The following is a 60992-nucleotide window of genomic DNA, read 5'->3' on the forward strand; positions in this document are numbered from 1 at the left end:
TCCTGGAGCTGGGCTTACATGTTTGTTGGGAGCTTCCTGATATGAGTACTGGGGACCAAACCCTGGTCCTCTGCAAGAGCACTACACACTCTTAACCCCCGAATCTTCTCTGCAGTGCCCCAGTTAAGCATTGTTTACAAGATTCTTACATGTTCTGAGTATATGTAGACATGTCCTAATTATGATAAAAATTCACAAATTTACTCACGAAGACTTCCTATGCAAATGATTTTCAAGCATGTAAAACTGGTTTTATTAATAACTTGAGAAGTTCAGTTGTATAAATTCAACCAACACAGACCTGCATATTTGTAACCTTTCATAATACAAGGCCTCTGCTGAAAATAGCAATCTACAGTCCTAAAATTCCTAACGGGTTCTACAACGCCAAGCCTCCAACTAGTACAGACACAGAAATGGCATACTGACAAGGAAGAGACTTATTAAAGAATATAACAAAATCTTTTTCCTTTGAGCTAACTGGAGATCTTGAATCATGCAATATCTCTTCAGCAGAGAAAAAATAGACAGCACATTATCTGTATTTCTTAACACTTTTAAAAAGCAAAACAGTTGGGAATCTAATCGTATTGGAAGTACTATAAACAGAGATACAGGGGGATTGGGAATGTGATAAAGAAACTTGTATGACTAGATTTGTGGGAGCCTTTCTTGAGTGAAAAATATTTTCAGAGTGGGTAATGCACATTCTGATGAGAAGCTGTCCACCCACCTCTTCCTTGAGGCCCAGCACTTTGAGGTCTGGCTTGGCAGGAGCAGGCATTTTAGTTCTCTCATCACTCTCTTTTTCTCCACTGACTAATAACTCACCCAGCAAGATTGTCCTGGCAGCATCTGTCATATTTGAAGCCATAATTAATCTGCCTCTACTTGGGAAATTTCTGGTTGCAACATCTTCTGGGTTGTTTAGAGCAGAGCGCGTTTCACTGATAGGTAACTCAGGAATGAACTGGAATCAATCGGAAGCTCTCTTAGAACTTGAAGACTGACCTACAGAAGAGCTGAGATCTGGTAATAAATGTTCATCTATCTGAAAGGACTGGGTCATGGTATGTCAGCAAGACAAGGGAAGCCTTGGAGGGGCATAAATTTAAGTGTGGGTGAGGAGTGCTATGTTTGAGTCTGTTGGGTTAAGCAAGAGATAGGAGATTACTATAAAAACATCATAATGTAACCCATTGCTGTGAGTGCTAATAGAAACCATTAATTTATAAAAGGAAAAGCAAGATGGAGAGAGACAGACAGACAGAGACAGAGAGTGAATAATAAAACCACTTCAGAGGGGGAGTTACATTACAGTTTTCTAGGTATTTTTGGCTTATCTTCCCTTTGAAACAACTCCATGTATCATTCTCTTAGAATCACAGTGAGAGGAAATATAGCAAGTCTCTACCCAGTGAAAGGTAGTAGTAAGTATTTTAATGGGTCTTCTTAGAGTTGTACATGTAGAGATTTAGGAAAAGATATTTGAGTAATTTTTAAAATATTTAGTTTTTGTAAATTCTATATTGCTATTCTAATGGCCCTGAGCATGAATATTAACAGAATGATCTACAGGGTAATGTGGGGTCTACTAATGAGTAAAGGCTTGCTTTCCCATCATTTATAAAAATTGGAAATATTTTCCTGTCATTTATGAAGGAGCGTCTTTTGCAATATTTTTTGTTTCTTTTCAATCATTTTATAGGCTGAGGAGTGTAAAGTCAGTTCATGATACTGTACCTGACACTGAAGAATGTCATCTGCCTCTGAGCCTTGCAGTTGCAGATCCACATGCAAAGCCTTGGAGGTAAGAATGAATTATAAAATAGACTAATATCCTCCAAACATTCTCAGCAGCAGACAGACAGACAGACATCTGGAAAACTCAAACATTTGTATTGCTGCAAAAAATAAATAAACAAATAGTATAAGGAAGTACTGAAGTGAATATTACAAGGAGGAAGTGCTAGACCTCGTAGACTCTAATTTTTAATAAGACATGGAGGATTGGGTTGAGGACATGCTAAGATGCTTATCCCCTCAGTCATGGGGACCTGGGTCAGGGTCAGAACAACACACACACACACACACACACACACACACACCACACCACACACACACACACACACACACACACACACACACACACACACACGTAGAGCTTCAGGGGACATTCATTTTAAATGAATTTATGTTTTTACATTGACATCCAATTATCTTAAACCACGCTTTATTTTTAAAGTAACTCAAGCTAATAAAGTCATTAAAAAATATACAACCAATAATTAAATTAGTGTAAGAGAAAAGATCATTATATTCAATAACCAAATATATTTATCATCATTTTAGAGTGGTTACATCAGTCTTTTTTACAATCTTATCCTTTTATTTATTTGCCTTTGACATTTAAAATAATGAAATTTTATTAATAAATATTTGCAATATCTTCTTAAAATTTGTTTTTGCTTTTTAACCTGAAGTAAAATTTTCAAAAGTGTAAGTGCTTGCCTAGTTTTTAGGATGACATAAAACTTTTTATCATAATTTTAAATAGCTGCTTAGGATACATACTATGGTGCATTGTATATCTTAGCAGTTTAAAGTTAAATAGCTGCACAATATTTTCAGTGAAGCAGAAGATGGTAATTTGATACCTCATATCTTCTGCTGGGAAAAAATCACTTTAATTAAAAGGATGGAAATTTAATGGAAGGTTTCGACCTGCATCTTTCTCAATGGAACAAAATTCTTTATTAAATCTTTTCTGTTTTCAGAATACATGTAAGTGGTGCAAAGCTATGCTCAAACAGTGCCATTTACTTGCTGGAACTCTTTCTGAATCTGTGGCCTTAGTGATGTGTCAGTAAGAAGTACTTGCATGCTGGGTGTGGTGAGTTTGCGAAGCCTGGGCTGTGATAGAAATACAAAAAAAAGAAGGAAGAAAGACAGAGGGAAGAAGAAGAAGACAGAAAAATTCTTTTTAATGATCTGCCTGCTAACTAGTTGAGTAGATCTCCTTTCAATGTTTCTGTTAAAGTGGAGCCTGATTTGCAGAGTAATTGCCACTGAAAAATAATTTTAATAATTATACAGAAATCTTTTTCTTTCCCAAGGTCAATTTTGAGAATTATCTCATTTCTTAGAGCATTTCAGATGTTTTTGTAGCTCAGAGTAATTTTCCTGTATCACACAATAGTGTAATAAAGAGGAAGTTAGGCAAGTACACTCTCATCTGGTAAAAACTGTGACCTTGCTACTGACATTACCATGAAGTATATAAAGTTCTGTGTCTGTGTTCTTGCTCCATGATTCTCCTCTTTGGGACAAATAGCAGAAAACCGAGAAAAGGAAAATAATGACCATCTCTGGGAATGAATGAATCAGAACACTAAAATACTTTGATTTGCATACCAAAAATATCACCAAGGTGATCACAAGCCAAAAGCTGGTGTGCAATAACTTTCTTCTGATTGTGTGAATTTGGGGAGAAAGAAAAGAAGGAAAATTACTTGCACTTCTTGATGAAACACTACAGGCAGAGGCAAGACCTTGACTTGAAAAAAATAAAACGAGTAAAACTCTGTTTTCCCTGCTAAGCTTTGCCTTTTGTCTCAGGATTTCACCTAAGACTCTGAAGCAGTCATGTGTCTCAGCCCCTCTCAGTTGGACCCAAGAAACTTTAGGGACTGGAAACATGTGACATCTTTCCTTAGTCTCCTAATAAGGGTGTTGGACCTTATGATATGGGGCAAGCTGACAACAGAAAGGCATACGGATTGATTTCATAAAAATTTTGTGGCACAGAAATGAACACCCCAAAGGCCAGTGAGGTGGTGCAGTAGGTAGAGGGGCTTGAGGCCAAGTTAGGCCATCTCAGCTAAATCCTTGCATCCCACATAGTGCCAAGAAAGAACAACTGCCACAAGCTGTCCTCTGACCTCCACACATGCCCCTTGGCATTTACAAATAAATATTAAAATGTGTTTTACAGTAAAAATATGAAGAGCTCAGTACTAAGGGGAAATTATTTATGTGTCCAAATTTGATGGTAAATAGACATCTATGCAGAAAGGCGCTTGGACACAGGGCATGATGTAACAGACTAAGGAGGGGAGCCCCAGAAAAGCCTTTATAAATATTCCTCTTGGCCTCTGTCCTGCATTCCTTCCTTCCAGGTGTACAATAGGACTTCTCTGGGATAATCATCAGCAAAGGAGGGACGTGGACAAAGTAGGCTTTCTTGCCTTTATGCCCTGTTTCACAGAGGACTTCTCATCTCTATTGTCTGCCATAGGCAAGAAGGATTTTGGTTTCTGTGCTTTGGTTCAAGGTAGGAAGAAGGTAAGACACTGACAAGCAGATGCCTTTAGCTATGTCAGACTTCATGTCTTCTGAATGTCTTTTTATTAGATGCCTATATATAGGGTTTCTCTGTCCTGCTGATGAATTAGCTTTTGTCTTCCGTACAGACTAACATGATGACATATCTCTAACAACACTCTGTCTAGAAGTCTGCTTTGTCTGATGTAAACACACCCACTCCTCAGGGTTACTGTTGATGTGGTGTACTTTATGCCTTTTACTTTCAATCCAATTACCCTTGTATTTAGACTATGTTGCTTATTTAAAGCAGGTCATTGGTCTTTGCTTTTAACTTTATTTAACAATTTGTATTTTATAATCTTTGATTATTATTACTTTCTCTCTAGGCTAGGATGTCATTATGGTACCTGTCAAATTATACTAAGTTCTTGGCTAGTTTATTTCCCATATTGCATGCAGTTAGGAAAAAGATGATGCAGTTTGATCTGCTGAAAATTAACTTAATTCATTATGGTCATGTGATTTCTGCTAATATTGCCTAGGAAATACATAGAAATGGATAATTCAAGGGTCTTTGTGTCTCATTGGAACATTATTTACCAAGAGCTAAATTTGGAAATCACTAAAATGTAGACAATTAAGCCAATAACCGAAAAGAAAACAGCATTTGGGCACTCTAGACTTCTGTTGTTTTAATACAACAACCAATCTTTCCTTCCTACTCTTTCCTTTCTCTCTCCATCTTTTCCTTCCTCTCTCTCCCTCCTTCCTTCCTCCCTCCATTCTTTTCTTTCCTCTCTCTCCCTCCTTCCTTCCTCCCTCCTTCATTTTTTCTTTCCTCTTCCTCCTTCCTTCCTTCCTTCCTTCCTTCCTTCCTTCCTTCCTTCCTTCCTTCCTTCCTTCCTTCCTTCCTTCCTTCCTATTTTCCTCTTCCTTCTTTCTTTCCCCCTTCTTTCCCCCCTTCCATCCTTCCTTCCTCTCCTTTCTTTGCTTCTCCCTCATTCAATCACTCTCTTATCCTGGGGATGAGACAGGTAAATGTGGAATGGCTTCTCATCTCTACATTTCTTACCTCAACAATCAAGAAAATATTAATCAGTAATAATGGCACACACCTTCAATATAAACCCTTAGCAGACAGAGGCAGTAAAAATCTAAATCTCAAGCTTGAGGCCAGGCTGCTCTAGATAGCGAGTTCCAGGCTAGCTGGGGCTGTACAGTTAGCTTTTGCCTCAAAAAAGGAAGAAAAGTTGAGAAAGAAAAGAAGGAAGGAAGGACAGGTGGACAGGCAAGAGGGATGGAGGGGAGGGATGTAAGTCATCACTGACTAGGAAAATTTAATTGTTTTTTGTTTCCTTTTACATATACGCAATTTTCAATTTTCTCAACTGTCTTGGGCTATGAAGGTGTCATACATACATCTGACTTGCGTGTACTTGGGTATGCTCACAATGCCTGTTTTAATGACCTGGATACAAAGCATGTTTTCATATTTCTGAGCCCTATCCCTTTCGGGTTTGTCACTGATGATTTTATGCTCAAACCTGTTACAACAAACGTGTTCCTGTTTTCAACATCTAATGTGTTGCACTGTACTCAGTCTAACATCAGTTAATATCTTGAGCATCATTTTATGGGTAAGACTCAGTGAAAGGTGATGAATCTTGTCCAAATGCGACAATGACATTTATTAGCTCTGGGAAAATAATAATTATAATAACTTAGCTCAATCTATGTATAAAATTATAGCTTAAATAGGCAAGATTTTCCATATAGTCAAAATGAAAATTATTGCTAGAAGTAATAAGAACATAGAAATTCTTAATTCTCTTTGTTATCCTGTTGGGAAAAGTGGTAATGGTACAAAATATGCAGTTCAGTTGCTTTTCTCAATTCAGTTGGAAGAGTTGTGCAATACTTAGTAAGAATAATGCTAGAGGCGCAAAAGATAACATTACACCTACAGGTAAAGTGTCTATTCTGGTAACATTAGGTGTCACCTTGGCACAGCCTAGAGTCTTATGAAGGAAGTCTCAACTGAGGGATTTCCCAGGTCACACTGGCCTCTGTTGGTGTATTCTCCTACTTTGCATTCTGTTGCTGTGATAAAGACCATAAGCAAAAACAATTTGGGAAAGGAAAGGGTTTATTTTATCTTACAGCTCCCAAGTTGTAATTCTCCATCACTGAGAGAAGTCAGGACAAGAACTCAAGGCAAGGCACTTGGGGACATAAGCTTCAACAGAGGCATCAGGAATACAGCTAACTGGCTTGCTTTCCATAGCTTCTTTAGCCTACATTTTTTTAAATTAAGAAGTTCATTGAGGCTTACAATCTCAAAGCATGAACCCATGACCATCATTGCTGGGAGCATAGCAGCAAACAGGTAGATATGGGGCTGGAGCAGTAGTTAAGAGCTTACATCTTGAGACACAACCACAAGAAAGGGAGGTCAAGAGGGGAAGGGGGAAATTGCACTGGCTTTTTGAAACCTCAAAGCCCATGCCCAGTGACTTGCCTATGCATGAGGGTCTAGCCTACATTTTTATACCTCCCAGAACCACTTGGCCAGGAACAGCACCTACCCCCAGTAAGCTGGACCTTCTCCTGTCAATCATGAATTAGAAAAAAATTCTTTATGGAATTGCCTACAGGAAATCTGATGAAGACATTTATTTCAATTGAGATTCCTCCTCCCAAATGATTTCAGCTTTTGTTAAACTGACAAAAAACTAAGCAAGACAGCATGTATGTAGGGGATTGCCTTTATTGTTAATTGAGGTGAGAGAATCTAGCCCACTGTGAATGGCATTATTCCCTGAGTAGGTAATGCTGGGCAGCATTAAAAAAAAAAAAAAACTAGCTAAGCATGAGACTGAATAAACCAGCAAGAAACATTCTTCTGTGGTTTCTTTTTTAAACTCCTGCTTGAGTTCAGGAGTCCTTCCCTGAATCCCTCAATGATGGAATGTGACCTGGAAGTATAAGCCAGAATATATTTTCAACTCCCCTAAGTTGCTTTTGATCCTGTTGTTTGTCATAGTAGCAGAAAAGAAAACCAGACTGGTATGGAAGGTGATACTTGCTGAAGAGCTAATGAAGTAGTTGAGAGCCATGATACCCACATCTGAAAGAGTCACCAAGTCATAGAATAATAGTGACAACTTGTTGAGAGCCAAGCATTGTTCAGTGTTTGTAGATATTGTTTGTCATCTCTGTATTACATCAGGATGTATTATCTTAAGCTAAATCTGCTTGTAGGTGTTAGTTATGATCCTGATGACACAAACTAGGAAGAGTCGTGTGTCCCATAGCTAATAGCAACAGAGAAAAGCAACACATCCTATCTTAGGTATGTACTTGAAGTGAACACTGGGAAGGACTTGGAACACAGAAACTATGTCTAAGGGCCGCTCCTTCTCTCTGCAGTTAAGAGTCTGGAACCTAAACTTTATAGGCTGCCATAACCACTGATAAAAAGAACCAGAACTTAAACCCAGAACTTTGCATGTAGAATTCATCATTAGCTTCCTTTGCCAATGAGAAAGCAGAGTCATCAGAGAGCCATATGTAGAGACCAGTCTTGGTGTGCTTTCCAAACTAAGACATTCTTCAGCTTCCTGCAGGCTTCAGTCACAGTGTACATTCTCACAGTCTCACCTCTACTTCTGAACAATCTGAGAGTTCCCTCATGTGAAATCAGGGTGTAAATTAGCCAAGAATGTTATTCAAGCTTCCTCGTAAGCTCTGCTTAAATGTCTGGTTAATAAGCCCAGCAGTTCCTATCATGGGGCGATAAGACACAGAGTCTCTATTGTTTCTTTTTTTTTTTTTAAAGGGAAGGTCCTCAGTTCCACCATCTATATATATCTCTGTCAGTATTAAATGTATTGTTATAATAGCTGCCTATGATACTCCACCAGCATTTATGTAAAATATTTAACAGGATGAAACCAAAAATACAGGAAGCTATGACTCTGTTGGAAGTTTCTTCATCCCCTGGCTGTAGCAGATAAAGGAGAAAATAAATGGCCTTTATTAAAGACAGGATATTTTTGGGCAGTGGGAGGGTTTTACAAGAAGTAAAATTCCTGATTTTTTTCCCAATCAAATTCAAGTAGGACTGTAAGCAGCTGTCTCCACAGTGATCAGCGTCTCTACTTAAAGGAAACTGTGAAAGATGGAGTTCTGATTTGGAAATCCATACTTCATTTTATCATTTCCTTCATTACACAGACACATTTAAAGATGATGAATTGATAAGAAAGAAATACTAAACTAGCTTTTTTTTCCATCTCTATTCCTTATAAAATTTGTTATAGTATGATTAAGCGGTACTATTTAAATAATAAAATGTTAAGGACAAACAAAATTGTAGAAAAATAGATTAAACAAAATTAGACAATACCTTAATTGTGGGACTTCACTGGCTTTAACACTGTAAGTTATGATTATCGAGTAAATCAGGTTTAAGGTGTACACATGTGGCAATCTAATCAAGTTATATATGGTGTGTGTGTGTGTGTGTGTGTGTGTGTGTGTGTGTGTGTGTGTAACTCTGTTATCTGTCATGGCCATTATTCTCTTCAATTTAGAGCAGCTTTAGTTCCAACCATTGACCCTCATAAGCCTGGGCCCCTAACATTCCCTTGTGAAAGGGAAAGAAAAACAAAGTTCAGGAGGTGGTGCATAAAGGGCTTAGAAGGAGGGACACACGGAGTTAAGGAAAGCCCAGGAGGCTCTGCTTGAGAGCCACACAGACTGCCAGGGGGGCTCAAGAGGTCATGGACAAGGGACTTGTCAGGGGAGATATAAAGGGGTGAAGGAGAGGATCACAATCAGCTCAGAAGTCAATATACAAGATCAAGAGGTTCCACACATTTCTAAATACAGGTGGTTAGTGGCTGCCAGGGAGAGCCATCTTTGGTGGTGCAGCTGCTTATAAATGGCCCGTGGTCCTGTAGGCAACCTCCACCTACACTCCTGTGAGTGACCCCAGGGATGGGCCTCAGGCTGTCAAGCTTGGTGCTAAGCCATCTCACTGGCGCCCTGTGGTGGTTCTGGTTTTGGTTTTTTAAGGAATCTCCACATGAACCTCATGATGGCTACACTAATGGATTGCCCATCGAGTTCCCTTTCCCCGAATCCTCTCCAGCTTTGCTGTCACTTGTTTGGTTGGTGGTAGCGTTTGGGCTCAGGTAGTGTGGAATCTATGTGCAGTTTTGACTTTTGCTTCCTTAACGGCTAAGGATAGTCAGCATTTTTTCATGTGTGTACTGGCTTCTTCTGGAGAATTTTCTGATCAGTTCATTTGTTCATTTATTGAATTATTTGGGACAGGTTGCTGTTTACTTTCTGAGTTCCTTATGTACTCTGGATGCTAATCCCTTGTTGGGTATAAAGCTGGCAGAGATTTCCTCCCATTCTGTAACTGTCCTTCTCCTCTATTTCCTTGGCTATTTAGAAGAATTTTAACTTCCTGTAATCTCATTTCTCAATACTTGCTGGAAATTGAAGCTTTTTTTTTTTTTTTTTTTTGAAATTTCTTGCCAATTCCTTTATCTTGAAGTGTTTCCTTCTAGCAGTTTCAAAGTTTCAGAACTTACAGTAAGGTCTTCAACCCACTTTAAATTGAATTTTAAACATTATATTTTATGGCTGAATAATTTGTTTCTTTTTCATTAATAATTGATTTTATTAATGTATGTTATATAATTATACCATATTAGATACAACATATAGAATATTTAATGCATGGTACATATATACTTTATCTTTTTTTAGTTCTAATTTTGTAAATAAAATTACTGAGTGAAAGATTAAAATGTTTTAAATGTGTGAAAGCTATTGACAAACATCTCCATATTGATTTTGTCAAGGCTTACGGATATGTTCAGGAAAATGGGGGGGAAGTACAATCTTAAGGGTCTAGAATTAGAACTCAGTGGTAGAGATGCATGTCACAAGACTCCATAAAAATTTACATAATTCCTAAAAATAGCTAATGTTCTGTGAGTCACATATTAGCCAATACATTTTTTGTGCAATTATCCATCATTTATCTTATCCAGTTACATCCTTGAGTGGTTTCCTTACAGTTTTTTCCTTCCTTCCCATCCTTTTCCCCCTAATTCCTCCTTTTTAATTCTAAGGTCACTATTTAAGGATGTTCTTGAAATGAATCCTTAATAACGCAATGTATTGCCTGTTAAAATATAGCCTAAAAGTTTATGTTTCTGCTCTGCTCCTCATCAGTGCTATAAAAAAAATAACACCAATTTTCCTTTTGCAAGATTTCTCCTTGATGACAAATGCATTAATAATTCCTTTCCCAGGCAGACTCCAAAATGTGGTGGCTTTTAGCAGCAGCATGGTGTTTGCTTCTTCCTGGACCCGTACATGGCTATCAGCAAGGGAGCATCACAAATCCAGAAGCCAATATGAACATTGTAAGTCATTCATTGAGAAAACAAAAACAAAATAACACTAAGATAAGAAATTACTAATTTCTCACTGTTTTAGGTATAATTTGTGTATCAAGAGTTTCTCTAATGACTAAATTGGGACTTTCTGTTTTAGTGCTCACCAATACTAGCTTTCCTAGAATTGAAAGCTCCAACTCACATTGGAGCAACAATCCTGGTGGGGCTTTTAAATTTTTTTTTTTAAGTTGTGGTTTCCTGAAGAGGAGGTTCAGGATTTATTTTGATGATCCCCTGTCACATACCCTTGAATTCTTTCTGGGGCTTTGTGTATGCCACCTTCATGGTTTTATTCTTTTGGGATTCAATAGGCCAAGATTGGTTTATGTACCTTTAAGGCCAAAGAATTTATTAGGGTACACAGTATATCACACGAAATAGCATAACTTAAGCATGTACTGTGTGCCTCACAGGAGCAAATGTGGAACCTTGTGATGAAGGTGGAGACTTTGCAGCTAAGCCCACTGTCTCATTAATCGAACAGTTCTCTCTTCCTAACATATTATCTTGGATAAATCACTAATTTTCCTGATCTTCGGTGTTCTCAATTCTAAAATGTTAACAGTTCTATTGCAAAGACATCTTAAAAGGATTGATGAAGTAGAGCAAACGTCTCCCCCATAACACTCATTTCTGTCTCTGTGCATGGTTGTGGATAGAGTAGTTTCTGCTGGCCCTTATAACCCATTTTGTGTCCCTTTATACTTTTCATTCTACCCAAAAGGTTGGCCTATAAAGGCTAGGTCTAAAGGTCCCCCAAATGTAATTTTTACATCCAATTAGCCAATGGAAATCTTGAGCAAGGGAGCAGAAAGAGAGGAGTGAGATCAAGTGTTGGGTTTCTTGTTTTTATTTTCAATTGCCCTTGCACTATCTTGCAAAGTTACCTTGGCAGTCATCTTCCTTGATGTGGTCCTTCTCTTTCCCTTCCTGGATCCTAATAATCACTTCCTTTCATATCTCTTTGGAGCCAAATTGGTAGGAGCTCACTTATCATTAGACACAAGATACCTCCCAATCTCCTGTTGTCTCTCTCATTAGGCAACTATTTATATTTCTTGTCGCCAAAACATCTTAAGAATCAACTACCGGGGTTAGTAACACTAAGCCCACAGCATATTTAGACAGCATCCTGAAGATGCTAAATGTGGAGTCACTCCATCCTTATGTTACCCTTTTGCATTCAGTCCCTTCCTGAAATATTTCCCAAGTTGTCATAATTTTTCCTGCTCTTTGCTGTTGCCTGACACATAGGTTGGTGAAAGTAGATTGATAGTTGAAGGATATTGCAATGTCTACACACATAAAAAAAGCAACTGAATTACAGGTATGTATTTTCCTTCCTCCCTTTCAGAGTCAACTTATTTCTTACTGGGGCTATCCTTATGAAAAGTATGATGTTGTAACAGAGGATGGTTATATCCTTGGAACTTACCGGATTCCTCATGGCAAAGGATGTTCAAGGAAAACAGGTACAATTTACTTTGCTTTGAAGTCAAAATGCCTGAAAGAGAAATACCTAGGTGTCCTGGTAGCAGTAGGGAAGCTTCCTCTCTGCAGAAGGTTGTGTTCCTTGCTATTAGAGAAGGAAAGGCACACCACCTCTACTTAATTTGCACAACTTTTAAAAATATTTTGCCATTTTTATATACACTGTTTATTTGGTCTTTCCCTTTCTCCATGTCTTTGTCTCTCCAACTACATAAATAAGTAAAAGGAAATGTATTCTCTTCCTAATAGTAGCTCTAGAGTTTAGAAATCCATGAATCATCCTTGATGTAGTCATCTCACTGACATCCTAAATGCAGTCAGTCGCCAAGATCTATCAGTTTGCCTGCAAAATCTGTGTAGCCTGAAAACTTTTCTTAGCTTTAATGATATTCAAATCCTGGTTTGGGCATAATATCTTCCATTATAATACATGGCCATTGAGACTAACTAATGTATAATCCCATCCCCATACAAAGCAGTGTGATTTAAATTCTTTTAAACAAGTTTGATCCTACTCACCCTGTCCTCTCACAACATCACAGAGCCTTTTCAGCTCTCTGCTGTGTGTAGGAAACAATAACGATCCATTTGGGAGAAACACTTTGCTGCTTTCAATGATAAGAAAGTTGTCATTTGTTGAATATTTGCTGAACACCTGGCAACTTTATCATTTGAATTATTTCAGGAAAGCCTAGAAGTTTCAAGAAGATGCTTCTTCTGATTAGATTTATTTTATTTTTGTATATGAACATTCTGCCTTCATTTTTGCCCATGCATCATGTGTGCCTGGTCCTGTGGAGGCCAGAAGATGGCGCTAACAAACACCTAGGTGACATCATACATTATTTATATTCTTCACCTTATACATGAGGAAAGTAGGACTTAGTCACACATCCAAGAGTCCCTAAAAGACTGGACCCTAGGCTTTCCTGACACAAAATTGCATCTCTTAACCATGCTTATGTGTGAAGCAATCAGAAAGCAGAGCTTGCAAGCAGGCTGAGTGAGCCGAGCAAGCAACTGTGGTTGTCTGTTTTTCAGCTCCGAAGGCAGCTGTGTATCTGCAGCATGGATTAGTTGCATCTGCCAGCAACTGGATTTGCAACTTGCCCAACAACAGCTTGGCTTTTCTTCTGGCTGATAGTGGTTATGACGTGTGGTTGGGGAACAGCCGAGGAAACACCTGGTCCAGAAAACACCTGAGATTGTCCCCTGAGTCACCTCAATATTGGGCCTTCAGGTAAGAAAAACCTGTTCCTGAAAAAGTGTTTAACTCACTTACAAGCATAAGTTCTTCTTGGTTTCCCCGTCTCTGTCCAGCACACCCAATGGAATCTACTAGAAGGAACCTAGAATTTCCTCCCCCACTCAGGCTTTCTTCTGTCTCAAAAAGAAATGCTCCAGTTAGTGCATCACTGCTTGTTCCTAATGCCCCATTTCCTTCCTGATGTGACCGACATGGGGGTGGCAGGAGGAACAAGTGTATGTGTGTCCTTATCACAATGCGGCTTAGTAGCAGAGAGTTGTTCCTGGAGCCTGACATATTAGTCACAGGGGCAAGGCTTTGCACTTCCTGGGGAGCTAAGAACCATGCCACCAAGATCACTTAGGCCACTGGTTCCACAGCCTCATTTCTGCATTCTTTCTGGAAGTCAGTTGACATTTCCTAAATCTTCTCAGGGATGAACAGACTATGACAGTCCCATAGAAAAATTATCAGTAGGCTTTCAAATCAGAACCTTTTTATTCCAGTTTCCTGACAGTGGTCTCATTGCAGCAAAGATGTGAAGACAGCAACCTGAAAATTTGTCCAGACACACACTGTTCTCAATCTCATCTCATGTCCAAAGCTGAGTATCTAGGTCTACAAGGAATACTTACAAATACTGATGGTCTAAGAACCACTTGTCTTTTCTAATTCCTTCTCTTTGGCAGTTTGGATGAGATGGCTAAATATGATCTTCCAGCCACAATAAATCTAATCTTGGAGAAAAGTGGACAGAAGGAGCTCTTCTATGTGGGCCACTCACAGGGTACCACTATAGGTGTGTTTGGGGCAGATGCAATCAGACAATGTGAAAGATTTTCTTCTGTGTTTGTGGGAGGGGTCAGGTTGTTTGTTTCTATCTTTCTTTCTGATGGTTCGTTTTTCTCTGTAGTCTCTAGTTTCGGGACTTTGAGAAACCATTTCCTCTAGGTAGTTTCTTAACAGGAAATAAAGCAAAGATGACCATGAGAAATTTGTCCCTGACACTGGAAATATATCCCTGACACTGAATTTGGAGGTTGATAGGATTTTATTTTTGCTCTTGGCAAACAATGAGACCCCAGATTATATTCTGAGGAAACAAAGATAAACAGGAGCCCATTTTTCACTTGAATCTCTCACAGTCTGAAGAATGACACTAAAGCAAAAGCATAGAATTATGAAACTGATTATATACTACAATCTGTGTGGCTTCTCTTGCTAGGGAGGCGATGAGTTAAGCTGGAGAGCATGATGATAGAGCCACAGGAACCTTGGGTGTCTCACTGTTCTCCCTTGTTGAAAAAATACATATTTGAGACTACATTATCCAGATTTATTAGATTATTAAATTTAGAAATATTTTCCAAATAGTAAAAATACCAAGTAACACTTTAAGATTCATTTTTATATTTTTTCTATATAATAATTTAATGTATATGAAACTTATTATGTAGGCATGTACATATACGTATATAGTTCCATGTACATTAAACTATATACGTATATGAACATGCCTACATAATCTCATATATACATGTAACAGTCATTATCTGAAGATTCTGTCATCCTCATTTATTTATTAAAGAAACTGGGGTTGATACAAAGGAGGTAACGTTCACAATTAATGAGTTAGAAGCCAAGATGATAGCTTGGTTTTATATTGCACCAAGGTCAAGCTAGTGTGGTCTCTGGAGTTTAATATACATGCGCCAGAGAATGTGACTAACTCTCCTCTTCAACACTCTCCATACAAGCACACTTGCACTCCACAGAAAGAGCCCATGCTACCTTTGAGAAATTTAAAAATTCCTCCCCATAAATAGTACTCACAATTTCATTTTGTTTTGTTTTCAATATAGCTACCATTAGAGTGATTTGTGACGAAAAGATAACTGGAAATTTTTGTGAGCTAATGTCTTCTTTCCCTGCAGCGTTCATAGCATTCTCGACAAATCCAGAACTGGCTAAAAAGATTAAGTTGTTTTTTGCACTCGCTCCAGTGGTCACAGTAAAATACACTAGAAGTCCCATGAAAAAATTAACCACCCTTTCCAGGCAAGCTGTCAAGGTATGTGAAATCCTTGGGTTTAAAGCAGGAGGAACTGGAAGTCTCCCTGTTTCCACAGATATCAAGAAAAGATGTGTGGCATTTTTAAAACCATTCGGTGATGTAAAATGTGATCAAAGGTTCCATAAAGGTTTGATGATGGTGTGGTATCTTAGCCTGCTCAGGGAACTAGTCCTGATGCCTTCTGATCTAGTGCCACGATCTCTAACTACAGAACATCTATCCCTCAGCATCACGTCCCAAACACAGCTAAAGTGAGACTCTACTTGATATTTCTGAGGAATCCTATTCCTGTTCCAAATTCAGTTCCTTTCGCCAACATCTTAAGTACCTGTTTCTGTAGTAGTTTTGATGAAAGGTTCTCTAACTGGAGTGTAGTAACACGCCATGGTATTGTTGTTTCCCTGGTGATGGCTGAGTGTTTCTTCTCCATACACTTGAAGATTGCTTATGCATCTTCTTTTGAGAAACATCTATTTAATTCTATCTCCCACTTCTAATCAGATTTTTGTGCTCCTGAGTCCCTTACATATTTTGAACACCAACCCCTACACATGTACAATTTACATCTGATGTGTAATGGACATGTGTCCATTCATTGTTTCCTTGGCTGTTCTGAAGCTTCCTAGTTTTACGAGATCCTATTTGACCACTTTTGCTTTTGTTTCCAATGACACAGAGATCTTATTTATTAAAAATTTCTTGATAATTCAATATCCCAAACCACTTTTCCTACACTTTCTTCTGAGAATTTCAGGTTTGGCGAACGTTGTCCATTTTTAGTTTACTTTTCTGTATAGGAAGAGGACTACCTTCAGTTTTCTGCATGTGCACATCCAGTCTTTGCAGCAGGACTTACTGAGGAGGTTGCAGCTCTCCCAGTGTGTGTTTGTAGCCCATTTGGCTGTCACATGTGGCTTTGTTTCTGGTCTCTCCATTCTGTTCCATTGGCCTGCGTGTATTTGTTTTCATATCAGTGCCATGACATTTCTATCAATCCAGCTTTGTGTTACATCACTAAGTCAGGTAGTGCGTCTCCAACTTCATTCTTTTTGCTCAATATTGTTCTACCTGTTCGGGTGTCCATATGAATTTTAGGACGTGTTTCTTATTCTATGAAGATAGGACATTTATTTTGATAGGAATTGCATTTCACCTATTTTTGACAGGGTCTTTTAGTATGTGCACATGGCATGTCTAGTTTTTATTGCTTTCATCCATTTTAAGGTTCTTGTTGTAGAAAGTTTTGCTACTGATTAATTTATTCCAAAATATGTTTTTTTAATAGTTATCCTAAATGGGAGTGCTTTCTTTATTTCCTTTTTGGATAATTTTCTGTTGGTATGTAAAAATGCTACTGATACCCACATACTGATTTTATATCCTACAATTTTGTTGAATTCATTTATTAGTTCTAGTAGTTTTGGGGTAGTCTTTGGCATTTTCTATATGTATGATAATACCACATGCAAATGGTGACAAGTTGAATTTCTTCTTTCAAAATTGTAGGCAAGATCAGGTGTAGTAGTGTATATCTATAACTCCCAAAAGTCAGGAGTCTGAAGCAGGGGAATGGTGAATTGAAGGCCAACTTTGGCTATATAATGAATTTGAGTTCTAGTTTATATATGTATCAAAGACCTTTATCAATAAATAAAGATAGATAGTAAGTAGGTAGGCAATGCCCTTTGTTTCTTTGTTCTGCCTTATTGCTCTGGTGAAGACTTTCACTCCTGGTTTATATATTGTGATGAGTGTGACAACTTTGTCTTGTTTCAGATCCTAGAGAGCTTGCAGCTTTCCCCATTTGTGATGATACTGGCTGTGGGATTATTATGTATATATTTGATTATGTTTGGGATACACCTCTCTCATACTAATTTGTTTATATATTTTTTATAAATATTTTTATTTTATAATTAATGTTATTTTACATATCAGCCATGGATTCCCCTGTCCTCCTCCTCCCACCCCCTAGCCTTTCCCCCCCTCAATCCACCCCCCATTCCCACCTCCTCCAAGGCAAGGTCTCCCCTGGAGAGTCAGCCCAGCCTGGTAGATTTAGTTGAGGCAGGTCCAGTCCCCTCCTCCCTGCATCAAGGCTGAGCAAAGTGTCTCAGCATAGGCCCTAGGTTCCAAAAAGCCAGCTCATGCACCTAGGACAGGTCCTGGTCTCACTGCCTGGGGGCCTCCTAAACAGTTCAAGCTTATCAACTGTCTCACTTATCCAGAGGGCCTGGTCCAGATCCATGGGGGCTCCTCAGTTATTGGTTCACAGTTTATATGTTTCCGCTAGTTTGGCTATTTGTCCATGTGCTTTTTCCAATCATGGTCTTGATATCTCTTGCTCGTATAGTCCCTATTCTCTCTTGCCAGTTGGACTCCTGGAGCTTCACCTGGGCTTTGGCCGTGGATCTCTGCTTCTGCTTCCACAAGTCACTGGATGAGAGTTCTATCATGACAGTTAGGGTGTTTGGCCATCCCATAACCAGAATAGGTCAGCTAAGGCACTCTCTTGACCATTGCCAGTAGTCTACAGTGGAGGTATCTTTCTGGATTTCTGGGAACCTCTCTAGCACTCTGCTTCTTCCTGTTCCCATGGAGTCTTCATTTATCATGGTATCTCTTTCCTTGTTTTTGCACTCTGTTCCTGATAGACCAATTACCCCTGAAGAAATAGAAATAGTCATTAAAAGTCTCCCAACCAAAAAAAGCCCAGGACCAGATGGTTTCAACACAGAATTCTACCAGATCTTCAAAGAAGAGTTAATACCAATACTCTTTAAATTGTTCCACACAATAGAAACAGAAGGAAGGTTACCAAACTCCTTCTATGAGCCTACAATTACCCTGATTCACAAGCCAAACAAAGATGCAACAAAGAAAGAGAACTACAGACTAATCTCCCTCATGAACATTGATGCAAAATTACTCAATAAAATACTGGCAAACAGACTCCAAGAACACATCAAAACAATTGTTTATAGTTTTTATAATGAGAGGATGTTCAAGCTTCTCAATGTACTGCATCTATTGAAGTTTTTGTAATTTATTATTGGAGGGGCATATATGACATAAACTGTGTGTGGGTTGGTTTGTGGACAACTCTGTAGAGTTGGTTCTCTCCTTCCAATACGACATGTGTTCCAGGGATCAAATTCAGGTCATCAGGCTTGAGCAACAAGTGCCCTCACCTGCTGAGACACCTGACCAGACCACTAATTTATTTGCTTGTTTTTGTTGCTATTTTTGTTTTTGTCTTTCATTCTATTGATCAATTATATCATGATTTTTATTTGCATATTTTGAACCACCCTTGCATCTTTTTTTTCCATTTAATTGGGATAAACTATCTTTTCAATGTGTTGTATTTGGTTTACTATGTTCTGTATTAAGGATATTTCCATCTATTCATTGGGATATTCATTTATCTGTAAATTTTTGGTTTTGTTATTTCCTTGTTTGGTTTGGGTATCAAGATAATATTGGCTCCACAGAATGAAATTGGAAAAACTTCTTCCTTTTCAGTTTGAATAATTTTAGAAAGTTTGCTATTAGCTCTTCTGTAAATGCTTGGTAGAATTCACCAATGAAACCACTGGTCATGAGCTTTTCTTTGATGAGAGGCCATTCCTTGTCAATTCCTTAATGTTAGCTGTTATTGACCTGTTCAGATTTCTATTTATTATTCAGTATTGGGTAGCCATACACATCAATGAACTCACTCATTTTTTTTGTAGGATATCAATGTTGCCATATAGTTGCTTACCGTTAATGACAATTGATCTTTGAATTTCTGATGTGAGTGCTGAGAAACAAACTCAGCTCCTCTGCAAGAGCAGTAAGTGCTCATGACCACTGAGCTACCTCTCCTGCCCAAGCTTTTCAATTTTTAAAAATTCAAAGATGTTTTTAGTTGTGTCACCCAAATGATCTGTTCTGGTGAATGTTCCATGTAGTGACTTTTCCTTGTCAGTATTCACTCTTGGGGTTGCTGTGATGAGTCTTTCTCTGTCCTACCAGCCAGCTCCCAAATCACGACCTGGAGATTTATTATTAATTATGAAAGCTTAGGCAATAGCTTAGCTTTTTCTAACTAGCTCTTATGACTTAACCCTATTTTTTTCTTTTACTTTTTCTTTTTTCTTGTTTTTTTGAGACAGGGTTTCTCTGTGTAGTTTTGGTGCCTGACCTGGATCTCGCTCTATAGACCAGGCTGGCCTTGAACACACAGAGATCTGCCTGTCTCTGCCTCCTGAGTGCTGGGATTATAGGGTGTGCCACTGCCACCCAGCAACTTAACCCATATCTTTTAATCTATGTTCTTTTTTTGTAGCTCAGTTACCTTTACTTTATAATGTCCAGGCTGCTTGTTCTTCATCCTGGTGTCTCTGACCTTCTTCTTCCCAATAGTCTCTATACCTTGAAATCTTGCCTAACTATTGACTGTTCAGTTTTTTATTAAACCAATCAGAGTGATATATCTTTACACAGTGTACAAAAAGTTTATTCCACAACATTTCTCCCTTTTGTCTAAACAAAAAGAGAAGGATTTGAGCTTTAACATAGTAAAAGTATATACAATAAGAACAATTACCAAGTAAGGCTTACATTTACAATATCCAGTCCATTAATGGTTGGCAAATTTAGAGAAAATGCTCCATTATTTATCTTATCTTTGTGAGTCCAAAGTTTCAGATTTAATTTACCTTTTATCATAATTAAGGAAAACTATAATTACCTAGTCTTCAACTCCATCAAATACCCCAAGGGATATAATATTACTTGACTAAACAGGAAGTGTGGAGCAAAAAATTCCAAAACTATAGAAATGGCAATAAAATTTGGTTGCTTGGACAGTCACCCCAAGGTTCCTCTGCAACATTGGAGCATTCATCTTCAGCCTACAGTCCTGCAATATCTGACAGACTTTTCTGTGAAGCAGGAATTTTGAAGGACTGTCCCAACTTGTTTTGGCAAAGTTCAGACGTCACTTTTCTGTGTGTCCTGGAGAATGTCTGGCCGACTTATCTATGAAGCAGGAATTTTGAAGGACTATCCCATCTTATTTTGGAAAAGTTTGACACTCTTTTTCCTTTGTGTCCTGACTGTCAGCAGTCAAGACAAGAGCAGTTTCTTGGCCAAATGGCTAGTTTTGCCACATTGAAAGCAAATTCCACATTCAGTTTCTTCAATGCCCATAATCTTCTCTGAAGTAAATTGGTGCTTCAAGGAACAGACATGTCTCATTGTCATGAAAAGCCCCATGTTAACCAAACGTTTAAATGTCCATTCTGTAGAAGTTTGAAGTGTTTGAAGACCATCTATCTATCTAAAATATACTTCTGTTTGACCTTGAAAATGTACCTAACATGACTGCAAGTTTGTTATATGTGACTAATTACTAACCTGTATTTCTTTATTATCCTAAATAGTTTATAATAATAACTTTCAAGGACTAAAAATTTGCATTACATTGTTAAATGAGTTGCATAGGTATAATAACTTAAACAAGAGTAGAAATATATACAGTATGTTCTAACAAAAATAGAATTATTTAAATTTGTATCAGTATACAAAAATCCATATCAATGTAAAATACTTGATACTAGTGATTGTTCAAAAGTAGACTTAACAATCCACCCTTTTATCTCATAATTTTTATACTATACCCCCCACCTTTTTCTCTCAGAAAAAGATCCCTAAATCTAATCTCCTTTGTTCATTTTTTTCTGACCATGACCAATAACAATTTGTACTCAACCCCCTAAAACAACAAGCATCCATAAGCCACCACATGACCAAAAAACCACCCACCCCACTTCTTGGGAATGTGGGCATTGTGTTCTCTAGAAAGCTTTCTTATGTCTTGGGGGCACTGCCATCCTAAATTTAGTTCAATCCACTTAAGGACAAGTATAAGGATTTGAGTCACATAGAATTAGGCTCACAATGTGCATCTGCCTCCTACCCTTTGTGGCTGAGGGTAAGCTATTCATTCATCCTAAACTGTGCTTTTCACATTTATAGAGTGGGTAGAATTTGCCATCCTGGGAAATTCATGAGAAAATATGTGTAAGCATCATCCCTGGCCAAAAACATGCTCAACAAATATTGCTTAACAGAATTAATATATTAATCAAGCTTATTTTAGGTTTAAATGTACAGCACTTGGTGTTTATTTACGGCTGCTCTCTTCCATGTCCCATTCTACCTTAGGGCATTTATTTCTTTGCATTCTTGTCTCTCTACTTTCATTTCAATCTGCAGTTTACACTGAGCCTCATTTTTTTTTTCATTTTACTTTCTCAGTTCTGCTCATTGGCCTCATTTCTTAAAGTAAAAGCTTGAGACTTAGATAAACTGAGAAACCTTTCTCAAATAATCCTGCTAATGGGTACTATAGCCAGCACCTCAGTCTAATTCTCATTGGACAACTTAAAGAAGATGACAATTCACTTATATGTAATTACTGTTTTGATAGCAGTGGTGTTATGTTTGGGCCTGCCTAGCTTGAAACTTGGTATACAAATCAGGTATCTGACTGTGGCAATCTTCCTGCCTATGCTTCCCAGGTTCAGGGATCACAGGCATACTCTACCACATCTAGTTTCATGACTTTTTCAATGTCAGAAAAAGTCAGACCTGAATACTCAAAGATACAAACATATGGATCCCCAGATGTGTAGACAATTCATTGGAGAAATAATCCAACCAATGTTCTGCTTTGCAAGCCATGTGTTGGCATTTATATAGTCATTGAGATGATATGCATAAACATTATGTCTGTTTTACCCACAGCCACAATATGGCATGGTGCCATTTTTCAAAACCACAAAAATGGCTTAATTCTCACAAAAGAGCTAAGATTCTTAGAGGAACCTGTGTGCCAATTATTATGTAACAAATATGCCCTCTCCAGGATCAAGCTGGAATTACATCTGCACAGTAGTGTGTCTGGCCTGTAAACAGGAGTTCGACTTCCTGCAATACTATACTATACTGTATTGTACTGTACTGTACTATTCTATCCTGTCCTATCCTGTCCTATCCTATCCTATCCTATCCTATCCTATCCTATCCTATCCTATCCTATCCTATCCTATCCTATCCTATCCTATGCTATGCTATGCTATGCTATGCTATGCTATGCTATGCTATGCTATGCTATGCTCTCCTTTAGGTCAGGATGAAGGGGTAATTATTTGTCCTTAAGTAAATGTATAGTTATGGCCACAGAGGTGAAGTAAAACACAAGATTACCATGCTATCTCTTCCTGCATTTGGGGAACATGACTACCACAACAGAGAACAAGAGCCCATGTGATAATATGATCACATATTTTTCGTGACTGACTACATGAATTTACTGACCGTTTCATGTCATGTACATTTTTCCCGTATATGGATCAAAAAGGCATTGGTAAACAGAAAATAAAAACATTCAGTTATTCAGATTAGCTATTGATTTCTTAGTTAAATTACTTATTTGTGTGAAAATTTAGGTTTTCACACTTAGAACACTGAGTATGTGTCAATATTCTTTTTAAACATAAATTCACACTATGAATACATGTTGCCGCAATTATTAAATTATGATGGGGACAGTTACACAGGGTTACAGTTTGGTAATTGAGTCATTACTAGGATTGCATAGTAATTGTGACAAAATGAAGAGCAGCATAGAATGAATAAGATGACTTCTGCAATGGCCTATTACTGCCTTCTGACCTAAAGAGCTGAGAAACTTGAGCCAGTGTAATTGAAGGTCATCCTCCCCTTCCCTTTCCTTCCCTTCTTCCTGTTCCTTCTCCTCCTCCCTCCCTTCTGCTTCTCTTTCCTTCCTCCTTCTGTCTGTCTTCTTTCTCTTTGATGTAAAAGGTATATTAATTAGGCCATGGTGTCTTAAGCATTTTACCGGAAGTTTTGTAGACTAGTAAATGTTTTATTAAACAAGGATTCCTCTCAATACTGTAACACAAAAACTTTACAAACTCAGAACTGAAGTAAGTTATGCCATGTGGGAATTTCCTGGCTCCAGTCTACAAAAAAAAGTATAAGAACTGACAGTGCATCATTGCAATAAAAAATAAATAAATAAATAAATAAATGCCCGTTATTATTATTTTATTGTTGTTGCTTCAATAGTCAGTAAATAAAAGATTTCAGAAGAACTTTGTGCCAATTTTCACATTAAATAGTTGTTTCTAAAACTTTTAAGAACTCACATTGATCTTTTCACCACCCCCATAACTTATCCTAATAATGTGAAATTCACTATGACAAAATAAAAGCCAGATCTGACTAACAGACACAGAGATTCTATATTCTCTTGTGTTGTGATATGATAGGTTTCTAGAATTCAAGAAGTGCATTCAGCATACTTGCAACCTTGCCTGAAATTTCATCAGTAGAGATTTACTGCTTAGGGTGTGGCTTTTGTTTCTGGAAGGCCATTAAAGGGATTTGGCAGGAAAGGCTTATTGCCCTTTTCAGTCACCACGTAGGATAATAGTTATTGTTCCGAAGCTGCTTGTTAGGTTCTAGGTACTTCATTAGATGTTCTTCAAATGTGACCTATTGCCTTCACAGTGACTCTGCTTTGGAGATGCCAGTTTTACCATTGTACAGATATAAAAATTTGGACAAACAGGAACTAAATTCTTCTCAAATTATAAGAAAGAGAATCTAGAACCACATAGAAATGCTTTTTTCAAAGTTTTACCGACTCCTGTGTAGGCTGTTCTCTAGAGAATGTACCCAAAATATCCCAATGAGAGATGCTCATGAAAAGCGTTGGTAGAGTTAGGAGTTAGAGACAATTTCACCAGCCCCATGGTTTCACCCAGGATCAGTACTATCAGCTGTCCAGTTCTTGCCTAGATGAATAAGTGTTTTCCACTGTTAACATCTGTGTATATGACATTTAATGATGCTTTACACCCATCTTGCAGGTATTGTTTGGTGACAAAATGTTCTCCACTCACACATTGCTTGAACATTTCATTGCCACCAAAGTGTGCAACCGGAAGATATTCCAGCCTATATGCAGCAAGTTAATGTTTTCTCTAAGTGGATTTGATCGCCCAAACTTAAACATGGTAGGTCTAAATAATCTCTTCCTGGAAGCCAATGATTTTGTTGTATAAGGAATGAGAGGTGACTTTGGACTTTATGGAAGGTATATTAGATGGCCTCCTTTTTGTCCTTTGGGATGTAATTAGTATTTTCCTTGTTCCAACCAGGGTTGAAAGCTGACTATCACCTATTTAAAAAAAAACTGAGAAAATGGCTTTGCTGACAGAGCTTCTAGTTATTACTGTAGCTAAAATCCCACCATTAAAAATCTCTTTATTTCCGTTACAATTATGGCTATTTCAGACCCTCTCAAGAATCTCAGAGAGTGGTTCTAGAATCTGTATTTTGTATTTGTTTTAAATAAATTTTCCATATCCATGGGTGATTTGGAAATCCATATCTTGTGAATCACCCCTAGTTGAAAGTGACAGGGATTTGGCTTTTCAGTGACAGCTACAAACTCAGCATTCAAGGGTGCTGAGGGGTGTGGTTATTGGGGTTCTTACCTCTAGTCCTAGCACAACTGGGCTCCTTTCCTTTAAAATTGTAACTAGATAACTTGAGGGACAACGAGGGGAAAGAAGGATCAGAAGCTGCTCATTTCCCAGCCCGACATGGACAATGTTTGAAACCAGAGGTGGCACAAAACTGAAGATGGCCTCTGTCTGTCTCACAGACTTCTGCCAAGAGCCTGGTCTCCCACTGTGTTTTAAATAACAGGTTCTCACTAAGCCACCCAGGCTGGACTTGAACTCATGATGCAGCCCAGACGAGCCTTGAATTCATGTTACTCCTGCCTCAGCCTTCTGAATATTTGGGATTAAAAGGCTGATGGCCAGGCTCAAGACTTTTATAAGAGGCTTGTTTTATGCAAAGCATGCCTGAACCACATGTAGATGAAAATATGTCACAATGGCAGAGCTAAGCAAATTCGCCCAAGTGTTTGAAAAAATACTTACAGCAATATACATGACAATAGAAGCTCTCTTTGGCTAAATCTGTTTTTGACTGGCAGCTAAGGACTGGATTATGGGATATTATAACATCTGGAAGAACAGCTACAGTGTGAAGCACAGCCAGAGGCACACTGCAGCTTTTATGAAACTTTCAATAACTATTACTAATAACACAAATGTTCTGAGCTCAATCCATGAGATTTTGACCTTTTATTTCAGTAGTCTTGTATTGATCTTGAATGTAATTTTGAAAGGTGTTAAAATGTTTTTGATGCTCAATTTGTAGAAAAATAATTCTTATATTTAAAAATGAACTTTAAAATGTGAAAGAAAGTATCTTATCCAGAATATATATATTAGAGAAATTATGTCCTACAATCATTCAAAGGCCCCATAGGAGATTTTTTTTATCTAGAAATGAATGGAAATATGTAGATCTATTTCCAATTATTTTTGTCGTAAGCTTTTTCTTAAATTTATTTTTTCAGATTTATTTATTTTTGTCTTATGTGTATGTTTGTATATCATGTGCATGCTGTGCTTGCAGAGGCCAAAAGAGGGGATCAGATCCCCTGGAACTGGCATTACAGTTTTGTGAGCTGCCATGTGGGTGCTGGGAATCAAACCCAGGTCCTCTGCAAGACCAGTCACTGCTCTTAACCACTGAACCATTTCTCCAGACTCTCAAAGTTTTATCTTAATGTCCTTTTTTTAAATATACAAAGTAGGGAATAGGGTGACTAAAGTTTTTAACCCCTCAACTGTGTGAGGTGAGTCCAGAAAGAAGAATTACATAGCTTTCTGCACTCAACCAGTCAGAGGTCCTCTGTGGGCTGAAGGGAATCATTATCCGGGACAGAAGACAAAGCTGTGGGAGAATGTTCTTAAAGATGGGCTTCTTTGGTTAATTGTCCACAAAGATACAAAATATGCTTTTCTAAAGACAGTAGCTGTTATTATAAATAGAAAGCTGAAGTGTTCTTCAAATGTCTGTGTATGTGTTATGAGTAGCCTCCAGATGAGAAATGATCTCTTTACAGAGTCGCTTGGATGTTTATATGGCACAAAACCATGCAGGAACATCTGTTCAGAACATGCTGCACTGGGCACAGGTACATGTTCTCTCTCCCTGACTGACATATGCAAAGGTCTGCAAAATCCTTGAGGGGCACTCCCAGAGAACTCCAAGCAGGGCGTGCAGGTACCTGCCTATCATGGTGATGCTTCTAGGATCAACACCAATTCCTTCTTTTGATTTCCTTTGCTCCCATCTGTTCCCCTTGTCTTCAGTGCCTGGGCTGGGAGCCTGCTTCCCTCATATTCTGAATAAGTTCTCATTCTTAGGTTCCTCCCTCAGCCTGTTTGGGAAAGGCTTTTATTTCCTCTTCTGGGAAATCATTAGTTTTGATAAAACTTTATGTAAAATGATACAGCCTGTTCCAGAAAGACCTGTTCATCTTCCAGTGAGCCCAGGGAGCATTTCAGCTTGCAGAAAGAACACTTTATTTTGAACAAAGATAATTTTAGGGAGGGATTAAAATAGTTGAGCAGTTTGTGGGTTTGCCCACACTTACGTTTTGTTTAATAAGATTATTCTATATCCAGTAAGCTCAAAGATAAATAAAATTCAATTAAGTTTTACCAGTTTTTGAGCCAACATGTGCATGTATGGTGTTAATTTTTTATGTAACTTTGCCTATGTTACTGATCAGTCACTTCAGCCCCATCCATTTAAAAGAATTGAGCAAAATAAGCATAATCTCATCTATCTGTGTATGAGAGAAAATGAGTTAACGAGAGAGTCATTTGCATCTTAACATGTATACTAATATCTTGAAACCTGCTGTAAGCTGGAAATGAGAATCTGTTCAAAGAGTAGAAAAAACACTAACAGTTTCTAGAAAGGTTGGATTTCTCACTTCTGGGTAGACAGACTTCATGTTCCTATGGATAAAGTCTGGTCTAAGCATGGGACCGGCTACTGATGAGGACATGGGTAGAACCTGTCATGGTCCTGATCTCCATATTATTTCTTTCATCTCACTGATTCACATGAAAATTTTTCAGTGAAGGCACTTATATCTCCATTCTACAAATGTTACAGTTGATGCCTTATGCATTTACACTTAAACTCTTTCTTTTTTGATAGAAATGAGGGAACAATGGGGATACAATATTTGTTCATAATATAGACAGACAGCTAGGGCAAGGGTGCTGCTGTTTATCTAATTATAGTACTGCTTGGATTTCTCTACTGCAACACTTATACTCAAAAAGCTTTAGAATCTGAAACAGGGTAGATTGGGGATTTTCAGATGCTCAATATATGAAATCCATGCAAATATTACAAAATAAATAATATTTTTTAAACTCTGAAATCAAGAGCACAGCTGGTCTCAAGGGTTTCAAACAAAACATACTTGATTTGTAGTGAGGCTGGTGAAATGTGCCCTGTTACATAATACCAAGGACTGAATGCTTTATACACATCTTCCTACTTAATCTTATAGTCCATTGAGAAGAACACTATCATTATTCACACATCACAAATATCTTGTCCTGCATATCAGATTGAGTCATCACTCAAGCCTGGATATAAAACAGTCTTGTTAGACACTAGACTTCAGATTCTAAATAATATGTTCTGTTGCCTCTCACAGCTTAAAATGCATGGGATTTTATTATCACACACACACACACACACACACACAATCGTCTTACTTTATAACATTTTATACATTTCATAACATTATATATGAAATACATAATGTATATAACATATAATATATAATGTTACATATATAATGTTATGGAAGTAAAGAATTTAAACTAAAAGGATTAAAACTATGAGTGGATAAAAAATACAAGTTATAAGTTAAGGGAAGAGAAATTCTCACTGCATTCTGAGGATAATTAAGTGCTTAATATAAATCTGGAGTACCTGCCTCCTTAACTCAACAAGGGTGACAGGTGGCAAATAACAGGATCAATAACTGTAAATGTCTGAATGCTTCTACGCATATATTTGATGTCTAAATAACAAGGATAGCCATGGCCACTGTTTCCAGCACTCAGCCCTCAGTTCTTACTTACAGCACAACACAATATGTGGCTTAGTCCTGCACAGAAGCATCAAGCAGTTCACATTTGCTGATTTTTTCCTAATTATGACATAAATGTTTAATAATAGGGAATGCATCCGTGATAGCATAAGGGCACTTGCTAGGGGATAGTAAAGTGCCTAGTTGTTTAATAACAGCCATAGCCATTTTTAGTGATGGAAATGTGTGGCCAAAACATCTATAAACAAATGCGAATATAAATTCCTGAAATCCATTGTATTATGTAACATTTGAAAGCATTGTTATCTGCAGATTTTCATTCAAAAGATATGGGGGGCAGTTATAAAGCTTATGTCAGTTCTGTGAAGCACTGTCCATTTTCATTACTGATTAATGTTCTAATGAATGGGCATATCACCAACCTTCTTTGTGCATTTTTGCAAATTAATTTTAAATGTACACTGTTTACTTATGTCATTTTAATGTGTTTTTTTTTTATTTGTTTTATCTTAGGCTGTCAATTCTGGTCAACTCCAAGCTTTTGACTGGGGCAGTCCTGACCAGAACATGATGCATTTCCATCAGGTAGGTAACATTAATGCTAATCATAGCCGGTTGCTGTTGTAGTGACCCTATGAGAAAAGCTTCCATTCAAGTATTTAAGTGCTTACTATTCCCTCTTTGCTATGATAGGCATTGCTTATTGGTGCTAGCACATGATGCTTCCTGGGTTTTACCATGTGAGGAGTCATTGTTTCTAATCTCCACAATGTTTACTTGAGGTAAACTTTGTTACCCTCCTTTCCCTAGAGGCTCAAGGAAGCAAATTGCCAAATAACTAGAATATCATCCAAGGAGTTCTGGATCTAAAATTTATTTCTCTATTTTTCTTTCACTAGTCATTCCTTCACAGGAAAAAACAAGCAAACAAATAAGAATGCTTGATATTTCGTTAACACTGTTTTAAAGACAGAATTAGAAAGCATGACCCCATTTCTAAAGCAGAGCTTCATCTAATAACACTGGCATTGCTCTAATAGTCCCTAAGGATGTCTTTTATTACTTTAAAAACCCAATCTGGATCATTTAAGACACATCAATCAGAAATTGCCATCCTTAGGGAGAACTACTATCTAATGGGTAATGGAATATTAAGATATTTCTTGACATCATCTATGAAAATGAATATCTTACACTAAAAACAGTATGTGGTGTTTGGTTACTGTTACTTTTTTCCAACTATATTGGGAGACCTGTAGCTAGAGTTTTCCTGCCTTGCCCACAGTCAGGACAAATCTTTCTCACCCACCAGTCCCACAGCCGCTCAGACCCAACCAAGTAAACACAGAGACTTATATTGCTTACAAACTGTATGGCCATGGCAAGCTTCTTGCTAACTGTTCTTATATCTTAAATTAATCCATTTCTATAAATCTATACCTTGCCACGTGGCTTGTGGCTTACCGGAGTCTTCACATGCTGCTTGTCATGGCGGCGGCTGGCAGTGTCTCTCTGTCTCAGTCTTCTGCTTCCCAGAACTCTCCTCTCTCCTTGTCCCACCTACTTCCTGCCTGGCCACTGGCCAATCAGTGTTTTATTTATTGACAAATCAGAGCAATTTGACATACAAACCATCCCACAGCAGAGACCCAAACATCATTTGACTTCCTGATGACAGACAGAGATAAAACATAAAAACATGAGATATTGTCATCAGCTTTTCAAAATTGCAAAGAATAAATAGTATAAACAGAGAGAATTCATATTTTCAATATTTTGAAAAATCTGGTTGTCTTCCCAAACTGCTATAGTTGAATGTGCATGGGCTTGGGTGCAGGGACAGGTATCAAACACATCCTGTCAGGCTGCGATGTTCTTCTGTCAATGACTGCCTTCTGTCTTCCACCAAAAGTTTGTGGTTTCTTTAGGGAGAGTGTTTTAGATAATTATTGTACCTTATGAGCTTAGAGACTTGGATGAAAGTGGAATCAGAGCTATCAACTTCATCTTTGTATTTACAAATAAATAAAAATCATGCATATATGGTGACTGAGGTTCAGATAAGGATACTTTGCTTGAAACTTTTGGTGGAGACTCAAACAGAAGATGAACTATGCATATTTAAAAGGCAGTGGCCTTCAGTCACAACTACACCATAAATTACATGGGTGTAATTACTGACATAAATCACTAGCGATGAAGTGTAATTCTAAATGAATACATACAATTTTGTCACTCTCAACTTAAAAATAAACTAAAAAGTCCTGGCCAAAGTTACCAGATACCATTTAAAGCTGAATATTCACTTCTGATTTGCCATCTTCTTCAATGCCTGCCTCCTTAGCAGAGTAATCATTTCACTGGAGTAAAGGAATTCCAGCTTAAGAGACTTTGGGTCTGGCTTTGTTTCTGAAAGCTTGCCTGTGTCTGTTGATGCCTTCATGCTGCATTGTTTTTTCAGTCTTCATTGTCCTCTAACTTTGCAACTAAGTATTTATGTTTTGTCTCCTGCTTTTAAGGAAACCACAGTCAGGAAAAGCCAGCTCCCTGCCCTTCCCAGTTACACTTTACATTTGGGGCACTGTGCCAGGCCTTCTGGAACCCCTTTCCCCTTGCACACTCGGCAGTCCTAATCTACACTCACTTTCTTCTCTATCTTCTGTGTTGCTTTCTCAGAACTGCCAATTTTACCACATTCCAAGACCCTCCACAAACAGGAGAGACCGGTGATATACTTTTAAGGTTTACAAGCTCAAACACCCAGGCTCCAGCCCACCAACTGAAAGTAACCCTCAACCTGACTATACCAGTGAGCTCTGCCTGAGCATCACTTCTTGAAGAGAACTTGAGATGCACATTCACCTTGTCATCATCTTCCCCAAGCAGAATTCAATTGACCTAAAATTAAAAATCTTTCATGAGTCCTTGGGGTCTTCACTTTTGCCCCTATTACCTCAGTACTAGAAGTATTATGTCCACAGCAAAGGTGCCATCAAGGCTAGACTCTAGTAAGGATTATTTTTCTGGCTTGAAGATGGCTGTCTTCTTAATGTGTAAGAAGGAGTGGGAGAGGGTGGGAAAGGGGGAGGGGGAGGGAGAGAGGAGAGGGAGAGAGAGAGAGAGAGAGAGAGAGAGAGAGAGAGAGAGAGAGAGAGATTTGTATGACCAACTGTTCTATAGAGTTAAAAGAGATCCATGCTTGGAGCATCATTTATTCTTAACTATGCTCACATTGGAGGTTAGTGATTCCACTTGTGAATTTAAGGAGTATAAATTTTATTCTACAGCATGGATAATCAGAAACTATTTAAAGCAGTCAGTAACTATTCATAGTAGTCAGTTATTCATTTGCAAGAAGCAGAAACTAAGTCCCTTTTAGGAAGAAGGAAGGAAGGAAGAAAGGAAGAAAAGAAGGAAGGAAGGAAGGAAGGAAGGAAGGAAGGAAGGAAGGAAGGAAGGAAGGAAGGAAGGAAATGAAGAAAATAAGAAAGAAAGAAAAAAGAAAGAAAGGAAGGAAGGAAGAAAATAAAGAAAGAGAGGAAGGAAGGAAGGAAGGAAGGAAGGAAGGAAGGAAGGAAGGAAGGAAGGAAGGAAGGAAGGAAGGAAGGAAAAGAAAGGAAACTCTGGCTTCCTACAGTATCATTCTCCCTCCTCGGTTTTCACAGCTCACTCTCAATTTTGCTCAAAGACTCCTATTTCCAAATTCATTGGCTCTTTCCAAAACAATGCTGGCATTGTGACTTTACCTCACACAGCTCTTGCCATTTTAAAGACAAAGGAAAAGACACATTTTCTCCATAGCTTAGGAGCAAGGTGCCAGAAAGTCTTCTGGTCTAGTTTTAGAGTTGTGTAGAGATGCTACTGAGTCACAGTGGTGGGTCTTTTAGCCACAGAAGGACCAACTGGAATACTTGGTCATTTAGACCAAGGTGTGATCTGGTCATTAAAAAGGGGATTGTGTAAGGGAAAGCTTACTGGGTATTTAGCCCTATAGCACACTATTTCTGTGTACAGATCACTCCCTTCAAACATATTTCAAGGGTTCATTTTCATGTGTTGGTATAAATGTTCTCTGAAAAGCCTGCTGATGCACACGTGTCAAAAAAAGCTGCTGAGCCCAGAATTCTGCACGTGAGACAGACGTTTATCCTGTCCAGCAATTATTGAAAAGGCCACACTGTCGGGTCAGGCTCTATGAGAAAGAGAAACCCTTTTGTTTTAAAGAATCACTCTTCCTCAAGGACTCTTTCCTGTCTGCCCAAAGTGCAAGTCAGGAGTGTAGCTGGAGGGCTTCTCTCCAGGTTCCCCAAGCCCCGCAGTCCCACAATCCAGTTACAAAATAATCACTCAGATGCTTATATCACTTATAAACTGTATGGCCGTGGCAGGCTTCCCGCCAACTGCTCTTTCATCTCAAACTAACCCATTTCTATAAATCCATACCCTGCCACGTGGCTGGTGGCTTACCGGCATCCTCACAGGCTGCCTCTCCTCGCGGTGGCTGTAGTGTCTCCCTCCTCAGCCTTCTGCTTCCCAGAATTCTCCTCTCTCCTTGTCCCACCTACTTCCTGCCTGGCAACTGGCCATCAGTGTTTTATTTATATAGAGTGATATCCACAGCACAGGAGTGTGATGGCTGCCCTTTATTTTCATATCATGTTATTTCATGAACATGCTTCCTTTGATTCCTAGCTATGGTGGTGGGTTTTTTCCTCAGCTGTATGCTTCTGCCATGATGCACTACCTCATCACAGGCCTAAAAGCACACAAGACAGACAACTGGGTACTACGATCTCTGAAATTATAAGAGCGTGCCTTTCTTATTTGGTTGTTATTCCAAGATAGTTTTTCACAGCAGTGGTGAACTGACTAACACAATATTTTTATTTTTATATATCAAGTTCAACAAATTAGAACTTGAAAAGTTAGCTCAATATCCAATGGTTTTATTTATTTCCATAGTACAGTTCTCCCTCTCCCTCCCTCACTTCCTTTCTCTCTTCACTTCATTTAGCTTACACCTCCTGTATACAACATCACCAAGATGAGGGTTCCAACAGCAATATGGAGTGGAGGACAGGATGTTGTGGCAGATGCCAAGGACACTGAAAATCTGCTCCCTAAAGTCACCAATCTTATCTACTACAAGGAGATTCCACACTACAATCACTTGGATTTTTACCTTGGACAGGATGCACCCTGGGAAGTTTACCAAGACCTAATTAGAATGATGGAAGAATACTTGCAAAATTGAAGGCACCCTCTTTCTGCAAGTGGATGAATGTTTTGCAGTAATCATGAGATAGACTGACCCTATGGTTACCTGGATAGTTCTCAACTTGTATTTTCCCCTCCTTTTTGTGAGGAAGAGAACTGAGTGTTCTTAGAGAGAGACCCATGCTTGAAACATCATTTAATCTTAATTATGCTTACTTTGGAGGTTAGTAATTCAACTTCTGAATTAAGAAGAGTAAACATCATTCTGCAGCATGTATAATCAAAAACTATTTACAGTAGTTGTTTATTCATTTGCAAGTAGCATTCATTGCAAGTAGCATTAACAGCATTTGCAAAGCTGATAGAGGCCATACCCCTGGCTAGGTTAATCTATTTGGCAAAGGTGATGGAATGCCATTGCCTCGTTACATTATAAGACATGGCATTCTGTTTAAGCAGTTGAAAGTAAGAGTGCTGTAGGGTGTCTTTCTGTATATTGTGAATATGAGTGGCTCCCATTGGATAAAGCTATTTTGGCCTTTGGCAAGAAAGCTTACAGCCAAGTGGGACATCCAAGCAAAGATACAGAAAGAAGAAGGGCAGAGTCAGGAGAGATGCCAGCTGCTGCCCAAGGAGCAACAAGACGCCAGCAGACCAGTAACGCCACGGCCACGTAGCAACATATAGATTAACAGGAATGGGTTAATTTAAGATGAAAGAGAAAGGAGCTGAAGCCATAGGCTATACAGTTTGTAATTAATATAAGCCTCTGAATGATTATTTTATAAGCAGCTGCGGGACCATGGGGCCGGGCAAGACCGAGAAACTTCCCTCTACACAAGAGCTACTTTTGTTGGCTTGAAACAAATAGAAGTAACAAGGAAGCACATAGGAATGAACACTGAATGGCTTCTCGGATATGAAGGTGGTCTCCAGCCAATGACTAGCAAAACCCAGGACCTCCAACCCATCTCCAGCCACAAGAAAATAAATTTTGCCTCAACTCTGCTTGAGTGTGGAAGCTCATTCTTTTGTACTAAAGCTTCCCATTGTGAAAGCAGCCCTTACTGCAGCCTGGGAGACCCAGCCTCCAGCTAGAACATGCCTGAATTTCAAAACAGTGGCAAAATAAATATGTACAGTTATAAATTATTAATTTGTTGTCAGCAGTAATAAGCTACCAACGATTAAGATATAGCAATCATATAATAAATGTAATATCTGATTCTATTAATTGTATAGTTAATGATATTAAGTATATACCATAATTTAAAGTATTATAATCTTATAATTATGTAATACTGTATTATATATACCAATACATTTATTATAGTATATGTTGATATGTAATTGCTTAAAAACTTGATATAACCTCATCTTAATTTCAGCTGTTCCCCTTTGATCTAATAAGATTCCTTGAGCATTCAGTTGTAGATTATGAATGACTAGTTCACTCAGCCTGTGAATTTTGTTTGTAATTTTTTAGTCTTTTAATATTGTTCGTCTTCTGGAGTAAGTGCTAGCAAGTCTGCAGCCTCTCCTTCCTGTTCTTTTGAACTCTGTAGTCTCCTCTGCTCTTAAGTTTCCATTGCTTGGTGGTTTGCTGTGACCTGACCCTGGGGAGGTTGGTGTGCTGCCGGTGCACAGCGTGGAACTTTGGTGGGCTTTGGCTTCTTAGATGTCCACCAACATGAAATTTAAAGCTGTCATTTCTTCAGAGAGGCTGAAGCCCCACTTTTTCTAAATCTCTAATTGTGTATGTGAGACCACTTAACATTGACTTGTTGGTCACTGCACACGGATTCCTGGTAAGTTTCCAGTCCCTGTCATGTTCTCTGCTGATTTCGCTTTTGTCACATATGAACAGCCAGAATCGTAACTGGTGCACTTTCATTTTAAATACTGACTTTCTCACATCTAGACATCACTTTAGGGATTTTTAAATATCTTCTGTATCTCTCCACTGTTTCATATTTTCTTAAAATCCCTGAGTGTAGTAGCAATTGTTTAATATTTACTTTAATGTACTTTCTGCTTATGCAAGCATCATTGTCATGTATTAGTCTGTTCTATAGATTTCTGTTGATCCCAGTTATGATCCCCTTCTTCATTGTGTGCTTAATAATTGTTTATTGGATGTCAGACATTGAACTTTACATTACTGGAATTTATTTTATTCTTTTCTATAGTGTTGGAAAAGGTTTTACTGCCCTTGTGTTTTCAGAAAAGATTGTTTTGATGCTTATTTTGCATCTCATTATGCACACATCTAGAGTTACCTCTGCTCTGTGAAGATTTTTGCCATGGCATGTCCTACCTGGGGTCTCTGCTATATGGCCATATATTCAGAAAGATCTCTCTTATGTTCCCTAGAGAACTCAGATTAGTTTGTCCATGCACTATTTACATGCTAGAACTTCTGCTGCATCAACCTTCCCTTGCAAAGGAATGGATGATAGTATCTGCAAGCAGGGACATGCTGGCTTCCACATTTCCTAGTTGTGTACCTTCTATTTATTTCTCTATACTAACTGCTGTGCCCAAATCTTTTATATTTAGGACAGGAAGAGCAGACGTCCTTGTCTTGTTCCTTAGAGGAAATGCTTTCAGCACCCCACCCTCCATTACTATGATGTTGACTCTGTCCTTTATTATGTTAGGGTATGATCCTACCCCCATCTTCCAAGTGCTAGGATAACAGGTACACACCGATGTATCTGGGTTATGTAGTGCTGAGGATCAAACCTAGGGCTTTGTGCACACAGGACAATGTTCTGCCAACTGAGCTACATCTCCAACCCCACACATTTTTACATCTTTTTAACATATTTAGCTAGTCTGTATCTTTTAATTGGAAGATTACATTGGGAATAATCATGGAACAATAGGATTTTTTTTCTTGTCATTTTGCTGAGTTTCTTCTAATTGTTTTGAATATTCTTTTCTTTTTCCTTTCATATCCTCACATTCATTTTTGTAGTTTGATGACTAACTGTATTAATAGTATTTGATTGTTTTCTGGATTTCATTTGATCATCCTATCTTCCAATAGTAAGTGTTTTTTCTTTCCCTTGCTTTTATGACAGCTGATATATTTCTTCTGTTTTTTGATTTATGTCTCCCTTAATGGCTGGTCTAATATTTACAGATTCCCTAGTGCATGCTTTTCTTGGAATGTCTTTACTTCTTCAGTTCAAAAGGATAACCTCACTTGTCATAGTAATGTTGACTGATAGTTATTTTCTCAAGGATTTAACATGTGTCATCTCATGCCCTCCTTGCCTTTTTGGTGTCTACTGAGTAATCTGCTGGCAGTCAAATGGGCTTGCTTTTAAATTTGAGTTGGCAATTGTCTCTCATAGAATTTAAAGTTCTCTTTGTTATGTACTTTTGCTTTTTGATTGTATTTCACTCTGGGGTTCATTTCTAGCCATGTCAATTTGAGCCTCTAAACTCCTTCTACACATGAATGTCCATTTCCCTCCATCAATATTTGAGGGCTTTTCTGCTATACTTTTTTATGGTTCAATAGTCATTGTGTGCTCTTAGCTTTTATTTCTACCAATAATACAAAGTTTTGGTTTTTAAATAGTGTCTCAAAGATGTGGAATGATTTCTACATACATTCCTTTTTTCCCCTTATTTCTGTCTGAATGTCATTATTTAAGAGACCTATTTTCACATTCTAACATTTGTTCTGCTTGATATGGTCTGTTATTCAGGCATTCAGTTGTTCTTTGTATTAAGATGGGGTCTCACTGTATCATCAGACTGGTTTCAAACTTGCAGTCTTCCTTCTTCATCAACCCAAGTGCTGGGAGTACAGGCCTTAACCACTACACTCAGCTCAGCCAATCTGTTTTTTGACTTGGTGTTTTCATTTTCTATATTTCCTACTTGTTCTTTCCCCAAATCTCTATCCCCTTACTGAATTTCTAATGCATATAGTTTGTTGATATCCTTGTTTCATTTAATTGCTTACCCGTAGTCCTTTGCACTTCATAGAGACTTTTTAAAAAATCGTCACTTTTAATTCTTTTTGAGAATTTCATGTACTTCAATACTGTGGGATCTATTATTACAAATGTGTGAGCTTTAAGAAGTATCCAAGTTTATTTTTCCATATCTCACACTTCTATGTTGATCTTAGCATGTGCATTACAGTGGATATTGTTACTGTTTTTGGGAAGAGGCTTCTCCTAGTGTTCTGCCTTGAATATCAGTTTGTTGTACAATGTTGAGTATTTCCAGAACCACAGAGTTATTACTCTTGTAGCTTTATTGGTTATGATGAATGACTTTGGGCATTTGTGAGTATGGTTCCATTGTTAGAGAGACCCATTCTCTGTGCAGTTCTCACAGAAACAGGACACTAGTAATATGAGTCAATGTAATACAGACAGCAGAGCTCATCAGGAACACCTTCTGTGCTTACTCATGAAATGAGAATGTTGGCTGCTACCCAGTAATGAGGATTTCTATAGGTATGACTAAGATTAGCTATGTTACTTAAGAGGGTTTCTGTTATTGACTGTTCCAGTCGTGGGATGGGACCTGAAACATTGGCTTTCTGCTTAGACAATGGGTCGAGGTCAAGAGGCTTCACAGGGACAGGTGGCAGCCAGAATCACCATCCTACCCTACTCTGTCCCCTGACTTCACTATCAGTCTTGTCAGCAGTGTATGTCAAAACAAGGTGTGGTGTCAGGGGTAAAAAAGTGTGTATTTCCCTCTGCTGTTAGTGTGTGTGTGTGTGTGTGTGTGTGTGTGTGTGTGTGTGTATGTGTGTGTGTAAGAGAGAAAGAGAGAGGGAGGGAGAGAGAGAATGGCTCTGTGTGTGTTTCTTGTCTGTCTGTCTTCCTGTTTGCCTGTCTGCCTGCCCAGAGGCAAGAGTTCAGAACCCCAAGCCTTGCTGTTAACACTCATGTCAGATCAATTGCTGGAGTTTTTCTTTTCCTGAATAACTAAGGTTAAAGATAATCTCAGCTTTGAGTTGGATTTGCTATAGCAGTGGTGGTGGTGGGGTTAGCTCAATGAAAAATACTTAGTTAAATGTGTGAAGCCCTGGGCTCTATTCTAGTACCATACACACACACACACACACACACACACACACACACACACACACAAAAAAAAAAAAAAAATCAGAGAAATAAAAATAACAGAAAAACATAGGCCCAAAGGTAGTTCCACTCAACTGAGGTGCCTACATTGTCTAAGTCAAGCAGTTACTCTTCGTGGGCTATGTTATACATGACGGAGGCAGGAGGATGTCTGAGCATTCCTCATCTCCCTTTCAGTTGTGATGTCACTGGGTACTGAGAAAAATACATCACACCAGAATGTTATTAAATTCTTTAATTTAATTTAATGTTATTAAATTGTTCTCAATGGGGCTACTTACTAAAAGAATCAAGTTAAAGTAGTATAGGAAGCACCAAGTAGAGTTATCTAGAACTTCTTCATCTAAGCATCCTAGATGTAAGGCAAAAATATGACCAAGAAGTTTGTTCAAGAACTTCACAGAGTATCTCAGAGATAAAGAAATAACTGTAACCACAAAGTATACACTTGGAAAAGGACAACAGGAACTCCATGACCCAGGGACCTCAGTCCTGGTGCTCTCGGCCCTGTCAGTCAAGCAAAACCAAATGTGGCTGGCCACACCCTCAGCCACAGAGAACAAGCTTTCTAATTCCATGGAGATGGTATTTCCCCTGCTTCATATGTAACTCTACTCTGTACCATGTAGCACTGTCACCAAGTTTGTGTCAAAGTAACTCCACCAAGACAAGTGAGCAAAGTCTGTCTTATGGAGTGGCATCTCACTGAAGCAGTACAGCAAAAATGGTGAAGGATTCCAAGAGATGGGGCTATTTGGGGGTTTCTGGCCTTCCAGAACAGTCTTAATCCACACAGTAGGTCCCTTCACATGACAGCCATCAGCTGCTGCATCTGGAGAATGTAGGCAGAATCTTTCTGTGTCTACACAGCCACTTTCCAAATAACCACTCAGAGGCTTGATATTAATTTTAAATGCTCAGCCAATGGCTCAGGCTTATTATAAACTAACTCTTACAACTTAAATTAACGCATATTTCTTATCTAAGTTCTACCACAGGACTCATGGCTTGTTACCTCATTTTGTACACAGCCTGCTACCTCTATGTCTGGCTTGTAGCTCCTCCAACTCTGCCCCCTTCTTCTCAGAATTCCCCTAGTCTAGCTCTCCCTCCCCAATCTCTCCTTCCCAGCTATAGGCCAATAAGCTCTTTATTAATCAATGAAAATAATACATACTAACAGTATACAAAGATTGTTCCACAGCAGGGAAATGAGCTGATAGATGCAAATAATTCCTCCTCCAAAGTCAGATCACAGGCTTCTTACCTATTTAGAATATAAACCCTGAACTTTGCCAGATTCTGTGCCAACAGAATTTGTTGGGACTTTCGGACTTTATTCCCACATAGGAGGAACTCTGCCTCCAGCTGTGGATCTGGCCTGTTATTGCTAGGATATTTTCTTGTCCTCATTCTCTTTTTTCTGGGTTTTATCAGGTTTGCACATTTCTATTTTTGTTTATTTGGAGTGAAATTCTTTTATCAGCATGTGTTCATTGTCCATACTCAAGGACAAAGAAAGGTACCAGTATATAATGCACTTTTATTGTATTCAGCCCCATTGATTCCCTTTTATTCCTCTTCCCTCTCTGTTAATATCCATTGTTTCTCCAGTTTTGTTTCTACTTCAATGAAAAATGTTTTAAAAAAGAAAAATATACATATTCTAGATACTTTTATAAAATCTAGAATCCACAAGTGAGGGAAATTTTGTAATATCTATCTTTCTGGTTCTGTGGAGGCCCACAAAGGTTTCCTAGTGAGATCTGAGTAGCTTCACCCAGCAGGACTGCATTTAGAGGATTGCTTGACCACATGAGTGGTTACTAATGACTGGAAGGGTTTGCACTTGCCTGTGCTAGGGGAGGTCTTTGCTCCACCCCTTGGCATTCTTATAAAAAGGAGGCTGGGGGGGGCACAGGAGGGAAGAGGGGGATCTTTGATTGGTCTGTAAAATGAATGAAAAATTTGTCTTAATTTAAAAAAAGACAGAGGGGGGGATCTCGGCCCTCGTGAGGCTATCTTGTGTTTCTATCTGTCTATCTCCCCTCTATATTTCTATCTAAATCTCTTATCCCTTTATCCTGAAGAGTACGGGGGCGGGGGGGGGGAGTAGGAGCTGGTCTTTCACAAATGGCACCAAGGAACAGGGGACTTAGAGACTTGGCAAAAGGAGAAAGGGGGCATCACAGGTGTAAGGCGTGCTGAAAAGGAATGGAAATATAAGGGTGATGGTATTTTAGTCTCAGGAGTCTAGTTAGGCAGTAGAATGCTGATGTTGGAAAATCAGGCTTCAATGTATATTTCTTTCTATCTAGGTTTCTTACTTTTTGTTCCTCTTTTAACTACTATCTATAGGAAAATAATGTAAGAAGAAATTTAGAACAGGAGTAGAATTTCCTTAGTGTCAAAATGGGGCATGAAAATAGTAAGTGAATCTTTGAAGATTCAAATGGACCAGAAGAGATTCCTATAGAAGCTTTTGGCTTGTAGACATTAATTTGAGACAGCTAAGACTCAAGCTTCAAAATGCAGGAGGGAATTTTCCCTGAGGCAAATGTGGACAAAAAAAAACCCTCCACTTCACCAGGAGATGCCATTATGACACAGTACAATCAAAATCAGTTTCCATTTGACCATGAAAATGATTTAAGGGAACAGAAGTCTTAGGATGAGACAAGAGAGGAACTGAAGGGGTTAAAAAGTTTAGTAATTTCACTTGCACAAAAACTGGAAGCTCTTCAGGTCTCTCCTTCTCAGAAAAGAACTCATCTTCAGTGAAGGCAAGATCAGACCCACCTGGGGAGGTATCTATGAGTATGGAAAGATCGCCTGTAACTATCCTAACACAAAAATCCCCTTGAGCATTGCAAGTCCTCACTGTTAATGCTGTGTCTCCTTTTCAGGCCAGCATATGGGAAGTGGCTAGTTGAGAGGAAGAATTAGAAGGGCTTCAGATGTTCCCTGTGATGGAACAGCCAGACGCTCAAGGAAATATCATATGAATGCATGTTCCATCCCCTTTAAACAGCACAAGGAGCTAAAAGCAGCATGTAATCAGTGGCCCAATGGCTGCTTTTACAACATTATTAGAAAGCCTTTTATTGGAGCCTTTGCCTCCAAGTAACCAGAAGCAAATGGCCAGAGCCTGCCTATCAGATGGAAGCTATCTGCTGTGGAAAAGTGAGTTCATAGAGCAATGTCAGGCTACAGCTGAGATACATCGGGCCCAGCAGATTCCCATCACCTTTGACATGATTGCTGGAGAAGGCCCTTATTGGGAGACAGGCCAACAATTAAATTTTGATGTAGCAGTATATGCTCAGGTCAATGCAGCTGCCAGAAAAACCTGGAATAGACTTCTGTCATCTGAAAGACAGATGGGGGAATCTATCTAAGATAAGGCAGGGGCCTGATGAACTGTTTCAACATTTCATTTCCAGACTACTGCAAACAGCAGGCAGGTTAATCTGAGATTCAGAAGCTGGACTTCTGCTTGTTAAAAAACAGCTCACTTATGAGAATGCCAATGCAGCATACCAGGGCACATTATGCCCTTTTAGAAAGAAAGGAAACATCTCTGACTATATCCAACTGTGTTCAGATATAGGGCCATCATACAATCAGGGGATAGTTATGGCTGCAGCGTTACAAGGAAGAAGAGTCAAGGAAGTCCTATACCGGTAAAGACATCTTAGCTCAAGAAAAGGGAGAGCTGCCAGAACCCTGGGAGGTTGCTTTGGGTGTGGTCAGATGGGACATCATATTAAGAGCTGTCATGGAAGGAGAAATAGTTTAAAGGCATATAAAGAACCTGGGTTATGCCTGAGATGCAAGAGAGAGAACCATTGGACTAATAGATGTCTATCAAGGGCAGATACCCAGGAGAATCCGTTTCAGGGAAACAGATGGAGGGGCCAGCCCCGGGCCCCGACAAAATAGATCTTTGGGGTAACTCTGCAGTCAATCTTCCAGCAAATGAATATATTCATGGCATTTATAGAGCAACCCCAGGTAGTGTTGGATTAGATCTCAGCTCTTCCATCTATGTGGTTTTGACCCCTGAAATGGGGGTGCAGGACATTCCTATGGGTGTTTATGGACCTTTGCCAGAAGACACTATAAGGTTATTATTAGGAAGAAGTAGTACCACCATGCAGGGCATCTTTGTTGCTCCTGGAGTAATTGACACTGATTATGTGGGAGAAATTAAAGTGATGACTCATTGACCCAAGGGAATTTCTGTAATAATGACTGGCCAGAGATTTGCACAGTTAATTTTACTTCCTCGAATACAAACAAAAAATCCAGTCAAAAAAATAAAAGAGGAGAAGCAGAATTTGGTTCATTTGATGCCTATTGACTACAAGCCAGAGGTCCACAATGTCCAGAACTCACTTTAGTTATAAATGGAAATATTTTCTCGGGGCTTTTAGATACTGGTGCAGATCTATCTGTTATAACTGCTATCAATGGCCTTCTATGTGGCCAAAAATGGAAACTATTACACAGCTGAAAGGAATTGGTCGAACACAGTGTCCTGAGCAGAGCAGCAATGAACTCTCCAGGAAAGATGAGGAAGGTCATGAAGGAACTTTCTGGCCATACATTGTTCCTTACTTCCCTGTAAATTTGTGGGGATAAAATATTATGAGCTGTATGGGAGTATATTCATATAGCCCTAGTACAATTGTTTCTAAGCAAGAAGTTCCTGACCAAGAGTTAATAGAAATGTCATCTTTACCCCCTAAAGAAAAAGCTAATAGGGATGAGTTAGAGTATTTTTAGGAAGGATCATTGAGCAGCCTGCACTCCATGTAGATCCTATAACTTGGAAATCTGATCAGCCTGTATAGATAGCTCAATGGACCCTAACAGAAAAAGAAAATACAAGTCGTCAAGCAGTTAGCACAGGAACAGTTGAATGGTGGCCATATTGAACCTTCTAATTCTCCTATTTTTCCCAATAAAAATGAAATCAGGGAAATGGAGATTATTGCAGGATTTAAGGAAAATTAATAAAATCATACAGCCAAGGGGAGCTTTACAGCCTGGATTGCCTATTCTTACTGGCATACCAGAAAATACTTATAAAATTATTTTGAATTTGAAGGATTGTTTTTATACCATTCTTTTGGTTCCTCAAGACTGTCAAAGATTTGCATTTAGTGTTCCCTCAATTAACTTTAAAGAATCCATAAAAAGATTCCATTGGAGAGTTTTACTCCGGGAATGGTTAACAACCCAACACTGTGTCAGAAATTTGTTGCTCAAACTATTCAAAAAATTAGAAAACAGTTTCAACAGGTTTATTTCATTCATTATATGGATGATATTTTGCTTGCACATAAAAATGAAGAAACTTTACTTACCACCTTTAGACAGCTTCAAACTGTCTTACTTGTGTAGGGTTAATTATTACTCCAGAAAAAGTGCAGTGACAACCACCTTTTCAATATCTAGGATATATATTATACCCTAAAGAACTGAAACCTCAAAAATTAGAAATAAGAAATGATGGGTTAAAAACTTTAAATGATTTTCAAAAGTTACTAAAAGACATTCAATGGTTAAAACCTTATTTGAAACTACTGATGGGTGATTTGAAACCTTTAAGTGATATTTTAAAAGGAGATAGTGACCCTAATTCACCAAAACAGTTAACTGAAGAAGGCAGACAAGTTCTTCTACAAGTGTAGAATGCTATCCAATATCAGCAAGTGTGTTATATTAATTATAGTTTACTTTGGCATTCATATATCCTACCCACTAGACATACTCCTACAGCAGTTCTATGGCAAAACAACCCTCTCTTATGGTTACATCTTTCTGTTTCACCAGTTAAGGCATTAAATCCATATTATAAAGCTGTAGTTTGTTTGGTACAGAAAAACAGGGTTGAATCTATATGTTATTTTGGTTAAAAAAAAAACAAAAAACAAAAAACAAAACAAAAAAAACAAGTATGATTAGTGTTCTTTTTATGAAACAACAAATTGATTGGCTTTTTCAAAATAATGATTCTTGGGCAATTGTTCTTTCTCAATTTTTGGGTCAAATTGATAATTCCCAGCTGATCAATTGTTACAATTCATTCAAATGCATTCATTTGTATTTCCTAAGATTGTGGTAAAAAAAAAATCCTGTAAGAGATGCTATACTAGTTTTTACTGATGGTTATTCTAATGGGAAAACTGCTTACATTATCAATGGAAAAAGCTACATATACAAACAACCCCAGCTTCTGTACAGATAGTGGAATTGCAGGCAGTGAATATGGCCTTTCAATTTCTTATAAACAGTTCATTTAATTTATACACAAATATACACATTGGAACTAGCAACTGTTAAGTCAAAATGTTATTTCAGCAAAGTCAAGATGCTATCATCAAAGAAAGCTGCCATGCTTTATGGGTCATATTAAAGCTCATTCCCATCTTCCTGGTCCTCTAGCTAAGGATAAAGCAACAACTGACAAATTAACACAGATAATTGCCCTATGTCAAGTAGAATTGGCTCAACAATCACATGCCTTTCATCATCAAAACAGTAAAAGTCAAAGGAAACAATTCAATCTTACTAAGGAAACTGCTTGACAAATAGTTAAACAATGTGGGATATGTCCAAAATATTTTCCTATCTCTCACTTAAGGGTAAACCGTTGAGGTCTTCTTCCTAATCATTTATGGCAAATGGATGTCACTCATATTTCAAAATTTGGCAAATTAAAATATGTACATGTGACCGATGACACTTATTGAGGATTTTTAATGGCTAATTACACAATGATTAAAATGTTTTTCATATACGGGAATGCCAAAAATTATCAAAACCAATAATGGTTCTGGATATACTAGTAATGCATTTCAGCAATTTTGTACTCAGTGGCAAATTGAACATAAAATAGGCATTCCTTATGATCCTCAAGAACAAGGCATAGTGGAAAGAGCTCACAGCAATCTCAAAATACAACTTCAAAAAATAAAGAAGGATGAAATTTACCCTCAATCACCACCTAATGCATTGAATCATGCTCTTTTCGTTCTGAATTTTTTGAATGTGGATGTCCTTGAGTATTCTGCCGCTGATAGATTTTGGCATAATGGCACCCAAGCGAATTTTGCTCAGGTGAAATGTAGCAGGAATCTTAAAGGTACTTATTAATAAGGTCAAACCTGAGGCCAGTTATTAGGGTGAATGCTGGAAGATCAGAGAAGCAGAACAAGCCACGCTACCTCACCTCACCAATTCCTCAGCTGGTCCTGTTTCCTCAGACAGGAAGCCTCTGAGTCCAGAATCCAGAATGAATCTCAGCTGAACTGCTGCTTCAAAGCCTGTGAAATCTTAACCAGTCAAATGCTTCTAGTTTCTGGTCTTTACACCTTATATATCTTTCTGTTTTTGCCATCACTCCCTGGGATTAAAGGCTCACTTTTTGGGATTAAAGACATGTGTCACCATGCCTGGCTGTTTACAATGTGGACTTGAACTCACAGAGAACCAGAGGGACTTCTACCTCTGGAATTCTAGCATTAAAGGTGTGAGTGTCACCATTTTCTAGCTTTTGTATCTAGTGGCTGTTCTGTCTCTGACCCCAGATAAGTTTATTAGGGTGCACAATATTTTGGGGAACACAATACCACCACATGAAATTAAAAGATCCTTGCTCAGGATCATGGAAAGGTCCCAATTCTGTTTTAATGGGGTTGAGGGCATGTTTGTGCTTTCTCACAAGATGCAAATGAAGCCAGATGACTACTTGAACATTTTGTGAGGTGTATGGAACAGAGAAACATCAGCTCCTCTAGAAGAAATGATGCTCCTCTAGAAGAACTGGAGTAAAGAGCACTGGAAGCAATGTTCCTGATGTTGAGGTACCATCCTGCAGTCTGGGGAAAGTAGGAGAATAACGGAGCCCCCAGACTGCTGAGGAGATTGGGAAAAAGTTTCAGCAATGTTTAAGTTTGGGTAAAAAGCACAGCCCCTAGCTAAGAAACTGTCTGCCACTGGGCACATTTCTGCTGGTTCTGGAATGGCTGAGAGAGCCTGGTGGGAAAGGTGACTTTTTGGGAATAGCATTTCCCCAAGGGTTACAGTCCTAGCAAAGACACTACTGTATGATACAAAGAACTACCTGAAAGGTCAATGAAGCTGCTCAGACACACATTAAGCTTTCAGGGCAATAGCCTAACAGGGGAGTCTGATGAATGCTGCCGATGTGGAACACCACTCCAACTTAGACAATAATGGGAAATGACTGTTGTAGAATTGCCAGCTGAGTAATTTAGAAACAGAATGTTCCTTAGGAGGTTTTCCTCCTTGTTATTCTTTCTTCCTTTCTTTTTTGTAGCTTTCTGCAAACTGAGATAGCACTCAATAGAGTTTTATAAAAAAAAAAAATCTGGAATGCATAAAATACTGTTAAGCAGCAGCACTGTTCTTTGAAAACTAAGTTTATTGTTATTCCTACTTTTCAAATGAAGTCCAAAGAAAATTACTCTCTGTCTCGTTGTAAGAATATGTAAATAGTTCTGTTAAGAAATCTTTTCTAGATGTGTGTTAAAGTTTGTAAAATAATTCTATAGAATATAAGTTTGAAAAAAGTATAAAAAGTATAGTAATATTCATGTTAGTTCCAAATATGTATAGCAACATTTATATTAGAATTATATTAATTTATTTATGAACTATGGCTTGGTAAAAGCTAAGAGAACTTTTAAATTTGATACAGATTATTTGATGTGTTTGCCTCAAGATTTTTCATTTAGAAAAAGGGCTTGGTGCACCTAAGACTGCTATAGTTACCTTAAACCCATTACAAAAAGAATATTCCATCTTTACCATCCTCTATTCCTTTACTGGGAGTTGGGGAAGCCTAGGAATCTCTGTGGATGCTCTAACTATTTACAAGTTCAGTAGGGACTTGAGTCAGAGCTGAGTTAGTCTCTGTACCCCGTCTTGCCAGAGGCTGGCAGTCAAAGACGAGGAACTTTGTTCTTGATAGCTTCCAACCTAAGACAGAATATGTTTGATGGAAAGTATATCTCCATGATGGGTAAGGAAGATCAATCAAGAAGGACAACCTAATACAGGCACAGTCTATCTGAGTGGTCTGGGAGACACATTTTTATAGCAAGAGGGGGAAATTGTGGAGGCTCACAAAGGTTTCTTAGTGAGATCTGAGCTTGCTTCACCCAGAAGGGCTGCATTAGAGGATTGCTTGGCCACATGAGTCGTTACTAGGTGATTGAAGGGTTTCCACTTGCCTGTGCTGGGGGAGGTCTTTGCTCCACCCCTTGGCATTCCTATAAAAAGCCCTTTAGAGGAGACAGAAATGGCCAGTGGATAAGGATCCAGGCCCTCATGAGGCTATCCTGAGTATCTATCTGTCTCTCTCCCCTCTATATTTCTACCTAAATCTCTTATTCCTTTTTCCCCAAGAGTACCCTGGGGAAAAAGTGGGAACTGGTCTCCCACATGGTTCTGCCTTATTTCACTTAATATTATGAACTCTGCATCTATTTTCCTTCAAACAACATAACCATTATTCTTTATATCTGAAAAGTACTCCATTGTGTACATAATTCATTGTCTTTTTTTTAGCCATCATCATACCCAGCCTGACTTTATAATCTGATACTGTGAATATTGCTATAATCAATATCAATGTGTAAGTATTTGTGGGGTATATTAAAATCCTTCATATATATACACCCAGGAGTGGTATATTGGATCATATGGTACTTTTTAGTTTACTGAGTAGCCTCCATACTTTTTTTCATGCTGCCTAGATTATTTTTGCATTAGTACCAGCAATGTACAGGGAAAGTTTTTTCCTCATATCCCACAGAATTTACTGTTATTTTGTTTTGCTTTGCTTTAATGGTAGCCATTCTGGCTCAGGAGACACAGACTCTCAATTTTGTTTTAATTTGTACTTCCCTGATTGCATTTCTCTGGTGAATATTTATTTTATATGGTTTTAAGTAATTTTAATTTTATTTTGAAAACTATCTGTCCATTTCACTAGTGCCTTTATTGGTTGGATTGTTTGGTTTCTTGGTGTTTAGTATTTTGAGCTCTCCACATATCTAGAAGTTAATCACTTACCCCATATTTATCTAGCAATGCTTTTTCTTCCATTCTGTAGGTTGTCTCTTAACTTCATCAATGATCTCTTCTAATGTACAGATTTTTTAAAATTCCATACAATCTGATTGTCAATTCTTGGAGTTCTTTTCAAAGAGTACTTGTATATACTTGTATCTTGAAATCTTGTCCCTGGATTTTCCTCTGCAAGTTTAAGCTTCATATCTTATATGAAGGTCTTCTATCCATCTTGAATTGATGTTCATACATGGTAAAGGATGGAAATCTAGCTTTATTCTACATATGTATACTCAGTTTTCTCAACAACACTAATTGAAGAGGCTTTTTTCTCCAATGTTTGTTTTTGTCCTCTGTGTCAAAACCAACTGGTTGCAATGGAATCTTATATTCCATTTAATTGTATGTCTATTCTGGTGCCAGTGCCATGATGCTTTTGTTAGTATGGCTCTGTAGATTAACTTGAAATTAGGTGTGGTGATAACTCCTGCATTGATATTTTCCCCCTCAGAATTGCATTGGCTATTCTGAGTATTTTGCATTTCCATATAAATTTTAGAACTGTTTTCCATTTCTGTAAATAATGACATTGGAATTTTGATGAAAATTGCATTGAATCTGTAGATCACTTTGGGTAACAGAGACACTTTTAGAATGTTAATTTTGCTTAGCCATGAGCATGGGAGGTCATTCCACATTTCAGTGTCTTCTTCAATTTCTTTCTTTAGTGTAAAATCTTCATTGAAGAAGTCTTTCACTTCTTTAGTTGGACTTAGCTTTGTTTTGTTTTTGAGGCTATTATAAATGGAATTGTTTCCCTGATGTCTTTATCAGAATGCTCATTACTGCCATTTTGGAAAAGTACTGATTGTTGTACATTGTATTGTATATATTGAATTGTATGGTGATGCTACTATATGGTAATTTTGTATTCTCTTCATTGCTAAATATGTTCATCACTCCTAAGTTTTTTGGTAGCATCTTTAGGATTTTTTTATGAATAAGACTATTTTGTCTGAAAGTAAAGACACTTTGACTTCTTCCTTTCCTATTTTGGTTCCTATTAATGCTTTCTCTTGTTTTATTGCTCTAGCTATAATTTCAAGCACTATTTTGAATAGAAGTACAGAAATTGAACACTTTACCTTATTACTGATTTTAGTGAAAATAATTTCAGCTTTCTCCTACTTAATATAATATTGACTATAGTTTTTGCCATACACAGTCTTTACTATGTCAAAGAATATTCCTTCTATATTTAGTTTACTTGAAGTTGTTATCATGAAGGGTTGTGAGACTTTGTCAAAGACCCTTTCAATATCTAAACAGACAAGCCTATTTATACCATGTATGAAATCTATTGATCCACAGAACCATCTTTGCTTCCTAGATCTCTGGTATGAAGCCAGTTTGATGATGATGAATGTTTATTTTGTTTCAATTCTGTTTATTTATTTTATAAATATTGCCATCTACTGCAAAAAGAAGATTCTCTGTTGAGGGTTGAGAGATGTACTAATCCATGGGTATCATGATAAATCATTAGGAGTCAGTTTAACATCATGTCCATTCAGCATATTAAAAATAGTAGGATCTCTCCTAGGGCCCATGATTTATCTAACCACAGGTTCTTGGCCTAATAATGGTGCCTAATATGGTTTCATCTTATGAAGCAGGATTTAAATCCAATCAGAAAGTAGTTGGTTACTCCCATGATGTTTGTGCCACTATTGTACTAATTGGCTTGTCCTGCCAGTTTAGTTGTTATTGTAGCTCACAGAGTTTACACCTGGATAAGACTGATGATTATTTTTTTCTCCTCTGTTATTTTGCATAGCATCTTCTGGCATCATGAAAGCTACACCATAGACACAAAGCTTCCAGGTTAATACCAACTTGATTTCTCCATGTTCCATGACTCAAGCAGGTCCTATCTTCTGCAGTAGGGTCTCACCATCAAGTTCTGGATAGTAACCAAGAGCAATGGAAATAATAGCCTTTAATGTTTGGAGGTACTTGGGACCCCACTGATCCACAACTCCAAAATGAGCTTGGAACTGTGTAGCAGGAATCTTAACAGGTCTTATTAATAAAACCAAACCTGAGGCCAGTTATTGGGGTGAATACTGGAGACAGAACAAGCCACAGCTAACCTCACCTGGACAATTTCTCAGCTGATCTTGTTTCCTCAGACTGGAAGCCTCACAGTCCTCATCCAGAATGAATCTCAGCTGAACTATGCTATGCTGCTCAAAGCCTAAAAGCTTAACAGGCCAAATGCTTAACCAGCCAAATGCTTAGCCAGCCAAATGCTTGTAGTTTCTGGTCCTCACACCTTAGATATCTTTCTGCTTTCTACCATCACTCCCTGGGATTAAAGACTCACTTTCTGGGACTAAAGGCGTGAGCCACCATGCTTGGCTGTATCCTTGAACAGATGGATTTCTGCTTCTGGAATGCTAGGATTAAAGACATGTGCTACCACTGCCTATCCTAAGTATCTAGTGGCTTTTCTGTTCTCTGACCCCAGATAAGTTTATTAGGGTACACAATATTTTGGGGAACACAATGCCACCACAGAACTGAGCTTTTTAGTTGATGATCTATGGTATCTAAAGGAACAATGTTTCTCTGTTATTGGGTAAATTCATGTAAACTCTTTTTGTATGTGTATATTTATGTACATATGTATGCATATGTATGTATTTTAGGAAGATTCTACAAAATTAGTTTTCCATGTGACTTTCTCAACGGCCTATAGTGTGAACTATCCCTCCCCACATTCCCTCCTCTATCTTGCCATTCTTTCTTCCATCTGACTCAGTCATTGCTGTTCCATTATTCCCCATTCCTCCTTCATATCACTTGTCCTTCATTCCTCCCTCTTAATATCCCCCCATCAATTCCCCCTACCATTTTACTGGTCTCCATTGGTACTCAAATTTAAATGCAGTAATCCAAAGTTTCAGAGCTAACATCCACATATAAGGGAAAACATGCAACATTTGTCTTTCTGTACCTGGTGTGTCTCACTCAGGATTGATTGTTTCCAAATCCATCCATTACCTGAAATTTTCATAGTTTTGTTTTTTGAGAAGCTGAATAATATTCCATTGTATCTGGGTACCACATTTGCATTATTCATCAGTTGATGGGCATCTAGGCTGTTTCTATTTCCTGGACATTGTGAGTAATAAGTGAGCATGTATTAGCAAGTATTTCTGAAGTAGGACATGAAGTGCTTTGGTAATAAGTCCAAGAGTGGTATAGCTGGATCATATGGTAGATATAATTCCAGATTTTTTTAAGCATCTCCAAACTGATTTCCATAGTAGCTAAACCAGTTTGCACTCCCACCAACAATGAATAAGTGTTCCTCTTTCCCAACATCTGTACTATCATTTTTTTGTCTTTTTTCATCTTAGTCATTCTGACTAGAGAAATATAAAATCTCAAAGTAATTTTAATTTGCATTTCCCTACTGGCTAAGGATGATGAATATTTTTTAATATTTCTCAGCCTTTTGTAGCTCTTATTTGAGAACTATGTTTAATTCAAATTTTTAATTTTTTCTGATGTCTAATTTTTTAGTTCTTTGTATAACAGATACCAACCCTCTGTTACAGGTATAGCCACATGATTCCCCAACCCCAATTCTTAGACTGTCTCTTCATTAAAATAATGGTATCTTTTGCTATAAAATGGGTTTTTTTTTTTAGTTTCATGAGGTCCCATTTGTCAATTTTTTTGTATGAATATCTGACTAAAAAGATTCTGTTCAAAAAGTCCTTTCCTGTGACTATAATTTGAAGCATATAATTTTTCGCCATCAGATTCAGGGTATTATTATTAAATCTTACATTGAAGTCCTTGATCTATTTGGAGTTGAGTTTTGTGCAGGGTCAAAGATATGGCTCTGGTTTCATCCTTCTGTGTGTAGCTATTCAGTCTGAGCAACACAATTGCTTCTTCAATGTGTATTTTTGGCCTTTTTCTCAAATTTTGAGTGCTATTGGCATATAAACTTATATCTGGGCTGTTGATTTCATTTAATTGAGATAATGTATCTGTTTTTGTGTCAGCACCATGCTGTTTTTATCACTAGAGCTCTGTAAGATAACTTGAAATTGGGGTGATGTTGCCTCCCACTCTGTTTTTGTTGTTCAGGGTTGTTTATCCTGCATCTTTTGTGTTTCCATGTAAAATTTAAGCCAAAAGTCCCTTCCTGGAGGAGTGGAGCACAGCATTTTCAGGAGTGAGGGATGGAGTGGTAAGCAGGAGTTTCTATTTGGAAGAGGGGTCCTTGATTTATTACTTACTTTTCTTTCTTTCTTTCTTCCTCCATTCTTTCTTTCTTTCTTTCTCTCTTTCTTTCTTTCTTTCTTTCTTTCTTTCTTCCTCCCTTCCTCCCTTCCGTCCTTCCTTCCTTCCTTCCTTTCTTCCTTTCTTTTGTCCTTTCTTTCTTTCTTTCTTTCTTTCTTTCTTTCTTTCTTTCTTTCTTTCTTTCTCTCTTTCTTTTGTTATTTTATGAGTATTTTGCCTACACATGTGTCTGTGTACCACATTTGTGCCTGGTACCCTCAGAGGTCAGAAGAGGGCACCAGTTCCCTTGGGACTGGAGTTACAGATAGCTGTGAGGCACCATGGGGGTGCTGAGAATTGAACAGTCTTTCATAAGAACAGCTGGCACTATTTACTGCTGAGCCAACTCTCAAGCTCAAGCCCAATTCTTTTTTTTTATTTTTAACTTTCCATTTTGTAAATTTCTTCCTGATCTACCCTTGTACTGTAGAACTCTAGTGTTCTGCCATAGTCATCTACTTCACTGTGAAGTCACATCCTGGTGGCTTTAGTTTTATGTCATGGAAGAAGGGGCAAAACTATTCTTTTACTCTGGTGTCGTGACCAGGTACTGAAGCAGGTTTGTATTCTTAAGTTTCTCATCCTAAGCAAGGATGTGCCCACAGTGTACACTAAGCCAAATGAACTCTAATTAAATAAATTATGATGTTACAGTTATCAATCAAGTAGAATTTTTTTAAAGAATTCTTTTTATCTCTGTGTGTATGTGAGAGTGTGTGCCATATGTATGTGACTCCTCAGTGGAGGCACCATAAGAAGGTGACAGATCTCCTGGAGCTGGGATTTTAGGCGGTTATGACCTAGCTGATGTGGGCGCTGGGAATTGAACTTGGGTCCTCTGGAAGAGCAGCAAGCCCTTTCAACCACAGACATCTCTCCATGTCCCTCAAGTATGATGATTCTCTTTCCATTTCTATGTCTTAGGAAAATTATTCTTTGATTAATAATTTATTTTCAAGCTGGTTTTGGTGGCGCATGCCAATGGTCCCAACATCCAAGAGACTGAAACAGAAGGAGGCTGCAAATTTGAGGCCAGCCTAGGCTGTATGATGAGCTGAGGCCAGCAGGGGCTACATAGTAAAATCCTGGCTTGGCAAAAATATTTTCAGGTGGCATTCCATGGCACACTACTGTCACTGCCACCAACCACAGCAACTTACTATTTCAAAGTTGACTTTGAATTACACGGCCAAGGATATGCAATCCAGCAGCTTGTGGAAGAGAAAGAACTGTATCACGTAGCCAGTTTTCAATCCTATGCTAACCCTCCCTTGCGAAGGGCTTGAAGAGTCAGCTGCCTCCCTAATTGTGGTGTATCTTCATAATCTCAGCCCAGGCACTAACACAACTCCTGAGAGATATGTCATCAATATTTAAAATTAACATGACACTTTTAGAGTGTCACTGGATAGAGATACGAAGTGAAATAGGTAAAGCATGAGGTTTGCCTTTATTCTTTGCATGGAGTCCAAAAGCTGGTCAAGAGTTCAAGCAATTGTAATAAAACTAATGGTTCAAATACATGATTATATTATTTAAGTTGAATATGTAAGAATTGGCATCAAATCTAGTTCTGGAATCAAAACTTATGTGCATCCAAAGCTCAGGCTCTTAATACTTCCTTGCATTGTCTCTCCACAGGAAGAAGCCAGAAAACACTGTCCTAAATAGAGAGGCTCAGGGCACTTGGTTGTTAGAAAGCCTCAGAGAATCAAGACAGTGAGCAAAAGCAGAAAGAGGGATAGATTCAAAGCAAATAAATACACTCTGACCAAATGTCACAAGAGGTAGAGAGAAAAGGTGTGGTCAAACCGAAAACAGAGCCTGGGAAAGGAATGGGTATTGCTAAGACAGAGACACGTAAAAAAAAAAAAAAAAAACCACGCACATACATATGTAAAGTAAGATACCCAAATTCTGAGTCAAGCAAGGTCGTCTGAGAGCAGGTCCAGGTCTGCCAGCATGATTGGTATTCAGATGACAGATCTGTCAACAGGAAAATCATGATAGTTTTCCCGTAGCCACAGCTCTTAAGATAAAGCAGTCACCTTCTTCTCTCAACCCAGAGTGTGTCCCCTCAATGAGGCTGCACTCTGTATCTACACCTCAACAGAACACCCCCTCACTGTAGTGCAGAGCAGAATCCTCAGTTTTCAGAGTTCACATCCTGTACAATAAAGCTGTTGTGTTATCTTCACACCTAATGTTCCTTATCTGTACCTAAGCCTTGTCACACCTTTTGGAATCTTGTTTGTTTTGTCCAATTCCATTTTTTTAGTTTTTGTTTTATTATATAATATTGTATTATTATATTATATTATTAGAATCCTTCTTACTTTCTAATGAGAGACAGAAAAGGAGTGCATGTGGATGGGAGGGGGCTGGGAGGAGTAGGGAGGGGAAAACATAACCAGGATATATTATGTGAGGGAAAAAATCCATTTTTCAACAAGTGAAAAATGTACACATTGTAAATATAAATTTTGAAGGTATTTAAGAAATTTAAATATTTATGTAATGACTTTTCCAGACAAGATGAAAACTTCCATCACAATAAAGAAAAGAGGGAGAGAGAGAGAGAGAGACAGAGACAGGGAGAGACAGAAAGAAGAAAGAAAGAAAGAAAGAAAGAAAGAAAGAAAGAAAGAAAGAAAGAAAGAAAGGAAGGAAGGAAGGAAGGAAGGAAGGAAGGAAGGAAGGAAGGAAGGAAGGAAGGAAGGAAGGAAGGAAGGAAGGAAGGAAGGGAGGGAGGAAGAACCCTTCTCCCAGCCCAGCCGTTCCGGCTATTAGAGCCACTACCAATACTGTGTCAAGCAGACACACTTAGAACAACATATGAACTGCTCTCTCTGGGGCCTTCCTCTTGAAGACACTGCAGCTTTCACAAATAATAGCAGGGATTATACTGGGGAAAATGTTCCTGTTTCTATGCTGTCTTCTGAGCCTTTCAAAGTGATTTCATAGGCATAATTACCTTTTTCTTTTATTAGTTACAAAATAAGGAACTCATTAGATGTAAAGGTTTGTATCTCGACAATGAGAGTGCCACAATCAGTTCCACTTTTTATTACCGTGTGACCCTGAAAACGTGATGTTCTTTTTTAGACAATAAAGACACCCACTTCTGCCTATTTCGTAAGCTGTTATGAGGATCAAAAATAAATATGAAGTATATATAAAATAACATTTAACCATGAGTTCTATAATAAAATAGAGTTTGAGTTCTGGCACCACTATATTTACATTCATAAACAAATTATTTAACCATTCTAATTCACATTTTCTAGTCTGAAAGATTATATTAGCACCACTATTTTTGGATTACATATGAAAAGATTAAAGGTGCAGAAAGTTATGAATCCAGCATACATGCAGACGGAATACTGTATACATCATAAATAAATCAATCTTTAAAATAAAAAGAAAGTTATGAATTCAAAGATGCTTTATTACAGGACCAGCACTCTTGTTCAACCATGATGGTACCCTGACTCTTAAGATGCAATTTTTGAACAATTATTCTGTTTAGTCAGTGGTCTCTAGTATTTTATCCAGGGATGTTCCATTATTGGAAGAAGAAGAAGGGAAATCATGTGAGTATGTGACTGGAAATAAGACATTAGTATCTATAAAGTTCCTACTATATATTAAATTTCATACAAGACACACATTGTCATATTTAGTCCTTACCAAAGTTTATATATTGTTAATTTGCATAGGAAAAAAAATCTAAATACCAAAAATAATTAAATAAGGTATTCAAAAATCAAAGAACAAATAACAAGCTCACTTACTTGTTCTACTTACCTAAATCTTTTCTGTATGTTCCTATGGTTGGCATCTAAGTCTGGATATAGTCACATGGCTAGAATTACAGGATTACAATATACACTAACATATAGACTAACAGACTATATGTGAGTATATATACAGGTGTTGTGAGTGTTAGATTTGATCAGGCATGAAAAGAGCATAGAATGCTGAAGGTGTCAAGAAGATATTCCAGAGGAAGTAAAAGATGACCTGGGTTGTATAGGAAGCTTTGGAGTGTCAACTTAAAAAAAAAAAAAAAAAAAAAAAAGCAGAGAGAAAAGGAAGTAAAGGTTGCCGACTTCCTATGGAACTTGTATGGAAGCCCTACTTCTTGACAGGCATACTATGTGTGTCCTGTAACTCAATTACCTTCCCCATCACCTAGGTACAGAGTCAACAATCAATAAATAATTAAGGTAGAGTGAACTACTGTTAGGAAGTGCTTGGCTGAGTTCCATGGCAGCTAGGTAATTTACTACCTGTAATTAATACATCTTTGGCAAATACTCATTTCTCAAGAATCTCTTGACATAAATAGGGGAGCTACAGTTGTGTCCTCATAAATAAGGTACAATTTTGGCAAGAGAAGGCTGACTGGTCAGGCCCCAAAAGGTTCACAGAGAAGTTCCTCTTTTGGTGTATATGGCTTATCAAATGAATACATCCTGATACAGTCTGTGTCACTCTCCCAGAAGTGACTATATATGTACACATGCTGAGTCATGCAGATGAATTCATAAGAACTGCAGAGCATAAGCTAAAAGACACATTATTTAGAAAAATAAAACTATGAAAAAGACCTATCTCAGCCTTTTTCTCATATGAATACAAAGTGCATGAAAGGTCAGACTGTGCCATAGTAGTCACTATTTATAAGGATAATTTGGAAGTGAGTGGTGGGGAAAGAGCTGTTATCAAGTAGTAGTCTTTCATTGTATTAGTATTTGATGCAATTTATTAAAATAATGCTAATTTTGTTAAAACATAGAATACAATTCATTTATTTTGACTATAAATTTTTCCTCTCCAGTTAAATACTAGACAATGTTGAGAAAGGGTTTTATTGAAATGTTTAAAAGCAAGAAGATTCAGGAGAATTTATGACCAAGTTGGTAGCATATCAAAGTAAGGTACTCATAGTAAGTATTCAATAAATCATTACCTGTTTTTATTGATAGTCATTAATCCTCTTTTTCTGTTCTTCTAGACTCATCCATTCATTCACTTACTCAGTCCACAGAGTTTTAATGGGATTTGTGGTTGGGGAGAGAATAAATAGGTAATCTGACCCTTTAAAAGCTTATTTCAGCCGGGCGGTGGTGGCGCACGCCTTTAATCCCAGCACTCGGGAGGCAGAGCCAGGTGGATCTCTGTGAGTTCGAGGCCAGCCTGGGCTACCAAGTGAGTTCCAGGAAAGGCGCAAAGCTACGCACAGAAACCCTGTCTCGAAAAACCAAAAAAAAAAAAAAAAAAAAAAAAAGCTTATTTCTAGGGATTCTAAAGACACTGCAAGGTAGTCTTTCAATGATTTTACAAAATAAAATATGAACTTACAAAAGATAGACACATGTCACTAAGAAACTAGTGTTATTTATCACCAAAAAGGGGTGAGACTATAAACAAAATCATACTCAATCAAAATTCCTGGCTTGTGTTCTGTTTGCTTGAGTTAGGGGAGACCTCCATTTGAATTCATCACTTACAAAGATTAAAATGAGCTGTAGAGAATGCCATAAACAAATTATATGCATTAAGCAAGGTAAGTAGGTGAACCTTCTTGGAGGAGGAGGATGGCTCTTCCTCTCGCAAAGCTCTGACCTTTGTCATAAACGCAATCTTGAGCGTACCACATACTAAGACATGGGTGTTACCAAGGTCAGCCACCAGCATTTTGGCCCTAACTCCTCTTTAAATGTGAGCTCTCTGTTGGACCATTTATATGGGGATGGGAATGTGTTCAAGTAAATTATGCTACGGTCTCTTCAAAGAGCTTTAATGTTTTCATTATTTATAATCAATCTGATTTTTATTTGCAATTATTTCTTATGTCTCTTTATCACAACTGTACTATTTTTGAAGGTGTGTGTAGTTTAGTGATGGAAAAACAGATTCATTGTTACTAACATTTAAAAAATATATCGTTTTATTAGGTAGTCTTGAAATAATCCTTTATTTTATGAATAATGAGTATTACCAATTTTGCTATGAATAAAGGATGGAGAAATGAAATCCTAACATGTAAAGTTTTTCCCCTAAGCAAAGTGTGCTAATTAAGCATTTATATGCATAAACATACACAATTATGCATATCTACACTACTATTGATCCCTAATTGATTTTGTATACTCAAAATCAATTAGATACATTGTTAAATAATTAGATAAGAAAGGAAATAAATCACAAAATGGAGTATGATCATGTGAAATCTTACTCTAGAGGAAATTTGTCTCAAAGGCATAGTATTTCATATTTAATTTTTCAAAAGGCCCACTACTTTCTATTGTGTTATGTGAATGAGACATAAGCTTTTAACTTTGAATTATGATCAAAATAAAACTATGACCCTTTGAGAAAAAGTAAGGTGTTAAGAAAAGCTTTGGGGCAGAGGTAAGTGAATTTGAGGCCAGCGAGATTCCCCTGTCAAAAGAGAAAAGAAATAAAGGCTTTGATGTAGAAGAAACAATCAAACAAAAAAAGGTAAATCATGTCAGGGCAAATGTCATTTTTGGTCTAAGATGTACGTGTTTTGAGCCATTTTGATCAATGAATAGGCAGTGTTCCTTAAACAATTTGCTGGGCTGTGATAGGATTCTTTGATGGAGAGATCAGAAACACTGCTTACATTTTTTTTCTTAAATATTGCCCTTTGATTTAAATTTTTATGTACAATTACTCTCCAGCTCTAATATAATCTAGTTGTAGAGAAAAAATATAAACTTCTAGAGACCAGAGGCTAACTACTATTTTATATTTCATAAGGTTAAAAAAGATGTTTCAATTCGGTTCATTTTAATCAAGACTAATATGATGATTGAACTATCTAACTATATTTAATATTACATAGTACTCATTATTACATTAATACTTATAGGAAATACTATAGACACTGCTACATAGTATATACAATATTCAATTAAATATTGAATACTTATTTTAAAAGCAAGCTTATATAAGAAGGGTGTAAAATTGTTATCAAAAAGAGTATCCTCATTTATTTGGCATAATTTTGTTTCTGTACAAGCAAAACAAGAATTACCCAGATTATTAAAATATAAGTCAAAGTGGAAACTCTTTTGGAGACTTGAACTAGTTTATAATCTATAAAATCATGAGGAACTGGATTATAGTCATGCTATTTGTATTCAAAGTTATGACAACAAATCAAGACCAATAACAACAATATTGTGTTCCTAGATCTCCCCAAAAAGTCCACAGAAGCTTGTCGGCAGTGCTGTTTAACAGTCATTTCAGACCAGTGCATGTGTCTCTGCCACCATGCTGTCCATCAGAACAAGACGCGTTTGAATCCTTTATCAAAACCTGAATGAATGTGGAGTGTGATTAAGTTCTTCTTGTTCCAGCAAGCTGAGCCTCACCTTTTATTCCACATTTGTGTAACTGGCATGAAATTTCCCATTCAACTGAAATGGATCCTAGG

The 60992-nt window shown here is 37.8% G+C and overlaps 1 protein-coding gene across 3 annotated transcripts; it reads left to right on the forward strand.

Moving 5' to 3' along the window:
* Positions 1-813: 813 nt before the first annotated feature.
* LOC102914652 (lipase member K) lies at positions 814-34216 on the forward strand. Of its 3 annotated transcripts, none has more exons than XM_076562415.1 (12): positions 815-1070; positions 1709-1810; positions 4179-4344; positions 10662-10775; positions 12163-12280; positions 13341-13539; positions 14235-14344; positions 15480-15616; positions 24571-24717; positions 26691-26762; positions 29226-29297; positions 33727-34216. In XM_076562415.1, the coding sequence occupies exons 3-12, from the start codon at positions 4252-4254 to the stop codon at positions 33964-33966; spliced, it is 1302 nt and encodes a 433-aa protein (XP_076418530.1). In that variant the 5' UTR covers positions 815-1070; positions 1709-1810; positions 4179-4251; the 3' UTR covers positions 33967-34216. The 3 variants fall into 3 exon arrangements, with proteins under 3 accessions (XP_076418535.1, XP_076418530.1, XP_006984081.3); XM_006984019.3 differs by having other exon boundaries at positions 815-1032; XM_076562420.1 differs by lacking the exon at positions 26691-26762 and having other exon boundaries at positions 814-1032.
* The last annotated feature ends 26776 nt before the right edge of the window (positions 34217-60992 follow it).

Source organism: Peromyscus maniculatus, chromosome 1 (genome assembly GCF_049852395.1).
Source record: "Peromyscus maniculatus bairdii isolate BWxNUB_F1_BW_parent chromosome 1, HU_Pman_BW_mat_3.1, whole genome shotgun sequence".
Lineage (NCBI taxonomy): Eukaryota > Metazoa > Chordata > Mammalia > Rodentia > Cricetidae > Peromyscus > Peromyscus maniculatus.

Bases quoted from the DNA above. Each gene is read 5' to 3' on its own strand.
- LOC102914652 (XM_076562415.1), top strand. From the start codon at position 4,252: ATGCCCTGTTTCACAGAGGACTTCTCATCTCTATTGTCTGCCATAGGC. The intron at 4,345-10,661 runs GTAAGACACTGA...TTCCTTTCCCAG, and splicing joins TGGTTCAAGGTAGGAAGAAG to GCAGACTCCAAAATGTGGTG. The intron at 15,617-24,570 runs GTATGTGAAATC...CCCATCTTGCAG, and splicing joins TTTCCAGGCAAGCTGTCAAG to GTATTGTTTGGTGACAAAAT.